This window comes from Rana temporaria, chromosome 2 (genome assembly GCF_905171775.1).
Source record: "Rana temporaria chromosome 2, aRanTem1.1, whole genome shotgun sequence".
NCBI classification, from domain to species: Eukaryota; Metazoa; Chordata; class Amphibia; order Anura; family Ranidae; genus Rana; species Rana temporaria.
The window spans coordinates 136,409,985-136,482,073 of record NC_053490.1 but is presented as its reverse complement, the minus strand read 5'-3'; the positions used below and the strand labels follow the sequence as shown (position 1 = coordinate 136,482,073).

The following is a 72,089-nucleotide window of genomic DNA, read 5'->3' as shown; positions in this document are numbered from 1 at the left end:
AGTATGGGTATTTGCATTTGGACTTTTTATTTTTATCTATAAGGACTCGCATTATATGTGCCTTTTGTATTGGTATTAAGGTTCAGAGGCATTTTACCATATTTGCATTTTTGCACAAGTTTTTTTGTATTAGTATTAAGTATCACAGGCATTTTACATTGCAATTTTGCACAAGTTTCTTGCACACAGAGAGGGTAAGCGCTGCTTTCCATTTATTTTACGACTTCCCCATGTTTCAGAATATTTTCATGGTAACAGAACATTTTCACATGGCTCAGTACTTCTAGAGCTTTTACTGAATTACTTTAAAACATCATAATAGCAAATAGGCAGTTTTACAAAGACAAGCCTATATTCATGTGGTTTGGTGTCCTGTGGTTGCAGTGGTTAGTTTTTTAGGCACCACTGCATGTGTCGCTGTGACTCATACACGCACATACATACTACTGCAGGAAGTGGGTCACTGCTATGTGTATTAGGCATTGACACAAATTCATCTCTAGATAATATCAATGATGACTGCATGCTTAGATTACATTTATGGAGGGAAGGATATATAGCCATTGGAAATAGGTCAAATCTTTAGATCGCACTGTATACTGACATGTGTTCTTCCTTTTTAAGCTAAAGCGATGCAGTACAGAAACCAATCTGATAAAATGCCACAATGCAGTAATCGGCTTTTGGTCACTAAACCTACAACATGTCTGTAATTTACGCACCCTTACAGGCAGGGAATCTCACGAGAGGTGATGGGAGTCAATATTATTTAAAAAAAAAATGTGCACAGGAATGCGTTGGATTAAACCTGGCCTCTCTTGTGCTTTTTTTTTCTAGGAAGACAAAGTACCATTTTTTTTTTTTTTTTTTTTTTTCATCAAGTAACCTTTCTGCATTCCAGCAGATCAGCCAGTTCCAACTGCCTGTGTTTATGTATGTAGCAGTGAAAGCTGCACTTCATACTGGGGGGCCTAGTTGACAGGGATTATGCCGCTGTGTTAAACATAGGTGAGAATGTATCTGCAAACGCTGCAGATGTTTCTGGTTGTGTGTAAAAACCAATTAATCTTATGTTGCCGTATTTAACATAATATAATCCCTATCTCCCAGTGATAGGTTATACAGAATTTTTGTATTTTGATTACAAGGCTAAAACAGTAATCATTCCTGGATAGCAATGCACATTAGTGCATGGAATAACTCACCCTGGCCTACTATATTGAAGCCTTTTTCTGCATCTCTGGACTTTACACATATTTCATACTGCACAACTCCTTCAGCACATACCAGCCTAACACTTGCCATTGCCTATGGCATAACACCTAATAAAGAAACAAAAAGAATTCGCGCTAACCAAAAACAGAATAAATGATGAAAGAATATGTGGGTATGTTAATACCGAAGGCAGCAATAAACGGTGCATATACACAAAAATCCCATAGAGAAAAGAAAAAACTGCGCCAACACTAATATCCAGCGTTGAGACTGGAAAAATTGTTCAATGTAAATTAAAACATAAAATCAAATATTGAGAAAATTAACTAATAAATGAATTAGTCCAAAATAAAAATAAACTAAAATGTCCTGATGAAAAAAAGACACTGAATAATGCAGCGATGAACTGTACAGCTGGATTCTGATGACACCACGGTGAGAGGTATTAAAAATCAGTGAAGCCACCACCACATAGATAGCCTCTTACCAGATGGCTAAAAGGGAATAGCCTTAAACCAGATACACCATTCTCCAGAGGAATCCTAATCACAATCATCCACGGGGAAGATCACCAGGGGAGAAGAGCCTGCTATCAGCGAATCCAATCCTCCACACAGAGACAGAGTGGCAGCCCTTCAACTCAGAGATCACATAGTCCCCAGAATAAAAAACAAACTGATAGTGTGATACCGTTTTGGGGGTGTTTATTAAGTAAAAAAGAATGTACTTACAATGTTCTTAAAAACAGCAAGCGTAAAAACAAAGTGCCGGCCGGCAACGAGAGCCCTTCCTCGTTCACATAGAGCGCGGTAGCGTCACTAAATGCACGTCCCAGACGCGTTTCGTCATAGGAAATTTGCACTGAACCAGCACAGTAAAATAGTTGCTTGTGCTAAAATAATATTGGAGAGCATCTCGCACCATTATAAATCTATTTTATCTGAGGAAATAAAGCTTGCAGAACAGCTAAAGAATGGATTAAAAAAAACTATTTTCCTGAAAGAGAGAAAAAAATGCGATGTTTGCTGTGACATTTCCCCTGTTTCCATACAAATAACGTGCAAGAAATTGGAACTCGTTAAAGGCTTTTTAAGAGACATTACCTAATAAAGACATAAGTACCACATCCTGATATCATATAGTACAGTGGTCTCCAATATGTGGCCCTTTTGCTTGCCTTTATCCAGCCCTTGGGCACTATTCTATTCGCTGACACCAACAATGGGGCATAATTCCTGTCGCTGACACCAAAAATCGGGCACTATTTATTTCTCCCACTGATGCCATCAAAAGGGCAAGAGCCCTCCCACTGACACCAAAGGTGGGGCACAATTCTTTCCATTGACATCAACAATGGGGCACTATTCCTTCCACTGACACCAACTAGTCCTCCCACTGACACCAAAGATAGGGCATTGTTTAATGCCACTGGACACCGGGACATTTTCCACTCCCACTGGCCTAATCCAGCCTCCCTAAAGTCTGAGGGACAATTAACTGGTCCTTTGTTTAAAAAGTTTTGAGACCCCCTCATAAAGAACAATGGATTTTACTGGTCCCAGGGAAACTACAACCAGTTTATAAAATACAAAAAGCTTTATTGCCTCATTTAAAAATTATACACACAAGATAAAATGCCCCGGGTAACACATGCCTTATGTGAGGTCGCATTTCTCATTATTGTGGCAAATAATGAAGAATACAACAGAGGAAAGTGAATAGCTCCAAGGCTAACAATCCAACAAAAAGTCATCAGGTCTTGCAAAAGTGCTTCACCAGGACCTATTCCATATATTCACAAGAGTCGCATGTCACCTAAGAGTGATGCCCTGTACACACCATCGGATATCTAATAGAATCTAATCCGATGGATTTTTTAATCGGATATTCAATGAGGCTGACTTTCATTAGTCTTGCCTACACACCATCGGTTAAAAATCCGATCGTGTCCAACACGGTGATGTAAAACACTACAACGTGCTGAGAAAAATTAAGTTCAATGCTTCCTAGCATGCGTCCACTTGATTCTGAGAATGTGGAAAAAATAAATGTTCCTGGACTGATAGGCGATTTATTGAAACAAAATGAACAAAGGATAAAATCCAAAGCTGTATAACATCCAAAAATTCATGCAACACTGCAATCAATGGTAGAAAGTGGACATAGGGGACAAAAAAGTTTTCTATTTAATTCCTTTCAGATCCTCACACAACCCAGCTATGACTAAGCATCTATCCATGATGTGAAACATGTTAGCTTTTTTGTCCCCTATGTCCACTTTCTACCATTGATTGCAGTGTTGCATGAATTTTTGGATGTTATACAGCTTTGGATTTTTTTACCTTTGTTCATTTTGTTTCAATAAATCGCCTATCAGAGTGCGGCAGTCCAGGAACATTTCTTTTTTCCACGGATCAGTGCAGAGTCTGCACCTGTCAGTACTACAGGGCGGGAGCACAGCATAGGTCGCAGGGCTTGGAGCGGTACTCTTTTCCATTGATTCTGAGAATGCGTGGATTTTTGACCGATGGATTTCTCCACAGACGATCGTTTTTTTCTATCGGTTTTTTAACCATAAGAAAAATTTAAAACAGGTTCTATTTTTTTCATAGATAGATAAAAAAACCGATGGGGCCCACACACGATCGATTTGTCCGATGAAAACGGTCCATCGGTCCATTTTCATCAGATGAACCGATCATGTGTACAGGGCTTGAGAATTGGGGATAACAATCTAGCAGCAGCGGGCAATATCTCAAATTAATTGTGGTCACAACCATGTATCTCTTCTGGAGCAGTTGCACACGAATGCTTTTCAGTCTATAAGAGAATAGTATAAATGAAATATTGGAACAGAGTTTTGTTGGTTTAATATATGTGTTGGTGTTATTATTCTTTGAATGTATCTGCTGTCAAGGTTACTTGTTGGAGCAAATCTCTAACGGATGTAGTGGCGGCTGGTGCTCACTATTTTGGGGGGTGCAACCAGCACCCCCCCCTCGCCCATGGGAGACGGATAGTCTAAAGACTCCCTGGCCAATAGGGACTTCCTGATTGTCCGGTAGGAGAATGAGGAAGAATAGCGAATATTCATTCACTAGTGTCACACTAGTGCTCTGAGTCCACAGTGTTTTGGAGCCTCTGGTTCTAATCGCATGCTTCAAAAAGAACACACCCCCGGCATTGGAATCCATGCATCCGCTCTGTACGTAATATCAGGAGGCCAGATGCAGTGTCGCATGAATTTTTGGATGTTATACAGCTTTGGGCAGTGCCCCTGCCTGCCTTATGGAGCGGCCGCCACTGAACTGATGTCAATTGTAAGTTACTGAGATTTGATTGCTAAAAATCCTTCAGTAAAGATACTTTTGGGTTCACTACAGCTTGTGTCCGTTTACTGTTGTGTTCACAATAACATATTTGCCAGGTGTGCCAGAGGGTCTGAGAAGCAGAGCGCAGAACCTATTGTACTCAAGTGGCTCCTTCGGGGTGGCGCTACACATACTATTACAAATAACTAATGAGTGTTGTATCCAAAAAAAAATCTAACTTCAGCGTTAAAAGAAGTATCGTTTTTTTTTTTTTTTTTCAGATTCATACTTACTTAGGTGGATGCAGCATCGGACCCCAAGGCCTGCAACACTAAAAACGGAGCAATCGAACACCGTGGATCGCTCAGTTCTCAGCTTCGTGAGGAGAGAGCTGCTGACTGTCAGTCACCGCTCTCTGCTCTGCTGAGAGGCTGAGCCGCGTGCCGGTCTAAGGATCTGGGCAGATCCCAACTCCATGATGACGCCAAGCCTGGACCGACTTGCTGACGTTAGCAGAGAGCAGACTTTAGCCCGCTCTCTGCTGAAAACAGGTCACAGGAGTGCAAAATGAACTGCACTTGTGTGATCCATAGAACTACAGCCAAACAAGCTTTGGCTGTACTTCTCCTTTTTAACAATTTTTTAACTATATACAAAACAAACAAAAAAAAACTTCTGGTTATAGATGCAATATGATGCCTTTTACATTATCCTCAGAAAAAGGGCAGCTTCCCGTTAAGCCTTTATTCTTCTCTTCCTGGGGTGAGTTATTCTAGTTTTCCATGAATAATTTTCAGTCTATGACAGAAATACTATTTGCAAACTATTTTCATATTGTTATTTCTCTACCCCCGAAATAATGAGGGACAGTTCTAGACTGGCAAGTTTGTCTGATGTTGCCCTCCCATATTACATTTTGTATTTTGTAGGTCTGTAATTGGCAGCACTGGGACAAGGTCCTTTAGAACCCACTGTGCTCACTTCATCTATTGGCATTTAGCAGCACAGAAGCTTGCCCTTTCTCTTTTTGCACCACTCTCCTTGGGAAGCATCCAATTTGGTTGCCTCTTCTACTTAAAGCGAAGTTCCAGAAATGGCACTTCCGCTGATCGGATTCCTACCCCCACCCCCTCCAGTGTCGCATTTGGCACCTTTCAGGGAGAAGAGGGAGTTAGTACCCGTCTAATACAGGCATTTGCTCCCACTTCCAGCGAAAGACTACACAGTATCCATGGCGATGTACGCAAGCAGCTTGCTGTTGGGGCACCCAAGCAGGCACGCTCTTTCCCCGCCCCCTCTGTCTCCTGATTGGTTCACTGGTTGTGAATGACAGCAGCAAAAATGCCAAAAGCATATCAGAGTGCGAGTCCCCGGAGAGGCAAGGCTCTCGTAGACATCGCTGGATCGAGAAGGGGCTCCGTTAAGTATGGGGGGGGGCTGCTGCACACAAGTTTTTTTACCTTCATGCATAGAATGCGTGAAGGTAAAAAAACCTTGTGCCTTTACAACCACTTTAGCCCCAGGTCTGGCCCTGGCCATTAGTTGTTAAAAGATTCTGAGCTGAAATATGGCTGTAGTCCAAATTTTATTGTCGGTACCTTGGAATTTACATACTGCACACATAGGTAATAAATAAGTAGATATAAACACTAACTGGATGACAGCACTGTGTATAAAAAAAAATGCCATGTGCTGCTAATCTTCTCTTTCCTCTCTCAGCCCCTTCTTGTTTAAATGCATGCACTCCTGCATCAGCGGCACATCAATGCTTTGGACCTGCTTTTGCAGAACATGCCTGCACTATGTGTCTGGTTTGTTAAGCCAGTTTCTGGCGCTACAAGGGGCTATCACTAGCTTTGCAGGGATGGTGCGCTGAAGCACTACCTCATCCCTTTGGTTCTTAGTACTCGCAGTGTCTCGTAACAGTTTTCTTTGCAGGCCCTAGGCCTAAATAGAAGCATTACACACATTCTTGCAGAGGCCAATACTACATTGGTTCAGAAGAAATTAACAAATGGTCACGTCCACAGCTTACCCGGTCACCAATCTGACTGCAAACTGTATTGATCACCACCAGTTCTATCCAAAAACCAGATGCCAATGGGATTTTCCCAAGTATTGGTTGGACATGAGTGTACGTCAGTTCTAGCTCCTTTACTTGCAATGTCCTAGGGCTTTACAGCGGTACTGCCATCAGCCTTTAAAGTATAGACCAGGTGCAGCATAAGCATAGGGCCTACATCAGGGGGTGTCCAAACTTTTTTCAAAGAGGGCCAGATTTGATAAAGTGAACATGCGTGAGGGCCGACCATTTTGCTTGACATTCTTCGAACTATTAAAACTCGGTCTAAGGGTTCGTCCGAGTACTAATACACTGCCCAACAAGAATTCTCTTGCCTTAGTGGCTGTGTGTGGGCAAGAGATAACACGCACCTTCACTTTAAGAGGGAAGTTTCAGGAAAAATAAATGTTTTAAATAAAGATCTGTGAAGCAAAATAAGGGTCAGTGCTCATCAATGCAGCCTAATCAGCGCCCATCTGCAGCCCCACCATTGCCATGAATGCAGCCCCACCATTGCCATCAGTGCAGCCTGATCCATGCCCATCTGCAGCCGCGAAGGGGACAGGGAGGGGGATGGGACGAGCGCCAACACATTACATACAGGAGAATTTGTTTTCTCTGAGGCCGCTTTAATACAAAGTCCTGCCTCCTATGAGGGACAGAACAGTTGTCCAAAGGCAGCACATTCCTATTACAGAGGCTGCCGTGTAAACAGGAAATTCTCCTGTATGTACGGCACTGGCTCCGTTCCCTCCAAGGCAGCCAGCATATATATCTTTTGTGGCCCCAGCTCACAGGGCTTTGTTGGGGGCCACAAAAGTTATACATATCCAAATAACCAGACGGGCCGTTCAAAACCGGAATGCAGGCCGCAATTGGCCCGCGGGCTGGACTTTGGACATGCCTGGCCTACATGATGGGGTTTGATCAGAAAGGTATGGTAGGGGTTAATAAGAATTTGGGTTAATAGGAGGGATAATTATCAAGAATCGCCTTATTGGATGATATTGGGGTGGGGTAGGGTGTGGACAGAGTGGTCCTAAGGGGTTACTAGGTGGGAGGCGACCCTCTAGTATCAGTCTGACCAGAGGACAGCAATGGACAAGATTCTCCAGCCCTATTTGTTCTAGGGTTGTTAATGGGGCGTTTTATGTGTTCTGTTTGGTTTGTTTTATGTGTAGACTGGGATTGCTTTGTGTCGTAGCAGCGGGCAGAGGTTGTAGGATTTTTGAAGGGGGCGATGGTTATGTTCTTTGGAGAACGATGGGTTGGGCCCATCGCTGGTATGGGTGTACCTGCCCTAATAAGGGCGGAAGTAACACGTGCTGGGCCAATTGGCTGGTGAATTGGCCGAAAAATTGTCCCCAAGCTCGTGTAAGTTGCAGCTGGGGGCCGTGAAAAGGCAAGGTGGTTCCAGATACAGCTAGTTGGTCAGTCAAGGGTGCCTTCAAAAATCCTAAGACATGGAAAACAGGCAGTTATGTTTCTGTCAGAGGGGTTATGGTATGTTTTTCGGTTTATCACCGTTTTTGTACATTATGTAATAGTGTTTTATGGTTGGTTATTGTAATAAAGATCTGCTATGGCCATTTAAACCTAAAAAATAAGTCTAGTCTGAATTATTTAGATAAGGTAAGGTGGTATTTGGGTAAGTGGCATAGCAGCCGGTACTTGGACAATACCCCAGGCAAGGGTAACTCCACTTTTGTGGGGAAAAAAATGGCAAATAAAAAAAGAATAATATGTATACATCTGCAACTCAAGTTATATTGTACTTGAATGTTTAAGAAAATTACAGTGCTGCAGATCGAAAAGGAAAGTTAATTTTTATTAATACAATATGGCTACCTGGAGGCATTCTGTACACAGATGGTGTACAGAACGCACCCCAAAAATTTTATTTTCTGCTTGTGTGATTGGCTTACAGATTTTTGCCATCCCCGCAACACAAATGTACCATATCTTTTGGTGAGATACTCCCAAGAGAAATTGCATCTAAAGGTATGCAGAACCTATCATTTTTGGGACCATTGTCATTTTCAGTGATCAGTGCTATAAAAATGCACTGTTTACTGTGAAAATGACACTGGCAGTGAAGGGGTTAGCCACTAGGTGCCGCTGTAGGGGTTAAGTGTTCCCTGCATAGTGTTTCTTACTGTAGGGGGGATGGGCTCTGTGTCACATGACACTGATCTCCGCTCCGAGGACACGGAGCCGAGATCAGGGTCATTGTTGCTAGTCAGAGTGGGCTCTATACCTCCGTGAGACGATTGCAGGGATCCCCACGGCGATGGAGTCCGCTGGACCCACGGTTCGACTCACGGGGATGGCAGCGGGGTCTCGAGAGCAACAGCGCACACGACCACACGGACAGGAATTTAAAGGGGACGTACAGGTACGTTGATATGCCTGTCCGTGCCATTCTGCCGACGTATATGTGCAGGAGGCGGTCCTTAAGCAGTTAAAGCCGTATTAACCGCATCCTTTTAAACGTCTGATTGGCCAAGCAGTGATGACGTCGCTTCCGTGGCAACAGGTATGTTGACCCTTCAGAATGCATGTGCCAGTGATACCACCGGCTGCATGTAGTGTGAAGATCCTCAAAACGGTGCAAGTTTAGGAGAAAATCACTGTACCTACAGTTTACATAGCTTTACCTGTAGGTACAAGTTTTAAAAAAGACTTTACTACCACTTTAAGCTGATTGTAAAGGCAAACACTTCAGCTCAATACCAATAATCTGCACTTGAAAAAGTGGAAACATTTCCTGCAGATAGTTGCAGTTGTAAATGAGTTTAGCTGTGCTTGAATGCCTTTCAGGTGTCGTTTTTTTTTTTTTAATTCCCCATTCACAGGGGGACATTACACCCCAGTTACCCCCTCTTCTACATTGTTTCTATTTTCATGAGCAAGGAGATAGAGATGTGTAATTAAGCCCAGGTTCACACTGGTGCGATTTGACATGTCAAATCGGCGGCATTTGCTGGCAATGGCACCATCCTAATCAGTGCGACGCCACATCTGCGGCGCTGCACCGATTTCAAAAAGTAGTTTCTGTACTGCTTTTTGCGATTTCGGCCCGTAATTTACATTGACATCTATGCAGAAACTTGCACAGAAATCCAAAATCGGGACTGACAAGCAGGAGTAAAATCGTCCGAGTTCAGCTGAAATCGCACGGCTTCAGTGGGAACCTGGGCTAATATGGAGTGCAGAGCAAAGCTGGTGCTAATCATTGTGTGCCTGCTTGAGAGGTGAAGAGTGGCTGAATGAAGTCTGTTTGCACAAATAGTACTAGATGGCACCTGCATGCAGATTGCAAGGGCAGTGCAGTCATCTGCAATGGAGGAAACATGCACAGGACTTGGCCTAAGGGTGGCCATACACGGTTCGAATCCTGCTGAACTGGCCGAGATTCGAACCGTTAATGAACAGCCTGAATGTTGTTGATCGATCATAAGAAACATCAGATAACTGAAAAAGATAAACATTTGATCCCTCCAGGGAACTTTCTAAGTTTAGCCTACGCTGTAATACTTTTATGTTTTTATTATATGCTAACACCACATTACAACAGTGTTTCTAACAAGTTACACAGATGAAGACAAATAACCCTATTCTTCACTGATTTACATTTTCAAATTGAATAGCAAGCCTTTATTTGCTCTTTGCCTCCTACTACCTCCCATGTTTTATTATAACATCACCTCTTTTGTTTATTATGGCCTCACCTTTTTTGTATAATACTGACATCAGATTGACAGCCTGTACATACAGTACCTTATGAAAACATGGTCAATTCTCAAGGTTTGTGTGTGATAGATAGATCTATATATATATATATATATATATATATATATATATATATATATATATATATATATATATATATATATAGATCTAATGTAATTAGTTTTTTACTAAGTTATGGTCGTAGCCCTACGACGAGACAAATGTGGATCGCATAAACACGTGACAAGATTTGCAACATGAAAGGTGAGCCTTGGTCTTCTGGCCAGTATGCAGAGAAAATGGGGCATACCTAAGATAAGTAATGAATGATTGTGAAGAGAAATGTGCTGAGAAGTGCCCTGAAAAGGGGAAAGGGAAGGGAGGGAGGGTATCGCACACTGGAACCGACAAGGAGCATAGGTGAGTGATGTGCTTAATTACCCCCCGGCTCCGCCCATAAGTTCAGGCCAGCATACCGGCCTTCTTATTTATGGTCGTAGCCCTATGACCGAGACAAATGTGGATCTTATAAACACGTGACAAGACTTGCAACATGAAATGGACCTGACTTGTGCCTTGGTCGTCTGGCTGGTATGTCAAAAGGGGGCAAAAATACTCGGATAGGGAAGTAATTCTTTTTTTATTCTTTTCAGAAACCATGGATCAGACCAAGACAGAAGTACAGTTAAATCACACTTGTTTAATAATAATTAAAAAGATAAACAGAGTAAGCGTAGTTGAAACATAGCCAGAGTTTAGGAACCTGATCGAATAGTCAGCCAAGCCAAATGTCAGAGAGACAGAAATAAAGGTAGTAGAGCAGCAATCTGGAGCCAGAAGGAACGTCAGCCAAGCAAGTCTTTAACAGGAACGCAGGAGGTAGTCTCTGTGATGTTGACCAAGGTAAAAGCAGAGAGAAACTGAGCTGGAAGGCTTAAAGCGGAGGTTCACCCAAAAAACAAGTATATAACATTACATTCTGTATACCTCAAACATGTACAGTATGCTGTTTTTTTTTGGGGGGGGGGTGTACATACGGTATTATCGCTATTTTTCACCTGACTTCCAGGTACTAGCTCCCGCATGAGTAGGCGTTCCGATGCAGTGGCGCAATGTCCTCTGGGACTTCGCCCAAATGATTGACGTGCCTGACTAAAAATTCCCCCCGGCGGATAAGGCGCGTCACGAGTTTCCGTAACTAGCCGAACTGGGAGTCGGCTCTATACGGCGCCTGCGCAGTCAGCTCTACACGGCTCCTAGTCGGTGCGCAGGCGCCGTTTAGAGCTGACTCGCAGTTCGGCTAGTTTCGGAAACTCGTGACGTGCCTTATCCGCCGGGGGGGGGGGGGGGTTTGTCAGGCACGTCAATCATTTGGGCGAACTCTCAGAGGACATTGCGCCACTGCATAGGAACGCCTACTCCCGCGGGAGCTAGTACCCGGAAGCCAGGTGAAAAATAGCGATAATACCGTATGTACACCCCCAAAAAACAAACAGCATACTGTACATGTTTGAGGTATACAGAATGTAATGTTATATACTTGTTTTTTGGGTGAACCTCCGCTTTAAGTAGGCAGGACTGACGAGCAGGATAATCAACAGGTGAATCACTGTGGAGAGATAGGAGCTGGCAATTAGCCGACAGCTGAGCGGTCAGCTCAGAAGGAAGGGCTGAGCCCAGCCCTGACAATTCTGTCATTATTGAGCAAGCTTGGTAAAAGGCTTGTGCCATTTCTACCTGAGGATTTGGAATGTATCTAGCGAAGCAGGTGGATTTCCGTCTGCCTAATTTCTTAATGACATGGTCTGGCACTCTGTGCTGAGATGCATCTGAAGCTTCTCCGATCCAGAAGGAATGTCTGGAGTACCAACCGGGGTCAAGGCCCAAGTTGACACGTAGAATTCTAACGTGCCTGATAAATTGGCTGCCACTCAGGGGGCTGGTCGGAAAAGGCAACAGAGGGCTAGAGACTGGCCAGGTAGGTGGGACAGTAGCCGGTCGAGTACCGTTACTGGGCACCAGGCGTTGCTCGTCTGGAAGAGGTTAATGTCGACTGTATAGTATCTAAATGCCACTAAATGTGAATTCACTAGGTCGTAAAAGGCCAGGTAAATGGCTGCTTGGATGACCAGGCTGGGCAGAACCCCGAACGTGGAACGTGCAAGAATTTTAGACATGTCCCTAAAGATGGCACTTTTGATGGGCAGGCTTGCTGTTGGCTACGGGCCGATGCTTCTGGATGCCACGCAGGAGGGATCTTACTGTATGGGCCATAAACACAGCCGGCTTTCCGGGGTCCTATAAGGATAGGAAATGCTAGGTATAGCCTGATGGTGTTATGAAAGAGCCAGCTGTGTGTGCAAATATGATACAAAGGCTAGAACGAGCCTAATTTCACCTGTCGTTCCGGGGCATGTGGCTAGAAACCTGCAGTAGGTGTTCCAAGCAGTGCGATAGGCCTTTTAGTGTGTTGCGGGACAACGAGTGGTTGATGAGCTAGCTTGCGTTGGCAAGGTGTGGCTTCAATCCATTGTTGGCTGTGACCAAGGTGGGATAGGAGTAGCCGTTGGATGGGCTCCAGGTTCCTGCTGGAAAATTAAATAAAATTAAAACAGGACAGCCCATCTGCTGCATCATTGTATTTGCCTGGAATGTGCGTATAATGAACATTAAGATGGTGATATAGTGACAACTGCACCAGCCTGTGTAGGAAGGACATAATAGGGAGCGACTTGGACCTACTCTTGTGGTGATGTCGGCCATAGCCTGATTATCTGTAGCGAAGGTCACCGTTTGTCCTGTCCATGTGTGGCCCCAGACCTCGGCAGCTGCCACAATGGGATACAGCTCGAATAGTGATGATGATTGAGTGAAACCGGGAATTTAGAAGGATTTCTGGAGACCAAGGTCCTGCGAACCAATGGTGGCCAAAAATTGCAACAAAAACTGTGGAGGCTGTGGCATCCATGACTACCTGTGGTGACAGAGCTGATGCTGACATGATGAACATCGCTATGCCGTTCCAGTTTGTAAGGAACTCATCCCACGTTGTTAAGTTCACTATGGCTGCTGGGTCTAGCTTGAGAATTTGATCAGGGTCTTGTACTGGAGTGAGAAAAACCAAGAGACCGCCCCTGAGGAATAATCCTCATGGCAAATTGAGCATCCCTAACAAGGACTGCAGCTGCCTTCTTAGTACATCCTTGCGAAAGGGTGAAGTCGTGGATTACCGACCTAAGGCTAGGTTCACACTGCTGCGCTGCAAATTTGTACCGTTTTTGTCCCGTGTGAGGTGCGAATTTACCACGATTTTACCGCAAATTTCAGGAGTTGGACATAGCTGCAATTGATGTTCTAGCCAATGGAATCATAATGTAAAAAAAAAAAAGTGTTAACTTCCTGTGTACTTCCTGTTTTTTGTGGAGAGTAGTGTGGTGGAATTCGCACATATGTGAACCATCAATGCGATTCCAGAACGATTTACATTGAAGTCTATGGAGCTGAATTCGCATTGCACGCGGATCAAATTCGCACAGGACCCTTTTTGCACGCAGCTTAGATTTGCACTGCACTAATGTGAACGGCACTAATGTAAAACAATGTTATTTAAATGACTTGCGAATTTGAGCGATCGCAACGGCTCAAATTCGCAAAATAATTTGCAGCAGTGTGAACCTAGCCTAATACGGGCTAGCTTGTCGGAAGACAGGCTGGCCTGCATAGCAAGCCAAGCCCTGACCGATACCGGAGGTGGCAGGGGAATTGAAGAGGCACCTTGTGGCTGCATCAGAGCACCATTTCGATGTGTGGGTAGAGGACTGGCAGATAGGGAAGAGCGTAGACTGGCAAAGTGGCGACAAAACAGTTCTGTGGCAGTGGCACAGTCTGTCTTGGTCTGGAACTGGGCAGGCCTGGCGGCTGCTTTGGTTGAAAAAATGACTGTTGGTAATCCTAATATATCCTTGTATATTTATATCTTCGTGCAGTGACGGACTTGGGATATGAGTCCAGCTCTTCCCTCCTGCCAGGGTTGGCAGAGCAAAGGACATCTCTGAATATCCTGAAAGCCAGGACGAACTCAGCAACCGCTGGCTTACAGTTGGGCCTGGGGTCTTTTAATTTAACGACCACTGAGACTCTCCCCATTCCCCCCAGGAGTATGACTTCTTTTCAGCCAGCTTGTGTACTGAGAAGGGACACCAGATTGATGTCCTTGGCCTCCAAGATGGCCTTCCTGATACTGGCTGGGTCAAGGCGAACAGGGAGGATTGAAAGTGTAGTCTCTGACGTACCTGCAGGAGGAAATGCTAGTACCCGAGACCAGGTCAGGGAAGGCGGTGGGTGGGTGCACTTCCAGAACTGTCACTCTGGTCTGGACATCAGAGGCTGTTGCTAATAAGGAGGAGACCAAGGAGTGCAGCTGGGAGATGGCCCCAGAGATGGACTGCAGGGATGCCTGTTGGGCCCAGCTTTCGCTGGAGGTGGGAATAGGAGCTTGAAGAGCTCTGCCTTTTTGGCCGTAGCAGTGTAGGAAATGCCCTTGCGCCTCAGCTCTGCTATGAGCCTGGGGATGGTTCATCCCCTGAGGGACTGCACGCTACCACTCTTTGTGCTGCTGGAGACATGCTTGCAACGATTGCAAGAAGGTAACCTACTGATGGACGAAACCAGTGTTGCCAACCGACCAAATTGAAATTTACTGGCACGACACCCGAAATTTACTGGCGCAGCCACGTTTTTAGTGGCATTTCACAAATGTTACTAAATTACATTTTTAGGTGCAAATTTCAGTATTTAGGCTACGAACAAGTACACTAGGCAAATAGCAATGTGATTTAAGGTAGGTATTAAGGTAAAAAAACATATTTTTGTTCTTCTCGATATATAATAAGGGCAAATTATTTAGTCACATCACCCCCTGGCTCCATCCCCCTGTGCCACCAACACCCCTGCAGTGCCACAATCTCCCCCAGACCCCCTGCCTCCAATCACCCCCTGCCTCCGTCCCCCTCTGCGTTGCCACTATCCCCCTCTGTGGTGCCACCAACACCTCCTGCGTCCAATCACCACCTGCCACTAACACCACTGCCTCCAATCTCCCCCTGCCTCCACCCCCCTCTGCGGTGCCACTGCAGCCACCATCACCCCCTGCTGCCAATCTCCATGCACAGTTCCAAGCCGAACCGATCTCGGCTATTTTTACTGGCACATTCCCGCAACCACGGACATTTACGAACGGGGGGTATGTGCGGTTGGCAACACTGATCGGCACCCCCGTAGTGCAACAGGTGCCTGCTATCCTGCTTAAAGGAGCCGATGTACAGCTACGACGTCTCGCGGGATCGTACTGAACTGCCTCAGTATAATGACGGTGGCAGGTTGGCAAGTGGTTAAAAAAAGCCATACTTGCCTCCTGAGCATACCGGATCCTCCTCTTCTTGGGTCCCTCTTTGCTGGTCCTGGCCCCTCCCTCCTGTCGAGTTCCTCCACAGCAAGGAGCTTGCTATGGGGGCACCCTAGCCGAGTCACAGCTCTATGTGTCCATTCAGACATGGAGCCCCACCCCCTCTCTCTCCTGATTGGCTAACTGACGTTGATGGCTGTGGGAACCAATGGCACCGCCATCAGGAGGAGAGTACCGGACGGCTAAGACATTCGTTGACATCGGTGGAGAGAGATGGGGCGCTTCTGCTTTTACAGCTCCTTTAAGCTTTATGCCACTTTCACACTACCATGACCGCGTTGATTTTTACTGCAATTTCAGGGAATGCTTGTGTAAACTTAAAGTATATAGACCTCAACTCGCATGAAAGTCAGACCAAAGTTGGCACGACTTAAAGTCGCACATATATGAATGGTTATTATTATTGGAAATCATAGGGAACGACTTGTCATGCGACTTTACAGTCCCAAGTCGCAGATAAGTCGCACAAGTGTGAAAGTGGTCTTAAAAATAGAACCTAGAGGTCAATTGGTTACTATGCACAGCTGCACCAGATTATGTGTGCTCCAATTTTAGTAACCCCCCCCCACCAATTACTCTATACAGTGGCAGCCAATTCTACCAACACAGGTCCATGGTCATCCTAATACCATTGCTCTAAGAAGAATGACTCCACTAAATACCCTTCAAATAACTAATACTTATACTGTATATGTAAGCTCTATTAATACTGAAACTCGGTGTTGAAAGTCTGTAAATTAGAGTTATTCAACATCCAGGTGGTTCTGTGCATGTGCTACACCTAGACCCCTTTCACACTGAGGAGTTTTTCAGGCGGTACAGCGCTAAAAATAGCGCTACTATACCGCTACTATACCGCCTGAAAAACTCCTTCACTGCCTACTCAATGTGAAAGCCCGAGGGCTTTCACACTGAGGCGATGCGCTGGCGGGAGAGAAAAAAATCTCCTGTCAGCAGCATCTTTGGAGCTCCTTCACCGCTCCTTCCCATTTAAAACAATGGGAAACTGTGGCAATACCGCCCGCAATGCGCCTATGCGGGCGGTATTAACCCTTTATTGGCCGCTAGTGGGGGTTAATACTAGACCGCTAGTGGCCGAATCCCACGGCAATCCCGGCGGTATATCGCCGCTATTTTTAGCGGCGCTATACCGTCACCGCCGCTCCCGCTCCAATGTGAAAGGGTCCTTAGCATTGTTTAGTTGAACTTGTGCGAGCTTCTGGTCTTATGCATCCTGGTTTTAACACAGAGGCAATATCCCAATGCATGCACTTATGACACGTATTAGGGCCCTTTCACATGGTCCGTGTGCGGGCTACGCTTTGTTCAGCGGGATCGCTCCGTCGATCCCCGCTGAGTAGGCAGATGACAGGTCTGTCTCTGCACACCGTGTGACAACTGTACAAGGAAAAATTTTGTGCTTGTCAGATCGAATAATATCGGATGAATTGTTGTGAAATCGGCTTTCGAAAGCTCTGTACTAACAATTCGATGATCGTATGATTCAGACCTAAACCTGGAGGCTGCCTATAGTGTTTATACCGGGAACTGTGGTAGATTGGAGCCACTAGGGAGTCGCACGTGTGCGCACACACAGTTTGATGTGAAAGGCGGAATAAGGTGTTGGGAAAAGACCCAATTGGAAAATTGTTTGGGCTCCATTCCTTTTCTCTTTCCCCCTTTCCTAGAAAGTACTATACTCTTTATTAATAGTATTTACTTATAGTTGATTTTTGTATGTCACAGAAATGAAGCCCAAACTAATTTACCATTTTTTTTTTCCAACACCTGAACCTCCCCCTTGTACACCAATTAGTGTGGGACCATGTGTGTGTGCTTGACTCCCTGATGGGTCCAATTAGGGCCTCCTGGGTAGTTCAAGCACACAGAACATCTCCATTTGGTGTCAGTCTGTCTGTATGTATGGCAGCACCTCTCTCACACACCTTGTATCTGCTATTGGATTTCAGTCTTCCCTGTTGTGGTAATTTTCTTTTATCCATATGTTCAGTATTTTGAGGGTTTGGCTCCATTCCTTTTCTTTCCCCTTTTTTTTTAATTTATTTTTTTAGATGGTAGTATGCTCTTTATTATGAGTATTTACTTATATTTGATTTTTGAACTTTACAGAAATGGAGCCCAAACAATTTACCAATTAGTTTTTTTTCCAGTACATCAGACTGTGTGTGTGACTCCCTGGTGGGTCCAATCTATTACAGTTCCCGGTATGGACACTATAGGCAGCCTCCAGGTTTCAGGCTTTGTTCGTATGTGGGAATAGTTTTATTACTGTCTCTTAGATATTTTATAAATTTTTCCTTGTCTACACTTTATTATACTGGCTTATTTATTTAGATGCCCCTTAGAGTTTTTTAGCCACAAAGCATGTCAGGCATGTCTGGATGCATCTTATGTCTTAGACGGTCTATTTGATTTTAGCTTGGTTGGATTTATTATTATACCACTCTGTTCGACAGTCCCAAACATGGAGGATGATCTTTTATGTCACATTGTATAGTGCACTTTTATCCTAATAATCTATTTCTAGGACAATGGTCTTTAATGTTTTTATTTTTGTATGTTTATCAATTGCTGTATTCAATATGAGACAGGTTTTTCACTGTCCAGATAATGATAAAATAAATATATATTGAAAATTTTCTGGCCACATTGAACATCATTTAAAGTCCCAATTTGCTGCTTATTTAATACAATTTTTTATATATATATATATATATATATATATATATATATATATATATATATATATATATATATATATATATATATATATATATATATATATATATATATATATATATAAATTCGTTTTCCTGCCTCATTTAAAGTACTACACTTTTTTTTATTTTTATGTAAATATGAGATTTGAGGTCTTTTTGACCCCCCCCAGATCTCATATTTAAGAGGTCTTGCCAAGTGGTGTGTTTTAAACAGTGTAAAAAAAATAAAAGGTAAGATTAATTGAAATTTTTTTTTTAAACTTGCGATGAGCTCACGTGCAGAAGCGAACGCATACGTGAATAGCACATGCATGTGTTAAAACCATGCATGTGAAGTATCGTTGGAGCGAGAGCAATAATTTTAGCCCTAGTCAACCTCTAACTCAAAACATGCAACATGTAGAATTTTTTTATTTTAACATAGTCTATGGAGATTTTTATGGGTAAGGGCCCTTTCCCACGGGCGGATCAGTAATGATCCTCTCCGTGTGTCCGCAAAAGCTCAGTGGGGATCCTCCGTAAAATCCCTGCTGAGCTGGCAGCTGACAGGGCGGTCCCTGCACACTGTGCAGGGACCGCCCTGTCTTTCCTCCGCTCTCCCCTATGGGGGATCGGACGAACACGGACCGTATGTCCGTGTTCATCCAATCCGATCCGCCAGACGGAAGAAAAATAGGATTTTCTTCCGTCCGCAAATGCGGATCTTTGCGGAGGCGGACAATTACGGGTGTCAGCGGATGATCATCCGCTGACACCCGCAATCACATAGGGACCCATGTATGTCCCGTTTTCATCCGCAACGGACGGATGAAAATGCGGACATACGGTCCGCACGTGTGAAAGGGCCCTTAGGCTTCATGCACACTGGGACGTTAAAATAACGTTTTAAAAACTTCAGTAGCTTTGCAGTGAGTTTTTCAACGTTTTTGCAATGGCTGATAACCGCCTATGTGTGCATGGACACATAGGATAACATGATGGAAAGTTTAATGACTGTAAAAAAAAAAAACATCTACGGCCAAAAACAGCTGCTGTAAAAAACGTCCAATGTGCATGAGGCCTAAAAGTTTGTCGCAATTTTGAAGCGTGACATGTTGGGTATCAATTTACTCGGCGCAACATTATCTTTCACATTATAAAAAAAAAATTGGGCTAACTTTTCTGTTTGTCTTATTTTTTTTAATTAAAAAAAGTGTGTTTTTATTTTTTTCCCCCCAAAAAAGTGCGCTTGTAAGACCGCTGCCCAAATACGGTGTGACAGAGCATTGCAACGCCTGCCATTCAATTCTCTAGGATATTGAAAAAGAATATATGTTTGGGGGTTCTAAGTAATTTTTTTGCAAAAAATGTTTTTTTAACTTGTAAACACCAAATCTCAGAGGCTTGGTCCTTAAAGTGGAAGTAAACCCTTCAATTTAATAGTTACAAAAACAGTTAACATTCCCGGCATGCCGGAAATGCTAGCTGTCACATTTGTTTGTGCTCTCAACCAAACTGCCAAACCATCCAATGGCTGGTTTCATAACAGGTCACATGTACAGCATCATGGCAGTTTCAGATTAAACAGAGGTCAAGATGGCCGCTTCCTTGGCTGAAAACGATAGGAGGGTTTACTTCCACTTTAAGTGGTTAACCTTTGCTCAGCATCCTTGAAATTCAAGGGACATGGGGAGCAACAACCAGCCGTCACTGGATAGTTGGCAGCTCTAACTGAATTTTTCTGTGCCTCCCAACTAGCAACTGTCTGGCTGTGGTTGGAATTTACTCGTCCATGACCGTTCAATTCAAGTATTTCTGACCCCCCTATACCTGCTATATTCTTCAGAGAGCCCACCAGAGGCTGTGTGTGGGGTGGGGTGTCACAGTGAAGATTTCCAGATGGCGGTGGTACGCACAAAAATGTATGGTTCTTTAAGTCCACCCAACAAAATCATATAAACAGGTAATTTTGTAGGCAGGTTGAACTGTGTAAAGTTATAGTAAGTCAGCAGCTGGGGGGAAAGAAGTTAAAGTGATACCAAAACACACCCCGTTTAATTTTACATTGTCCCTTCTATTGCTGTATGTGGATGATGGCACTGTAATTTATTTTAATAAAAACCTAAAGTACCATTTCCCTAGTTGATATATAGCTGTCACATGACCCATATCTTTCCCAGCCTGTCTGCAGGGAATTATAAAATTATAAGCATCTCAAAGTGACGATTCGGTATGAACAGCATGTAATGCACCATTTATTGATGGCTTTTTTTTTTTTAATGATGTGGGTTTAGTGACACTTTAAATGTTGCAAACTCCGTTCCCGGGGCTTTTGGTTCTAGCCAGCCCACCTGTGCTATAAAAAGGGGGACAGCTGAGGTCCAGAGTTCCCGTGGGTCTGATGGGATCCAGTATTATCTGTAAATCGTTTGGCGCTGCTGAAGGAACAGGGGTTTTCGGAAAACATCCAGCCATAGACCATGCCATTATGGAACTTTCATCTCGCTGCCTGGGCCACTACACTACTATAGTTGAGGAAAGACATTGTTTATATTGAATATTTTTAGTAAAAGTTACAGTAGTCATTATGAGCCTGGTCTGAAGTTATTCAAAGAGTGCATGTGGGTTCTGGCGTATCAAAAGAACTTGGGTCTGTAAAGCACAGAGGGGTATGAAGTAACTCTACAAAAGGTCAGCAAGACAAGTGGAAGAACCTGCTACAGGCAACCAGTCATTAAGCGTGGCACCTGATAGGGTGACAAATCCTCTGGGTTGCGAGGGGGTCATGGTCTGGCTTCCTCCTGAGCAGTTTGTCTCCAGTAGCAACCAGAGTTATGCAGATCTATGGCCTGGCCATGAGGTATGGGAAGTGAATGAGTTAATGTGCTCATTGGGATCCCTTTCTGTAACTGGGAGTGAGATGACAGAGGTACGCTGGACTAGTAAAGTGGGCGTAGGCTCAGGATGTCCCTCCTAATGCAACATACTAGTTATAGTATGTAGTGACATGGAACAAGCTGCTTTTTAAAGGAACTCTGCACTTTATTACTGCACACAGTGAAGGCTTATTTCCAAGTTGGGGGAACTGCCTTAAAGCGGTTGTATACCCTCATATAGTACTTGCACCTACAGGTAAGCTTACATTAAGGCTTACCTGTAGGTGCATGCAATATCTCCATAACCTGCATGGTTAAGGAGATATTTGCAGAAAATCGGGTACCGATGTCTATGGCCGGGTCTTGAATTGGAGCCTGCTGGAACGTTGGGGATCGTGCAGGTTCCCTCTACATGCGCGGGAGTGACATCATCGCCGCTCCAGCCAGTCACAGTGCCGGAGCAGCAATACCTGGAAGTCACTCTTCCAGGGTATCGTGGCAGGGGAGGAGAGGAACGAGGGTCGGTGCGGGTTCTTGGATCTAAGGTAAGTAATTGATAATGAGCTAGTGTGCTAGTCATACTAGCTCATTATGCCTTTGCCTTGCAGGGTTTATTATTTTTAGGTATACAACTGCTTTAATGTTAGATTTGTAATTCAGTTGATTGCAATGCCCTAAGGTGGCAATCGAACACCTTAACCACTTCCCGCCCAAGGACGTCATATGACGTCCTAGCCTTTCAGTGGGGATATCTGAATGATGCCTGCAGCTACAGGCATCGTTCAGATATCCTTATTTTCTCCTGGCGATTCTATGCACCATAAGAATGATCATGGCGGCAGTTCCACCGCTTGATCGTTCTTATAGGTGACGAGAGGGGATGTCCGCCCCCCTCCTGCCGCTATCGGGTGCTTCTCTGGGCTCTCCCGGGCCATCGGGGACCCGGAGCATCGATCGGCCAGCGCTGGATGGGAAGCATAGAGATGACCAGTTATCTCTATGACCGTCGGAGGCCCGGGCGCAAGTCAAGTCAAATAAAAAAAATTTAAGTGTTGCCTATGGAGATTTTTAAGTTATGAAGTTTTTAAAGCATGACATGTAGGGTATCTATTTACTCGGCGTAACAATCTTTCACATTATACAAAAAAAATCAGGCTAACTTTACTGTTTTGTGTGTGTTTTTTTCCTTCATTTTCCAAAAAAAGCTTTTTAAAAATGATTGCGCAAATACCGTGCGAGATAAAGTTGCAATGATCGCCATTTTATTCCCTATGGTGTCTGCAAAAAGAACCCTAGGGTTCTGGCTAATTTTCTAGCAAAAAAAATATGTTTGCATGTAGGAGAGGAGTGCCAGAATAGGCCCAGTATGGAAGTGGTTAAATATAAATGTGCCACATCCTACATAATCTGAAAATATTGTAATGGGGGGGATTGACTTTAGTAGGCATGTATAAAATTAATAACAACTTTTAATAGTTCACATAAAATGCATACATATACAACACATGATTTGTAAAACTAAATAGGGGACACAATGGGTTTTAATGTTAGATTCTTCACCGCAGTCTCCGCCTGGTCATGAGCCATGATGAGCACGCTCCACATGAAGGATATCCCCCGTGTTCACAAATGACCCCGCCCACAAACATCCTATATTTGTTACAACTAGATAATTCAAGTGTCAACATGTAAATAGTTCATGCAGACTTGCAGTACATATAGCTGTGTGCCTCGGTCCTGAGAATGTTACAGGGCTAGTCCAGGAGAAGGCTTTGTACTGGTACCAAAGGATTAGGCACAGCTGCAGTCCAGATTCATCGAGGAGTATTGCACGGATAACTGGCAGAGCTGGAGACACACGTCCTTCTACATAAGCTGCAGTCCAGGTTAGGTAACACCCATGGCTCCTTCCATAGATATGATGGCGGTGTAAGCAGAGCCGCCAAGGGACAGGAAGTGTGCTATTTGCAGGATTACTAAGTAAAAATAAAAGAAAAAAATAATGCAACCAATAAATTTAACATTGGTAATCTGCAATATATTTCATTTTTTGGTTTTGATATCCTTTTTAAACAATAGATTTTTATTGAAAGTATTTACTTAACAGTACAGATTAAAATGGTCATATTAATCCTTAGTAACCAACTGAGTTACCTTGGTTCATAAGATTGGTCTTGTAACAATACAGTACTTGGTAGCCTGTACCAGCCTACCCCTATTGAGTTCAATCTGTAGGCATGGATAGGCCTCCAATTGAGTTAACTATTTGTATATAGAAAATCAAATTAATATATATATATATATATATATATATATATATATATATATATATATATATATATATATATATATATATATATATATATATATATATATATATATATATATATATATATATATATTTCTTAACAAAACTTGCTACATAGATCAATAAAGTAGGTCCATGATAATACATTACATATGGGTTAAGCATATATATGACTTTGATGTATTTCAAACTTGACGATTAAGTATTTGGATGCTCTAGGATGGGTGATCCAAGCAAACCATTTCTTTCTGAATGTAGTAGTGGAGTAATTTTTGTAAGCCAGCATTAATTTGTATTGGGCCTGTATATTGATTCTAGCTATAACTGTCGATAAGTTGGGCGCGTCCTTGGATTTCCATAGGCTGGTTATAGTGAGTCTTGCTGCTACTAGTGTGTGTGGAATACAGTTGTTCTATATTCTTTAAGATGGATATCAAAATTGATGCCTAGTAAAGCTGTGACAGGGTTTAGTTTATTTAGGATGCCTGTGAGATCTGTTATAAAGGAAGTTATTGAAGCTATGTAGATTTTTACAGCTCCATAATGTGTAAAAGTTTTCCTATCTGATCGTTGCATCTCCAACGCTCATTAGACATTGAGGGATATATTTTCGCTAATGTATATGGGGTCAGGTACCACCTATTTATTTTTGTGCATTGTCCCAGTGTTCAATACATGCTGATGACTTGCTAGTTTTATGGCTTGTTTTTTTTCCATTGGTCCCAGGTAAATTCTTGTTCTAAATCTTTCTCCCACTTAATCATGGGTGCGTTTTTATTGTCAAATGGGTGGGTAGATGAGCGATTCCTTTTATTTGATTTTGGAGGGTGAAAAATTGCCATATCATTAAGGGGATTTCTACAGGGTCAGTCGGATTGAACTGGTGTGTTTCCTCAGTTTGGTTAGTGATCTCTTTTTGTATTGCAAGGGTAGATTTCCGTAAAGATGAAAACCTTCCTTAACCCATTCATCTACATTTAGACGTATTCTACAATAGTTGAATGCACCTGTCGGTATTATCTATTTTATTTTGGATATTCTTAGTTTTTGAAAGTATATGTTTCCAAGCTATTAATGTGGATCTGATAGCAAATTGGGAATGTTAATCTTTGGAAGTATTGCGTAAGCTATTGCTAGGGCATAGAGGCCATGTCTTTTTGTCACTTGTTTTTCTATATTTAGCCATAGTTTCTTTCCTGTTGTTGAACCAATATCTCATCTGATCTAATAGGGTTGCATAGTAGTAGTTTTTGATGTCAGGTAAGTTCATTCCTCCTAAAGATTTTCTGGTAGTTAAATTGGAGAATGCCACTCTGGGCTTTTTTCCCATTCCGTATGCATTTTTAAGTTTCGTGTTCAGTTGCGTGAAAAATTTGTCTGGGATTGGGATGGGTAAGTATCTAAAATAGTATATTTTAGGGAGGGTTTGCACCCAGGAAAGTTGTGTGTTTTTTTTTTTTTTTTTTTTTTTTTTTTTTATTTATTTTTTTAGGTCTTTGATTACTTCTAAAAGGTTGGGAAAATTAACTTTGTATATTTTGGTTGGTGGGTAGGAGAGTTGTATTCCCAGGTAGCTTATTGTGGAGTTGTCCAGTTGAAGTTATTTTCTTTGCATAAAGTATTAGCGTCATAGAACTGTTCATAGGGAGAGCATAACTTTTGATTTGATTTATTTTGTAATACGACGCCTCACCAAATCTTTCTAATTTGTGAGCTTCTGGGGTTTTGATATCCTACTTAACAGAAGCAACCAGACTGTGCTTGACTAGTGCCTGCCAGAGTTCTTGCAGTCCAATGATTTCATAAAATGTTTTTCAAGCTGTAGCAAAAAAAAAAAAGTTATTTTGAATGACATAAGTTTATATATAAAAATATTCTCTGATTTTACTAGTACTTTAATTGCTTAAGGGCAGACGCCAAAACAGTAATAAACTGTGTGTGCATTCTTAGTAGCGTCACGGCTGCTTGACAAGCACAGACATAAAGCTCTAAGGTAAAAATTAATTTATTTGCGGGAATCAATACAAACTGATATAAAATACCAGATTACCCAACAGTATAACTGCTGCAACAATAACCAAGTTCAATGATCGAAGGCCTGACTTTAGCCAATCTTTATCTTTTGTTTTGGCTAGAGTGGAGAAGGATTAGAATTTTTTCATGTGTGTATTGCTGTCTGTGACCCCACTGGGGATATTTTATTACAGGTACTTGTATAGTGGCATCAATTTACACAGCGCTTTACATACAGTGTACTAGACATTCAAATCACACGCCAACATATTTTCTGTTTACTTTTTATGGCAGTGAAACAAGCAACAATAAAAGACTCGGCAACACGGTTAGAACCTCTATTGGTAGAGATTGCCTCCTGTCATGGAATCCACAATTGTTTTATTTTTTAGCCCTTCCTATGCAAGCTTGACTTTTTTTTTTTTTTTTTTTGCAGAAATGTGCTTTTAGAAAACCTTGCAACAGTGATTGTTTGAAAACAATTGTCTCCATTCATTATCATTTCCAATAAACAGGAAGTTGTAAAAAGTGGAAGTATCGCTCACATGCAAAATGTTATTTTTTCGTTTTCTAATCGGAACTAGAAAGAAAACAAAACTGCTTTTGTTAGTCTTGAGTAACACATTTCCTGCTTTCAATGTGCGAGTATCAGTATACTGATTTATGCAATCCTCCTCTCTTGTAAATAAAACATTTTCTCAGGAAAAGGTAAGCCCTTCACTGGAGGTGTTATGCCTAGCACACAGGGATATGCTTGGCAGACTCCCACTTTAATCTACCAGCTAAGTAAGAAATGGTAGTTTCAGCACAATTTCTAATGTTTTATATAGCCTAACCCCAGGTAAAACTCATGCCCCCCCCCAAAGGGTTAGGCTGGCCATACATTATATAATTGTATTGTACAATTTTGCTTTAGATTTACCAAAACCATATAATAGGAGGTTAAACCTAAACACTTTCAATTTGTATGCAATCAGGCAGGCCCCTGCACTTCATAGTTGAAGGTAAAGGAAATATAATAGGAAAATTGTATAATGTATGGGCAGCTTAATGCAGGGTTAATAGCCCTGCATTGTACATGATGATGCTGAGGCTCCACCTATGGACCAGAGCTTTGAGGAGAGGAAGAGAGCTTTGTAGCCTGTTGGAAGGGAATTGGGTAAGTAATGCAGCCTCTTCTGCAACCTCCTAAACTTGAAGCGGTAGTAAACTCTGCTTTATGACTTGTACCTACAGGTAAGCCTATGAGGCTTATCTGTAAATACAGTGAATATCTCCTAAACGTTTACCGTATAGGAAATATTTACAATTGTACCAGCCGGTGGCATCACCAACACATGCACACTGCTCTCTGAATGGACAGCACACTGCAGTATGCCATCCATTGAGAGAAATGTGCTGTGACTCCCGTGTGCAGAGCAAACTTGGATAGAAGACCGAGTGACAATGTGCCACTAGAAAGTTTCATTTTAAGGCATATTGTGCTTGTATGCAGTGCATCGCTTCGCTGCATCGCTTCGGGCTTTGTGGGCTATGGTGCTGTGACTGGCTGAAGCCACGTGGGAGTCCTTCGTTCCGGCAAGAGCCACCAGACGTTTAGCATGCATGCGCCGCTAACGTCAGCGGCTGCATGAAAGGTGAATATCTCCTAAAACCAAGTAGGTTTAGGAGATATTCATTATACCTACAGGTAAGCCTTATTATAGGCTTACCTGTAGGTAAGTTAAAATTACCAGCGGACAATACAACCACTTTAACTACCGTATTTATCGGCGTATAACACGCACCCTAGCTTTAAAAGGGGAAGTTTCAGGGAAAAAAACTTTCCATAGCCCCCTGCGTATAACACGCAGGCACAGTTAACCCTCTATTTTCAGGGTAAAAAAGTGAGTGTTATTCACCAATAAATACAGTAGATTGCAAATATATGAAGAGAAGACGGATAACTAGACATGTGCAATTCGTTTAGTTTCTAATTCGTTTTTTAACGAATTCTGAGAAATAAGTTATTTCTGGATTTTTCAATTTCCGGATTTTTGAAAACACGAAAAGTTTTTTTTCAAATTTTGCAATTTCTAATTTTCTATTTTTTGTTTTTTTTCAAAATTCCAAATTCTCAAATGTGAAAATGAAATTAGAAAATGGGAAATTTCCAAAAAATTATTTTTTTCATTTTGTGTTTTTGCTTTTTTTTTTTTCGGAATTCAGAATTTCCGAAAAAGCAAAAAAACTAATAAAACGGGGGGGAAAAAAGATTTCGGCAGTGCACATGTCTACAGATAACCAGCTGGTGCACAGTAAATGGAATATGATCATTCAACAAAGAAAATTGGCTAATTCTTGATCTGCAGATGGGCCTGTGCAGGTGTGTTCAGAAAACCGCTGAGACTTAAAATTGGGCTAGGTACTTTTTTTTTTTTTTATGTGCATTTTGCACATGCCTTGACACATGTTTTAATGCGTCATGACTTTATTTTTTTATTTTTTTGAATCAAGACGACGTTTATTGAGCATAAAAATAAAAGAAGTACAAACGGTGCAATAATCGGTGCAACATGCACCACAAGCAAGGATACATAATAATGTCAAGTGCACAGACATGACAGACATAACAAAGACAGAGTGAATAACATATGGGAATGCAGAACAACACATGGGGACAGGACAAATTAGAGATGGAGGCCGTGACCCAGAGGTACCCAACAGGTGCATGTGGGGGGGTTCATTCAGTAGGAGTAACGCAGGTGGAAGCTTCCCCCAGCCATCTATCCCAAATCTTGTTATATTTGCCGGGGCAACCCCTGTGGACATAGAGAAGCTTTTTAAAGGGTAAGGTATCATTAGCGTCATGACTTTCATGTTAAACTTTTACACTGCAACATATTTGGATGTCCAGTTTGTGAGCCCTCTTACCTGGATTCTTTGTAGTGTGTATTGGTGCGCATAGGAGCAACGAGAGAGATGTCTGCTTTTACTGCAATTTCAGCAGTGGCAGCAACTGTAGTAGTTTTGCTAGAAAAGGAGGAATTGGAAAGTCTCCTGACCCACATCCAATTTGCAGTAGTGTGAACCCCGCCTTACATATTTACATAGTTAGTTGGGTTAAAAAAAGACCCATGTCCATCCAGTTCAACCAATAGAAGAGGGGGGGGGGGTAAAGGGTATAAAATCATTTATACACAAGCCTATATAAATGAATATTCCCTGGCTCAACTTTACCTATAAATATTAGTTTTAGAGATGGAACTACCACCATAGCAACCCAAGAGGGCGCTACGGGGCCCGCAGCCGAGTGGGGGCTCGGAAGGCCCACCGGATATTTCCTGGTAGGCTGCCTGCCCTGGGGCTGCTTTGAGCTACGCTGTGGCGATTTATTGTTTTTGTGACCTGGTGCCCAAAACTGAACTGCATATTCCGGATGAGGTCTTACTAATGATTTGTACAGGGGTAAGATGATGGCTCGCTCTCTGGAGTCATATCTCTCTTAAAACAAGAGTGATAACTAAAAACCTATCTAAAGGCAAGCATTTTACTGATCATTTACGTGGGACCTTTTGTTCCACAAATACCTTGCTTATATGATTAGTACAATTCTTTTAGTCGTTAACATGTAGCCTCTAGGAATACTTTTATTCTGGTCATACGTGTGGCAATTTTGTAATTTTTTTTTTTTTTTTTTTATCTGCTTTCACTTGAAATGTCAGCTTGGAACTAAACATGCCAGAGTATCGTGTCACACACCAGTGTCTTAAAGAGGAACCCCGGTCTGTACAAAAAAAATTTTTAAGACGGCAGCTACAAATACTTTAGCCGATGACTTTTAATATAAGGAAACCTGCCTGTCCAGGGAATCCCACAATGTCAGCCCCCCCCGGCCGATTTGTCAATCAGCTTTGGGTTCAGGCGCCAGCATTGTAAGCTGCTTTCCTACTGCGTATGCGCGAATCGCGCTGCGCTTTCTGAATGGTCCCCCCTTACCTACCAAAACCAGGTATCACTCCCCCCACCCCCAAAATGTGGCAGTGGAGGGGGGGGGGGGGTGAACAATTGGAGCTTCCCCTTTTGGGTAGTGCTTTTGCTTTTAATCATTTCAAGCATCCAAATGGTAATGCAATGAATAAAATCAAAACCCCCAAAAAATCTGTTTCCACCTGTACTTCCGTCATTTTGGCTGCTTAAAACTGGAAGATCAAAAACAAAGGCATACCCAGCAGCTGTGTATAAAGATAACCAATGGAGTGATGTGGGTTCTCAGTATGGGGTTTGATTTTTGGATGTTTTTATTGGGATACGGATTATGTGCTCCTTGTGACGTGCCATTTGCAATCTTAAAAAAAGGTTTTGCCTTTTTACAGTATATGCATTTTATTGCTTCCTGTTATAAAGTGAAGCCAACAGAAGACCTTCCTTAGCAACTTCTGTTAAAACTCCGGGCAATAAAAGTTCATTACTGTGCTACACACACAGTCTATGCAGAGATCAGAACTATTGAAGGGACCCAGCACAAAGGCATGATGCATTAATGCATAAAGCAAACCAAGATTCAAGTAAGAATACACATGCTCATTACCTGCTAACCACTTCAGCCCCGGAAGAATTTACCCACTTACTGACCAGACCATTTTTTGCCATGCGGCACTGCATCGCTTTAACTGACAATTGCGCGGTTGTATGATGCTGTACCCAAACAAAATGTATGTCCTTTTTTTTTTTTTTTTTTTTTTTTTTTTTTTTTTTTTTTCAGAAATGGAGCTTTCTTTTGGTGGTATTTGATTACCTCTGCGGTTTATTTTTTTGCACTATAAAAAAAAGACAAAAACAATATATTAAAAACCTTTTTTTTATTTACTATAATATCCCCAAAAAATATATTAAACAAATTTCATCCTCAGTTTAGGCCGCTATGTACTATCCTACATATTTTTGGTAAACAAAATTACTATGTGTATATTGTTTGGTTTGCGCAAAAGTTATAGCGTATACAAAATTGGGGATAGATTTATGAAATTTTTAATACTTTTTATTTATTTTTTTACTAGTAATGGCGGCGATCTGATTTTTTATTGTGACTGCGACATTGCAGCAGACACTTTTGACACTATTTTGGGACCGTTGACATTTTTATACAGGGATCAGAGCTAAAAATGGCCACTGATTACTGTATAAATGTCATTGGCAGGGAAGGGGTTAACACTAGGGGGCGATCGTGGGTAGCTCCTACGTCACACGGCGGGCGTGCGCACCCCCTATACTCAAAGCGTCCGTCATACTGCTATGGCGATTCGCGCAGGAGAGTCATAATGCCGCCGTCAAACTGCGGCAGGCTTGTCAGCATTTGGTTAAAACAAAATACACATACTTTTTGTATTTAGTCAATGGGTCTCATGGGCTGATTTACTAACACTGGAGAGTGCAAAATCTGGTGCAGCTGTGCATGGTAGTCAATCGGCTTCTAACTTCAGTTTGTTTAGTTAAGCTTTGACAATAATACCCGAAAGCTGATTGCTTTCTCTACAGAGCTGCACCAAATTTTGCACTTTTGTTTTAGTAAATCCACTCCAACAGTGGTGGTGCATCCATAGAGGGCGCAGGCGCGCCGTCCCCTCTCTCCTGCACCTGTCAATTTCCAATAGATAGATTCATGCATTGCATGAATCTATCTATCGTCGCTGCTGCCGCCCCCTATTCAGGTGTCCGGCCCCTTGACGGGCGCCAGGCATCTGATTTACAGCGGCGGGGGTGTTTTTGGAAGTGCCTAATTTAGAGCCGTCGGCTCTAATAGGCGTCCTGATTCGAGCCATGGGCTCTAATGGGCTGAATTGGTAAACGGTGGGCGCACTTACCCGCCTGATTGGCTGAAGTGACAGGCGCTGTCATTGGATGTCAATCAGGCATCCAATCATGGCAGAATAGGACGGGAGAAGACATTGAGGACTCGGAGGGAGCGTGAAGGACATCGCTGACCCGAGACAGGTAAGTGCTGGGGGGGGCCATACAGTGAGGTGGAAATTGATGGTTACAGTAGCTGCGTTTTGGGTAATGCTGCAATTGATTTTTTTTTTTTTTTGCGCACCAGCCACCACTGCACTGTAATATTTCTTTATCTCAGCCAAAAGGAGAACATTAAGCAATCTGGATCACCAATGAGTTGAGAATGAGGGTACAGCATCTTACTGCCAGTCGGCACATATCTACTCAAAATTCTGCAGAAATGTTTCATTTTTATAGGGGGAAACTATTCTAAAAGTTAACTCTTCCAAACATACATCTACTGCATGGAATACAAAGTTTATACTTTATCAGTTTTTTGCTGCCCCAACTTGCCTTTCTGGTGCTTTTGTATTCTCCTAATGTAAACTCATTAGATGTCAGGCTGACGGCTGAAAACCTCCCAAGACTTTAAAAGGCAAAAATGTTGTCATAACATTTCCCCTTTTCTTTGGTTAACAGACATGCATACAAGTCCGCACATGGAATCAAATTACCACTGTACATTCTTGACTGTATTTTTTGTTGTGATCACTTGAACATAGGCTAATAGAATGTGCAGTAATCTGTTACAACAGTGCTGAATCTTTGTACAACCACCATAGAATGGAGGATAGAAACCAATAATAATATCCATCAGTAAAAACAAAGCAGCTTCTTCTGCCTCCCTTGTTTCTTTGTAAAAAAAAAAATACAAGAGCGGGGCAGAAAAAAGCTTCCGAGAATAGAACCATATTCGTCCCAAGCATGTCTGCATAGAAACCAATCAGCTTCTAACCCCAGCTTGTTCAATAAGGCTTTGGCCATAAAACCTGGAAGCTTTCTATGCATGATTTTGCACTTCAGCTTTAGTAAATAAACCCCATTATCTCTGCTGGAAGTCTATTCCAAGCATCCATTACTCTTTGGGTTAAAAAAAAAATACTTTCTAAGGTTGGTTCTAATCTATCCTCCTCCTAGTTTGATGTTGCATCCCCATGTCTTGATCTTAAAGTGGTTGTACACCCTGTACAATCACTTTTGCCTACAGGTAAGCCTAGATTAAGGCTTACCTGTAGGTACCGGAAATATCTCCTAAACCTCCACAGTTTAGGAGATACAGTAAAACCTTGGATTGCAAGCGTAATTCGTCCGGAAGCATGCATGTAATCCAAAGCACTTGTATAGCAAAGCAAATTTTCCCATAAGAAATAATGGATTTGTTCCACAACCATTTATTCATAGGTCCTTCAGTCTATAGTTCATTTAAAAAGATTATTGCATCGTGATAAGTTGTGTAACTATAAAATGTCTATCCACAAATGGCAGCCTCCCCAAGGGGATTAGAAACTGGAGCTACAGAGTATGAAAGAGAAGAGAGGCGCCTCTAAGTGCCGGTTCACAAAGGGGCAACCCGACTTGCAGGGCGACTTTGCAAGGTGACTTCAGCATGACTTGGAGCAACTTACAACGTAACTTAAAGTTGCCTCCGGGACAGGCGACTTTGGCTGTGGCCAATCGCAGAATAATCGGCTCTGTGGGAGGGGTTTGCCTGAGTAAACTATTAGTTGCTTCAGTTAAGACAGTAATCCGACTTTGGAGTCCACTTCCATTTAAAATCAATGGGTACAAGTTGCCTAGAAGTCGCCTTGAAGTGGTACAGTAACCTAAAGTAAAGTCGGAGCGACTTCAGTAGTCTACATTAAGACCGCTCTCATTCACTTAAATTTCTCAATGTCACACGACTTGGAGCAGCATAAGTTGGATCCCAAGTCGGCACCAAGTATAGCAATATGGTTACATTTGATGAAGGTACAACATTTAGCAACTCGCATCGTTGATTAAAAGAGGCCCATCTAAGTATGCAGGGATCCGGGGTAAAGCTGTCCTCAACGCCGGCTCTGTGTTGTCAGTCTGCAATCGTGACCAGGAAGACTACCCTGCAGTAGAGCGATCTGAAAGCAAGGCTTCAACTGCTCGTGGAAGGGGCGACATCAATGGCGGTGTGAAGGACGGTCTATGTGGACAGCTTTACCCCGGATCCCTGTATACTTGGATGTGCCTGTTTAATCGCCAACCATGTGAGTTTCTAAATGTTGTACCTTCATTATATGTAACCATATTGCTGCACTTAGAGGCATCTCTCTCTAGTCTCTTCTATTTTATACACGGTTGTGACCTGACGCTACTTTTATATCAAGACATCGCTTGTATATGAAGTCAGAATTTATAAAAAAAAAAATGGCTTGTCTTGCAAAACCCTCTCAAACAAAGTTACTCTCAAACCAAGGTTTTACTATATTTACAATAGAGCCGTGTGCCGATGTCTATAGCACATGGGCCGTAGACACAGATGCAGGCGCGCTTTAGAAACGGCGATCGTGCCATTTCTTAAAGGGGGTTATACCATGACTGGCGGCTCCCGCTGCCACTCGGAGCCGGAGTTTGCAGCCCCTGAAGGAAGAGGGGTGAAGATGGATGCTCACTGCTAGTGGGGACAGCGGTGACATCGCAGGCTTCGGTTTCAGGTAAGTGACACATGATGGGCTATTATGCGATGCATAGTAGCCCATTATGCTTTACCTTTGCAAGAAAATAAAGAGGAAGTAAAACCCATCAGGGTTAACTTCCTCTTTAACCGCATATTGAAAATCCTGCCCTCCAGAACCTTATTCACATCCTTAATGTATATAAAGGTTTCAATCATGTCTACCCTTTCCCTTTTATTCTTTCCTCAAGACTGTACATATTAAAGTAGAATTCCAGCTTAAAGTAAATGCATACCTATTTTCAGCCCTCTCCGGTCTGGTGCCAGCTGCGGCTGATAAAGCCTGAGGAGGGGACGTCGCCCATATATGCTCCCCTCTTGTCATTTGTCGGCTGTGTGATTTAGAGTAATCTTAAAGTGGAAGTCCATGATAAAACTAAAATCCCTGCATCGATAGCCACCAACATTCTAACACTTGCCCCTCTAGCCCTAAAAAAAATTATAACAATAAAAAAAGAATTATTATAAATATTATTATAAATATAACTATCGATGCAGGGATTTTAGTTATAGCATTGACTTCCACTTTAAGTAGAAGTGAACCAGTGGATTTTTCCATTCATTCCAAAATCAAATGTTAAAAGCAAACAAATGTAAGTGCTTGCAGATAGTTACAATATTAGCGGTCTGTTAGTCATGGGGAACATACCAGGTTAGCAGATATTGGTTAAAAAGACCAGCTAATGGTCCAGCAAATATTTCTCTTGGAACTCTTGGGTGAATGCCATCAGAACCTCCTTTTTTTTTTTTTTTTTTTTTTTTTTTTTTAAAGCGGAGCTCCACCCTAAAGTGGAACTTCCTCTAATCGGATCCCCCCCCCACCTTCCGGTGCCACAACTGGCACCTTTTGGGAGGGGGGACAGGATGCCAGGTTTCCTTTACCACTTCCGGGAGTCCGGCCGTGACACGGCAGTGAGGTCACCGCAGGGCTCCCTCCCTCCTCCGGGCTAATAGCTGGGAGGAGCGAGGCCTCGCGCATGCGCAGTAGGGATCCTGGCGTGAAGCCGAAAGGCTCCACTGCCGTGTTCCCTTGCCCGCAATGGCAGCGGCAGCACCCGACAGCTGATGGAAATATCAGCTGCAGTGCTGACATCGAGGAACTGCAGGACAGGTAAGTGTCCATTTATTAAAAGCCAGCAACTGCAGTATGTGTAGCTGCTGGCTTTTATTTTTTATTTTTTTTCGGACCTCCGCTTTAACTGAGCCAATTTTGTCTGCGGGACTAATGTTCTTGGCACAAAGGGTCCAGTTACTTTATGATTTATATAGTGCCAACAGTTTGCGCAGCGCTTTACAACATCAGGGAAGTTGCATTACAATTCAATACAGGAGAGTTGCAATCTAGAAATTGACAAGCCAAGTATGCATTTGACTAGTTGTTAAAAGCGTGCAAAGTCAGCATATTTACTTTGTACCCCCATACATGTCAGAATGCTTCAATAAATGTAAAAAAAAAAAAAAATTTTTTATAAAATTGTATATTTACCAAACCCACCGGTTTCTGTCCTGCAGGGTGACTTCATGTTCGTAATGCCAAGACCAAATTTTGTGAGATGATGCTTCAGCAGAGAGCAGGAATGCCTTCTCTCAAGATTTTCTAAACACCATTTTCTGGGATCTCGCCGGTAGGAGCTTGATGTCAACCTCACCCTAGTGCTGCAGCTGGAAGGTGGAGGGTAAGGTAAGTGTAATAGACAGCTTTAAATTGTTACTAAATCCACAACAGAAAAAGTCAGTCTATATAAGCTGTAAATTATGCTTGTTATGCTCGCTGTGAAACCTAAGGGGTTAATCCTCTGCATTGTGTAAAAATGCTGTTTGATCCTGTCTCCACTAATCTTTATCTACAGTCCCCAATCCATCTTTTGTGACAGAGCCTTTGGAACCACTTTGCACATGCATTTTTATTTTTGTGGGGGGGGGGGGGGGCGGGCATGTGATCAGCAATGTCCAAACATGGTCAGGGGTCCTGCAGCCTCATAGGACAATCATAGTAAAATGAAAACTCCTACAAGCTTTAACAAGACACTGATAGAAGTCACAAGACTACTATATACTGCTGATGAGAAAATGTATTTAGCAGTTTATATTTATTAAAATAATTGCATTTCCATGTTCTATGGGAGATCAGATATCGTGAATGCAGGGTCCTGGGTTTAGTAACACTTTAAGGGTTACTCGTAGGGAGAGAATGCCAATGCTATGCCTTAGGAGTTATTTGTTTGATGGAAATGTTACATTTAATGGCTTGCATTAAGATGTATAACTCTATTTATTCCTGGCTCCCCTTCTACACTTGCCCATTTTTAAAATGCACAGCCGCAGTGTCATCAAACTGCATTTTGTAAGTGGTCAAGCTTAGATGAGTGGATACACAACACCAGGACACATGCCAAACCGAAAATGACATCCCAGCTTTTGCTTTGCTATGGAAACCCAACTGATGGCTTGCCAAGCAGCATACAAGTTTCTGCATCAATAGGTGATAATTTTTTACTCTAAAAACAATTAGTGCGTTAGGAGGAAACGTACAGTATATATATTCTGTTTTTGGTGTGTATGGGCTTTTTACTTTTTTTGCATTGTATAAAAAAAAAAAAAAAAAAAAGTAAACTGTTTTTTGTTATATTGGTACTAAACTCCATGTTTTAACCACTTCCATACAGGGCATTTTCACCCCCTTCCAGACCAATTTTTAGTTTTTAGCGCTGTTGCACTTTGAATGACAATTGCGTGGTCATGCAACACTGTACCCAAATGAAATCTTTGTTTTCTTCCCCCCACAAACAGAGCTTACATTTGGTGGTATTTGGTCATGTCTGGGTTTTTTTTTTTTTTTGTTTTTTTTTTTGTTTTTTTTTTGTTTTTTTTTTTGTTGCGCTATAAACAAAAGTAGAGCGACAAGTTTTAAAAAAACACTATATACTATTTGATTTAATATATATATATATATATATATATATATATATATATATATATATATATATATATATATATATATATATATATATATATATTTTTTTTTTGCTTGGCCAGTCCATCACCTTTTACCCTCAGCTTCTTTAGCAAGGCAGTGGTCATCTTGGAGGTGTGGCAGTGGTCATCTTGGAGGTGTTTGGGGTCGTTATGTTGGACTGCAGCCCAGTCTCTGACAGTACATGTTGGCATTCGTGGTTCCCTCAATGAACTGTAGCTCCCAGTGCCGGCAGCACGCATGCAGCCCTAGACCATGGCACTCCCACCACTGTGCTTGACTGTAGGCATGACACGCTTGTCTTTGTACTCCTCACCTGGTTGCTGCGACACACGCTTGACACCATCTGAGCCAAATTAGTTTATCTTGGTCTCATCAGACTACAGGACATGGTTCCAGTAATCCATGTCCTTAGTCTTCAGCAAACTGTTTGTAGGCTTTCTTGTGCATCATCTTTAAAAGTCTTCCTTGTGGGACTCTGACAGGCTGACCCACCCCTTCAATCTCTGCAGCAATCCTGGCAGCACTCGTACGTTGATTTCCCAAAGACAACCTCTGGATATGATGCTGCGCACATGCACTCAACTTCTTTGGTCGACCATGACGAGGCCTGTTCTGAGTGGAACATGTCCTGTTAAACCGGTGTATGGGATTGGCCACTGTGCTACAGCTCAGTTTCAGGGTCTTGGCAATCTTCTTATAGCCTAGGCCATCTTTATGTGGAGCAGCAATTCTTTTTTAAGATCCTCAGAGTTCTTTGCCATGAGGTGCCATGTTGATCTTCCAGTGACCAGTATGAGAGGGTGAGAGCAAAAACACCAAATTTTAACACACCTGAGACCTAACCCTAACGAGTCACATGACACAAAGGGAAAATGGCTAATTGGGCCCAATTTGGAAATTTTCACTTAGGGGTGTACTTTTGTTGCCAGTGTTTTAGACAATGGTTGTGTTATTGTAGCAAAGTGTCATTTCTTCAGTGTTGTCACATGAAAAGATATAATAAAATATTTACAATAATGTGAGGGATGTACTCTCTCTTGTGAGATACTGTAACATTGCAACTTGTGCATCACAAAAATTGACCAACACTGAATAGAAAACAGTTGTAATGGTTGCCTCTGTACGCGTGGTCGGTGAATATAGCATTGTGTAGCTTTACCCACAGCAGTCCTCGTTACTAAAGACCAAGAAGGTCTAACCTACTCGTATGTGGCTGCCCCCATGGCACAATATTATGTTCACTGGACAGGGAAGTACAGGAGGCTGAACAATGGGTAAACAAGAGTAGCTGTGGTTTCAGTAGTGCAGTTGTTCCCGCAGAGAATGGGAGGGAACAGTGTCTCAGAGGAACATAGCCAGTGGGATGTGCAGATGGGTTGGTACTGGTGTCAGGCAAAAGAGTGGTCCAGTCAGAAGGCAGGAACAGGTTCCATTAACAGGCCAGAGTCCATACAGGCAGCAGGCAGAGACGTGGTCTGCAAATTGTATAGTGTGTCCTGGGCATAATGGAGGAATAGAATGGCATGGGGTGTGTGGACCAATAGGACTGCAGTTAATTTTTTTGTAAAAAACCTATTTAGTGTAAGGCCAAGAAACACTTTAAATTCTTAAACTGTGTTTGGGTTTCACCTTGAGTAAGCGGGCATAAACGGAACTAGGATTTTTGGTGATGTTCTGCTGGGTATAAAGATTGCATTAGTCCATAATTTAATTGAAAAAAATCTTCTGTGAAACATGCATAAAAAACTGAATAAGGGTAATATTTTTGGTTTCTCCTTGAATGCCTGTCTGTGCTGTAAATGGGGGAATTATAGGTGTTGCTGAATATTTAAGGTAGCGATACAGGATTTGAGCGTGCCTCTGGGACACTAGTTTGGACCCTAATCCTTCATGGCTGATGTGACACCCCACTATTGGTAGTTGGCCTTTCATTCAGGTGTACTGCACTGCTGGTGTTCACCACTTCGCAGGGATGTTTTATGCTGCTGATGGTTGCCTGCTGCTCTTCAGAATGCCTCATTCCTTTTATTGGGACTCTTTCCTCTGAAATTGTTACTGAACCCCTGCTCTCTGTGGGTACATTATTAAAATCTGAAGGTAAGAGTTCCCTGCTACGGTCATCTGTTTTGCTCAGAATCTCTAGAATGCCTCTGCCCTTTAGTGTACAATTTTTTTTTTTTGGACGTTCTAGGTTTTGGTGAAACTGTATTGTTGATACTGGTGTGGTAATGAGGCCATGGGTATGGCAGTGATCACTGCAATCAGGGACACTGGTTGGCAGCACTGGTGACACTAGGGCAGGGGGCTGGCTGCAGTTTATTCACACTAGACATTGTTGGGGAGCAATCAGGGAGACTGTAAGCTACCTGGTTGTGTTTTGTGTGTGTGTGTGTGTGTGTGTGTGTGTGTGTGTGTGTGTGAAACTGTAAGGTCTAGTTTACACTTCAAAACCAGTGTTGCCAACCGCCCATTAATTTACGGGCAGCACGTAAATTTTAGCCCATTTTTGGGGTGCCCGTAAATTTCCGTTATGGGCAGCGGTGCCCGTAAAAAGGATGGCTGTAGGCCGGCCATGTAACTGTGCATGCGCCGTTCCGAAGCCTGCAGGACTCGGAAAAGATCGTAAGGCTCGGCGGGGCATGCGCAGTAATGTAATGTCAGCACCTGATGCCATTTTTAAACAGAAGCCACTCGTTCTGGTTATTCTCAGCAGTGCCGATGGGGGGGCACAACGGTGCAGAGAGAGGCCACAGGAAGACCTTACTAAGGGGGTGAAGCCGGCCCAGTAGAGGACACCGATGTGCCTGACTGGAGAGATGAAAGGGACACGGTTACAGTGACAGAAGGCGGACACTCACTGACTGATGTGGAGACGGGTATGGTAATATGAAGGGGGACAGTGGAAGAAACTGCCATGTCCCCAGCCTCTAACCATCTCCTGTTCCTGTATGCAGCCTCTAACCATCTCCTGCATCAAGTCTGCAGTCTCTGAGGGGGAGTCGGGAGAGGAGTCATGAGTGGGAGTGCCGCTGGGATCATGGGAGGAGTCAGACATGTGTGGACTGTGTGTAGCGGACACTACAGGATAAAACCAGAGCAGCCAAGCTGGGGCCATCTGACTGAGCCCTGCACGGTGCACCTGAGAGGAGGTTAGTAAAAGCACTGCCAGGCCAGTCTGAGGAGGGTTGCTGATGTGGGGGGGAGTGAATACAATAATGTAAGGGGGCACTTAGTAACCCCCCCCTTACCTTAGTGCAGCCCTCGAATTCGAGTGGAAAATGCTGTTTCTGGCGAGGAGCTGGGCTGCCTGGGAGCCGGGGGCGCAGGTACCGCCGGCATCCGGGGTTGATCGGGAGCCGTTCTCCCATCGATCGCCCTGGGGAAGAGAGCATAGAGGAATAGAAGCTGCAGGATTACAGAGCGGATAGCACGCTGTTACAGCTGAGTTTACATTACAATTGCCTCCCCTCGTGGTTGCACACAGCCCCGCCTCCTGACCATTCACCTGTTTCAGATAGACAGAACATGTCCCAGCATTGGACTGGCATTCTGTCTGTCTGATTCAGGTGTGGGGTCAGGAGGCGGGGCTGTGTGTAACCACGAGTGCAGCGGAGGCAATTGTAATTGAGCTATCCGTTCTGTAATCCCGTGCCTCTTCTATTCCTCCATGCTCTCTTCCCCTGGGGTGATCCTCTGCACAGGTGAGCAGAGGCTTTAAATGGTTGGGCGCAGAGGCTACATTGATAGTTGTTGTTAAATGTTTTAAGCATAATTAAGTTACAAAAATTATTAAGTGTCATTTCAGGAGATAATTTATGAGGGCGTGTTTAGGGGCGGTGCAGTGTAGGGAGCGGTTGCGTCAACTGGTGGCGAGTAACCCTTAAGGCCTGGCTAGTAGCTCAGGACTTGAAATTTTGAGCCCTGCCTTAGTGTATTCACTCTGCAGAAGGTGATCTCTGGTCACCAGAGTGCCCCCCACATCAGAGTTCCTGGCATTCCCCTTTACATCAGTCTGCAGGATTGCCCCTTGAAGTGCAAAGGCAATGCTGCAGACCCTGATCTAGTGGGAACTCTGATGTAAAGGGAATGCAGTGGACTCTGATATAAGGTTGTCTCTTGTCACCAGAGCCTCCACTTACATCAGATTTCCCCCTTAGATCATGATCTTGCATATTACATAGTGGGTGAGGTTGAAAAAAGACACAAGTCTATCAAGTCCAACCTATGTGTGTGATTTATATGTCAGTATTGCGTTGTTCAGTTTTCTGAAACTATTGATTCTTCCCGCTGATACCACCGCCTGTGGATGGGGAATTTCAGATCCTTGCCGCTCTTACAGTAAAGAACCCTCTACTTATTTTAAAGTTAAACCTCTTTTCTTCTATTTTTAATGCATGGCCACATGTCTTGTTAAACTCCCTTCCGCAAAAAAATAAAAATAAATCCCTATTGTGGGGTTACCAGTATGGCATTTGTAAATTGAAATGTTATTCTCTCTAGAGAAGAGACGTTTGAGAGGGGATAAGTTCAGTGTTCGCAACCTTTCCTCATAACCAATATCCTCCAGACCCTTTATTAGCTTTGTTGCCCTTCTTTGTACTCGCTCCATTTCCAGTACATCCTTCCTGAGGAATGGTGCCCAGAACTGGACAGCATACCTTGGGTACGGCCGGACCAGAGTCTTGTAGAGCAGGAGAAGTATTTTATCTCCTGGAGTTGATTCCCTTTTTAATTCATGCCAATAATATGTTTGCTTTGTTGGCAGCAGCTTGGCATTGCATGCCATTGCTGAGCCTATCATCTACTAGGAACCCCAGGTCCTTTTTCTATCCTAGAGTCCCTCAGAGGTCCCCCCCAGTGTTATAGATTGCATTCATATTTTTGTCACCCAAATGCATTATTTTTACATTAAACCTGACTTTGTTCAGATCTTTTTGCAAGGTTTTCACATCCTGCGGAGAAGTTCTTGCCCCTGTTTAGCGCGGTATCGTCCGCAAATACAGATATTGAATGTTTTACCCCATCCTCCAGATCGTTTATGAACAAATTAAATAGGATTGGTCCCAGCACAGAACCCTGGGGACCCCACTACCCACCCCTGATCATTCAGAGTACTCCCCATTTATCACCACCCTCTGAAGTCTCCCTCATAGCCAGTTTTCCATCTATGTACTCGCCCTAGGGTCCATGCCAACAGACCTTATTTTGTAGAGTAAACCTTTATGGGGAACTGTGTCAAATGCTTTTGAAAAATCCAGATACACCACATCTATGGGCCTTCCTTTATCTAGATGGCAACTCACCTCCTCCATAGAAGGTTAATAGATTGGTTGGGCAAAAATGATTCTTCATGACTCAATGATGATGATTACTGCTAATGATACCGTTCTCATTTCTAAAGTCTTGTATATAGTCCCTTATCACCCCCCTCTAAGAGCTTGCATACTATTGATTTTAGGTTAATTGGTCTGTAATTCCCAGGGATGTATTTTGGGCCCTTTTTAAATATTGGTGCTACATTGGCTTTTCTCCAATCGGCTGGTACCATTCCAGTAAGTAGACTGTTTGTAAATATTGGGAACAATGGTCTGGCAATTACTTGACTGAGTTCCCCAAGTACCCTCGGGTGCAAGCCATCTGGTCCTGGAGATTGATTAATGTTAAGTTTCCCAAGTCTAATTTTAATTCTGTTCTCTGTTAAACATGATGGTGCTTCCTGTGATGTGTCATGAGGATAGACACTGCAGTTTTGGTTACTGAAGCCCCCAGATTTCCCTTGTGAAGAATAAATGTAATACCTTCGCCATCTCCCCATCCTTTGTAACCAGATGTCCTTCCTCATTCTTTATGGGGCCAATATGGTCTGTCCTCCCTTTTTTACTGTTTACATACTCTCATACTCATTTCTTGGGACTTTGTTTTGCTCTCCTCCTGCTATGTGTCGTTTGTATTCTATCTTGGCTGCCCTAATTGCACCCTTGCGTTTCTTGTTACTTTCTTTATAAAGTCTGAATGCTGCTGATGATCCTTCAACCTTGTATTTTTTTGAAGGCCTTCTCCGTTGAGTTTATATGCATTTTTACATTGGAGTTAAAGGGTCACTAATTTTATTTTAGCTAAATAGCTTCCTTTACTGCAGTCCTGGTTTCATGTCCTCATTGTTCGTTTTTGCTCTGATGTTGCTGTAATTCTGCTCTGTTCTGGACACTTCCTGGTTGCCTGTTTCCTTTGGACCACAGTACTGGGAGCTTCTAGTTACGTTTTCAAACCCTCACTTCTCTATGGCTCTATACAGCACAGAGGCAGTATAACATGCAAAAATTAAACTGAAACTAAAAGATACAACAATCATATAATGTACCATTTTTTTAATCGTTTTTAAAAGGAATCGGTTAAAGGGTCACAAAAAAAAAAATGTTTTAGGTGAAATGACTGTTTACAGGGTATAGAGACATAATGGTTAACTGATTCCTTTTAAAAACGATTAAAAATAGATACAAATCAATCATAATGTACCTACTAGTTTCAGTTTCGTTTTTGCGTGTTATTTGATGCCTCTGTGCTGGACAGACTCATAGAGCAGTACTGGTTTGGAAAACAAGACTAGAATCTCCCAGTACTGTGGTGATCAGGAAACAGACAACCAGGAAGTGTCCAGAACAGAGCAGAATTACAGCAACATCAGAGCAAAAACGAACAATGAGGACATGAAACCAGGACTGTAATAAGGTAAAGGAAGCCATTTAGCTAAAAAAAAAAATCCTTTAGTGACCCTTTAACTATTATGTCTCTATACCCTGTAAATAGTTATTTGGGCAAAAAAAATGTTTTCCTTTACAACTCCTTTAAGCCACCCAGGACTTTTGTTCGCTCTTTTAAATGTATTACCCAATGGGATGCATTGGCTAATGCCCTTATTTAATATGCTCTTAAAGCAATCCCATCTCTTCTCAGTGTTCTTTGTTCCTAGCAAGGTTTGTAGTTTAGGGAAGTTGGCTTTTTTGAAATTCAGTGTGTTTGTATTCCCCTTATGTTTCCTATTTGTGTGTTTTTTGTACTGAAGCCAATTGACCTGTGATTGCCGTTTCCTAAATTGCCCTGTATTTCCACATCCGTGATCAGGTCTGTATTGTTGGTAATGAGTAGATCCAGTAACGCTTTATTTCTAGTTAGTGCGTTCCCCTTTACGTATAGCTAGTGCTATTAGCAATGAGTTTAATATTGATATTTGCACTGTTAGGCTCCATTCACATCTAGGCGGATGAAATCGCGGTACAAATAGCGGCGATTTGCGGCGACAAAACGCCGGTATTGTCCGCCTAGATGTGCCCCAGAATGACCCCCTCTATGGAGATGCTTCCCATCTCCTAGCCGAAACGCCGAAAGACGCCTAAAAAAGGTCCGGGACCTTTTTTCAGGCGATAGGCGTCAGGCGTTCGGCGTGGAGATGTGAACCATCTCCATAGAGGGACATGTATTTCCAGCCCTCTGGCGGCAGCGGCGTAGCGCTACAGGCGTAAAAACGCCTAGATGTGAATGCGGTCTTAAGCCATGAAACTGGCCACTTTCGGTACTTTTTTGCAGTGCCAGTAAAAAAGGCGGCTCTGTCAGTAATTTTAATGATTTTTGCTACTAAAAAAAAAATTACTTCGGGGGGGGCTTTGTAAATGCTGTTCAAAACCTGGCTTTGGACACGCTTTGTTAAAACTCTGTGAACGCCAGTCAAAGCTCATGTTACTACAAAAATGGTTAGCTTTACAGTCACACCTTGCTTTTGCGTGAGGCTTTCAGTGGTGCTTCGAAGCCCCACTAAAGCTACATGGGGTAGAATTTTTTTATTTTTTATTTTTTTTTTTAAGCTGTGCCGAAGCTAAGCAAAATGTAAACAGGACTGTAAGCTAACCATTTTATTTGACAGGAGCTTTGACTGGTGTTCAGAGAGTTTTAACAAAGCCTGTCCGAAGCCTTGTTTTGAAGTAAGGCTTAATTTCCACTGACGTTTTTACAGCCACTTTTCTGAGCGTTTTTTACAGCTTAAAAACGCCTGTCCATGTTGTTCTATGGCATCATGCCCACATAGGCGTTTTTGAGATGCAAATGGCATAGGCGTTTTTGAGCTGTAAAAAAAACGCAGGACCAGGGCGTTCTGAAGCTCCAGAGTAGAGCTGTAAAAACGCCAGACTTTAAACGCGCGAAAACGCTCAAACGCTACTGTGGGATTTTTAAAGCTGCAGCTCACAAAAATTTTTTTTTTTTTTTTTTTTTTTTACAAAATAAACATGGACAGGCGTTTTTAAGCTGTAAAAAAGGCTAACAGTGGCTGTAAAAACGCCAGTGGAAATGAAGCCTTAGTGTAAACGAGCCGTTAATGCGTGTTTTAAAGCCGAAGCAAGGGCTAATTTACACTTCAAAACAAGGCTTTGTTAAACATCTCTAAATGCCAGTCAAAGCTCCTGTCACTAAATAAAATGGTTAGCTTACAGTCCTGTTTACACCTTGCTTTGGCTTTGCTTCAAAAACAATACCCCATGTACATTCAGGCTGCATTCACACCTGAGCGTTTTGTCGCCTGAAGCGCGAAGCTCAGACACTAGAGGGGAAAAATAACATTATTCTCAAAACGCAGAAAGAATGCCGAACACCTGAATTTGAAACAAGTCCTGGACCCTTTTTTGACGCACGAATCGGGCGGCTTGGGCGTTTTACATTGATGCCAATGACCTGTACAAAACCGCGGGGAAAAACGCTGCAATTTGTCGCGGTAAAAACGCCGCAAATTGCCTACGCCTAGGTGTGAATGCAGCCTTAGTGGTGCTTCGAAGTGTCTTCAAAACCTCCCTAAAAGTCTATGGCAAAGCTCCCTTGAAACACCTGCAGCTTTTGAGAGGCTTTAGTTTTTTTTGTTTTTTTGCAGGTATGAGATATCCCTCTACACACACACACACACACACACACACACACACTGCATCGGCCAAGCTTCAAAAGAGCACCACCGAAGCATCAAACACATCATGAAAGCATGTTGAAGCAGTAGGCACTTTAATGTGTGTTGAAGCGAAGCACGTAAGTGTAAATCAGCCCAAAATGCTGTAGATGATTCGAGGTACCGGTAATGGCTTCCTCTGCTGTCAGACTATCTCTGTGTGAGCAAAGAGCCCATGGCTGCACAATGTGTAGCCTGTGTTAACATTTTTGTGCCTGTGTTTACGGCGATCACATGGTACAGGACCAGTTTAATTGGCCCTGTACCCGGTCATATGATCCGCTGTGTCCTGGTAACACGGTGATCAAAAGGCTTGCAGGTGAGCACTCTAGGAGCCAACAATTGTGAAGGATGTACAGGTATATCCACCCACCTCAGCAAGGCTTTCGTCCAGCCAATGTACATGTACACGGTTAAACCCCACTGTTTTGCCAATGCACATATGTGTTGGGCGGTCATATAAAAATGTATTTACATTTTTTAGGTTCCATTCACACTACTTGTAGCAGGAACTTGTGATCCTGCTTGAGATTTCCATGCGATTCCGTGTCGCACATAGGGCAGCCCATTTGCATTTGTTGCCCAAAAGACGGTTCTGCTCCTTTCTGGGGAACAAACTCAACACAATTTTTAAAGGTGCATTTTTGCTGCGATCGCCATGCAATTCTGATTACCACGCAATTTAGCGGCTCCACTTTTGGGGTGCCATTTTAGGCTTCATTTACACTTGTACGATTCCAGTCGTGCAGCTTTGACGCAACTTTGGATAGGTGCGATTTGGATATGACTGACCAATAATGATGGACAACTGTCACATGTATACCATTCAGGTGCGTTTTTTTTTTTGGGGGGGGTTTACATTGCAGTCTTTGGCACTCGAGCTGCATGAAAGTCAGACCAAAGTAATGCAGGAACCTTTTGAAAGTTACTGCAACTTTAAGTTGCACGTATTTGAATGTTTGTCATTGAAAAACATGGGGTGTGACTTTAGTGTATGAATGGAGCCTTAGAATGAATGGAAGCCAAACATGCATTGGGTGTTTTGCAGCAGTTACCAGGCAGGATTGCGCTGATTCCAAATGGCCAAGTGTGAATGGGGCCTAAGATTTATCCCAAGCCGAGTGCAGCAAATATAATCGCAGTGGGGAGGCCACATTTAAAAGGTGGGTTATTGTAGAACTTGTCCTTCTACTTAACCACTTTCAGACCCTATAGCAGATTTACTGCTACAGGGCAGCCTTACTGTGCAGGATCACTATGAAAGTATAATATATCATCTCTTTTAGGCCCCTTTCACACTGAGGAGTTTTTCAGGCGGTTTAGCGCTAAAAATGGCACCTAAAAAAAATACCGCCTGAAAAAATCCTGCCCAGCATTCTTAAAGTGGTTGTAAACCCCACTTTATGACTTTTACCTACAGGTAAGCCTATAATAAGGCTTACTACAGGTAAGCCTATAAGGCTTACCTGTAGGTATAAAGAATATCTCCTAAACCTGTACGGTTTAGGAGATATTCCCCCCGCAATGCGCCGCTGATTGCAGCGGCGCATGCGCAGCGGGGATCCTCGGCTAAAGGACCGGCAGCCACCGGATCTTGCTGAATTGAAGTCTCCCGCGCACATGCGTGACGTCATCGCCGCTCCAGCCAATGACAGCGCTGGATCGGCGATACCCGGAAAAAACGCAGAGTCAAGATGACCCCTCGCTCGGCGTGGACCAGGTAAGTTCTCTTCACCTCTTTCCGAGCTAAGTATTTCATAATGAGCTAATATGCGGTGCATACTAGCTCATTATGGCTTTTGCCTTTCAGGTGAAAAAATAAAATAAAATAATCGCAGGTTTACAACCGCTTTAATAAATAAAATAAATAAAGCCTGAGGCGATGCGCTGGCGGGGGAGAGAGAAAAAAATCTCCTGCAAGCAGCATCTTTGGAGCGGTGTGTATACCGCTACTTGCCATTTAAAACAATGGGGAAACCGCGGTAATACCGCCCGCAATGCACTTCTGCAGACGTGCATTGCGGGTGGTATTAACGCCTTTTCAGCCGCTAGCGGGGGTTAATACTGCACCACTAGCGGCCGAATCCCGCGGCAATTCCGATGGTATAGCGGCGCTATACTGCCACCGCACCTCCCGCCCCAGTGTCAAAGGGGCCTTAGTAAAAACACTGGTAAGGCACGCAGTTAACCCTTTGATTGCCCTTGTGTTAACCCCTTTCCAGCCAGTGTCATTAGCACAGTGACGGTGCATATTTATTTTTTTGCAACAATCATTGTATTGGTGTCACTGGTTCTCACAAAGTGTCAGTGTCCACGGCAATCCCGCTGTAATTAACTGATTTGTCGCCATTACTAGTATAAAAAAACACCACAATTCTATCCCATAGTTTGTGTAAAACAAACAATATACACGAAGGGCCCTTTCACACGGTCAGTAATGATCCGCCTTTGTGTGTCCGCAAAAGCTCAGCGGGGATCCTCCGTAAAATCCCCGCTGAGTTGACAGGGCGGTCCCCGCACAATGTGCAGGGACCGCCCTGTCTTTCCTCCGCTCTCCCCCATGGGGGATCGGATGAACACGGATCGTATGTCCGTGTTCATCCGATCCGGAAGAAAATGGGATTTTCTTCCGTCCGCAAATGCGGATCTTTGAGGACAATTACGGGTGTCAGCGGATGGTCATCCGCTGACACCCGTAATCACATAGGGACCCATGTATGTCCCGTTTTTCATCTGCAACAGACGGATGAAAATGTGGACATATGGTCCGTACGTGTGAAAGGGCCCTAAGGCTCCTTCCACACGCTACGGAGTCCGCCTGCTCAGTGGGAAATCAGTCCGTTGAGCTGGCGGATGACAAGCTCCTCTCTGCTCACTGAGCAGGGAGGGGCTTGTTGGGCGCCGCTATATCCTCCTATGGGGAGAACGGACAGCATGTCCATTTTCAACAGATCTCATCCGATCCGCCATGGACGGATGGGGACGTATCCCCATTCCTCTGTTTTTATCGGCTCGGGTCGGATGTCAGCGGACATGTCTCCGCTGACAATCGACGCTCCATCAGGTCTGCCATCAAAACGGACAGGCGGACCTGAACGGTCCGTCCGTGTGAAAGGGGCCTTATTGGGATTTGTTTTACTCAAAATATGTAGCAGAATACATATTGGCCTAAATTTATAAAGATATTTTATATTTGGAGGTTTTATAGCCGAAAGTAAAAAAAAAAAAAAAAAAAAAATTCCGGATTGTTTTTTATTTTGGTTTATAGTGCAAAGAAATAAAAACGCAGGTGTGATCAAATCTCACCATAATGACATTTATTTTATTCGGGTACGGTGTTGCACGACCACACAATTTTGAGTTGAAGTGCCATATCTCAAAAATGATCTGGTCATGAGGAGAGGGGGAGGGTAAACCCTGCTGAGGTGAAATGATCTAAAACACACAATAGCCTTTTATTTTCTCCCCTCAGAATATGACTCTGCAGCTGAACGCTCTTTCACACAGGAGACAAGGAAGTTTAGTAAATAGGTCTTCATTGCCGCACACAAGTGACTCTATTTCAGTGAGAACAGAGAAGGTCATTGCCTTGTATGGCGTGTAATATGTGTAAGGATGGAGGAGACCCGAGCCGCCTGTACAGCACTGATAAGCCGCCTTTCTATCGCACACGCCCAGCAGCATCCTCAGAAAGAGAGGAGAAAGGCTTGTACCACGTGACAGCGCCCTCTTCCGCCCGCCAGTGAGCTCAGCACGGCGCATGACTGATTTTTTTGAATGTTCAAAAGGACCAATAGACGGCCGCGCCTGGGTCACCAAGCCCTCCCCTGGAACTTCGCACCGCCCACGTGACGTCACCAGGACAAAGTTGTTATAACGTCCAACCCGGAGCGCATTCCAGGGTAGTTCTTACCGAGACTCCTTGTTGTCGACCGGTGAGAAGGCAATCTTCCCGCTTCTATCTCTTCTTCTTCTTGTGTGCAGTTTGAGCCCGAGTCATCATGGTGAGTGATGGAGAGGGGTGGGGGATTATGCGGCACTATGCGTCATTGTGCAAAAAGATGTAATAATGGGCGCGCCTCAGACACCGAACTGCGTATGTGGTGATGGCTTTACCGAGAAGGTGCCCTACACTTGTGAGGGGACTGAATAGACGACACCGGTGTATATTGGAGAGCGAGGGAGCCGTCCGCTGACTGGGAGGAGGGCAATGGCGTCGTGAAAAATTTGGGCGGTAATGACACGAGCGGTGTTCTCGTGCTGTGAGGGGCCTGGCCGCCCTCCGCAGTGTATGTAGGAGACTCGCCCTTTTTCAATGAAAGGGGGGAGGGGGGGGCATTGATGGCGCAGGACTTCTTTTATGCGCTTAGTCCCCGGATGGAGGAGTGATGGCTACCTGAGGAGGACACGTGCTGCCACATCAGGACCCCTGGGAGCCCACACCCACCCATCCCCCTCTATACTCTAACAATGTGCCCTCTCGTGACGGACATTTTTTCCTCCCAGTTTTATCCCTTATTGGGGGTCTTCTGCCGCCCATTTACAGACACATCTGTAAGAAAGCACTCCGCTATGACTGGCATGTCTCGGGTTTGGGCGGATGGGTGATTTTTTTTTGTAGCAGATTTTTATTAGGGCGTAAAAAAAAAAAACGCTCCCTTTTTAGATGTGTACAGATTTGTGTAGGCATCTGAACGGCCCTATAGCAATCAATGAGCCCCCATACACGCAGCTTTGTCTGCGTATGATTGTGTGCTGCATGTAGCCGCCCACAAAGTAGGATGATGATGATGATGCTGCAGGTTTTACATGTATAAAGGAAAGTCATTTAGAGACGTATTACACAGGCTGGCAAGACCCTTTCCTCATGTAGATTATAATATGCCTGTGTGAATGAGACCTAATCGCTTTTACTGATGCCGCTAGCCATTAATCGCTGCAATGATGTTACATCATCCATACTTTCAGTGATTGGAGCTTCATTCTACAGGAATGGATTAAAGGATAAGTTCACCTTTTAAAATTAAAAATAAATGTGCATCACTTTGCAGGTGGTAACTGCGTTTTTATATATACTTCTTTTTTTTTTTTTTTTTTTTTACTTGGAGCCTTTAAAACATTAGACCCCTTTCACACTGAGGAGCATTTCAGGTGTTTTAGCATTAGAAATGGCGACGGTAAAGTGCCTGAAAACCGCCTCCCATTCATTTCAGTGTGACTTTACACTGGGGCGATGCGCTTGTGGGAAAAATCCTGCAAGTGGCATCATTGGGGCATTTTGGGAGCATGGAATTTAGTGCTACCAAAATGCCCTGCCCATTGAAACGAATGGTCAGCGCTTCCAAAACTCCTGCAAAGTGCTTCCGAAGCATCGTGACAGGGGCCCTTCTTTGGTGTTAAAAGCGCCCCTCTAGCATCCAAAAAGCGCTGCTAAAACCAGCTTCGCTTTAGCACCAACGCAGCAGCGGTGCCCCAGTGTGAAAGGGGTGGGTGCCAAGCAGGACTCCTGCAGACTTGTCAGTGGATCTGTCTGCTTGTACCGGTGGGCACAGATGCACGTTGACAGGAAGAGGCCATGACCTACCTAGAACTCTCAATGGTGCCATGGTAGTTCAGTGAGAACTAGAAGCCAAGAGCTGCAAAGGTGCTTGTAGTTTTTCCATTCACAGAACTCTGAATGAATGATGCGGGTGGGGGCGGGGCCCTGCACAAGGGCTTTAAAAAAAAAAAAAAAAGTGACAGGGAGGGGTCACTAGAGGCAGCGGAGTGGGCGGCGGCTGTAGGAGTGGCAGCGCTTTACCTTCTCCCAAGCTTTTAGAGTAGTAATTTTTTTATTTTTTTTTATTTTACTGTCAAAACCTTGAGAAATGGCTTTACAAATGTAATTTGGCAATCCCATAGAAAGTCATGCATTTCTTGAGAAAATGAGTGGAGGGGAAATTACTTGCCTGTCTGACATGTTGGAAGCACCCCCAGCATAAAAGGAGCAATCTCCCTCTAAGTGTAACCCCGCCTTTCAGAATAAATTAAAAGGTTAACGAAACGCCCTCCCCACCACTCTGGTCCCTGCTGTACTTACCTCTGTGGGTGGTCAGCTGTAACTACCCATGTAGCCAGTGCAGCAGTTCATTTGAAATCCCTGCTAATCTTTCCTGTATTTCTTTGGTGCTTCAGTGTGACTCTGGTCAAAGTGGTCATGTGCCAGTATGATCAATCAGGATTGCTCTGATCATCCTTGAAGCCCTAAGAAAAAAGCAGGGAAGAGAAGCAGGGCTTTTAAATCCTTGAACTGCTGCGTGGGCCACATCAGTTAATCGCCTTAAGAGGTGGTGTAGAAAGGACAGGAGGGGGTTGAGGAAGGATGTGCACCTTTTCATTCTTTGTGTAAAGGCGAGCATGTGCATCCTGCTCTCCCTCCCAGTTGCAGTACTCGGGCACTGCGCATTGTGTGGGCCTTGAAAGGAGAATGCTCATTCCATGATGGATATCTCAAATATCTAACCAGGATATGATGGACCTACTTAAAGCCACATTTTAAAACTACAGTGTTTTTTACAAGTAATGGGAGGCCTTGGCAGCATAGTGTGTATTAGAGGTGAACTTGGCTGATGTATACATGATTTTACTTGTGCCTTTACCACCCTTAACGGTTTCTCCATCAATGGGAAATGATGATCATATTTTAGAAGAATGTGTGCAAGGGTGTAGTCTGCTCCTTGCACATGGTCAGGTATACGCAGTAGGATGAGGTCATTATTTCTCAGTACTTGACTGTGACTCATAATCTGCTGACTCAAGATATATGACTAGAGGCCGCGTCATTTCCTGGTTCATTGTTGGAGCACTGAATGAGATGGGAAAAGTAAATGCCTGCAGGGTTCCATGGCCCAACAAAGGAAGAAGGCTGAATCAGCTGATGTGCCCTTTGGTCCTGTTAAAAAAATGATGTAATCAGAAGATCAGCTGTCCTATTGTAACGAAGGCTGCATTCTGTGCTTCTCATGAACCTTGGGCTATATTCTGTATGGAGTACTGTATTTTGGTAAAGCAAGATTTTTCTGTATAGTGTTTAATGTGCAGGTCATCAGTAATGGCCACCTAGAAGATGCTGTGACGTCAAGCAAAGATATGTATAGTAAACATGGCTGGCAGCAGTGTACATGTAAAATCTAGCAGTGTACCTCCCTCAGGGCCCAGTTTGTTTTGTAACCCTACCTACACCACTAGACAGGTCTGTTAAAGCGGATAAACTTTTTTTTTCTTTTTTTTTTCAAACCTGCAAGGCAAAAGGCATAATCAGCTAGTATGCACCACATACTGGCTGATTATATACTTACCTCGGAACGAGGTGAAGAACACTTACCTGGTCCACGCCGAGCGAGATGTCATCTTGCTCTGGCGTGTCTTCCGGGTATCGCCGCTCCAGCGCTGTGATTGGCTGGAGCGGCGATGTCACTCCCGCGCGAGGGAGCTTTAAATTCGGTAAGGTCCGGCGGCTGCCGGTCCTTTCGCCGTGGATTCCCGCATGCGCCGCTGCAATCAGCGGCGCATTGCGAGGGGAATATCTCCTAAACCGTACAGGTTTAGGACATATTCTTTATACCTACAGGTAAGCCTTATTATTGGCTTACCTGTAGGTAAAAATGGGTTTACAACCACTTTAATTATATATGCCCACCTTTTACATCATACAAGCATGCCAGAATGGTTATTACTATAGCACAATTAATTCAACCAAATGTCTTATTTACAGTGTTGACCTTGTGGATACCCAATACATTGTTAGAAAATTGGTGGGTAGAACCTTTGCAAGGTAGTATGTTTAGCATTTTCAGAGGCAATCTCCATTATGGAGCACATAATGCATGCATACATTCTGGAGGTTGGCTCTATTGACCTGAAACACCTGGGTTTCACCTGGCTAACTGGGCACACATTGATCGTTGGTTGGCATATTCATGACATGAAGGCAGATTTTCATTCTCCTTTCTACTATGAGATCAGATACTTGGTTTAGGAAAATCTACTTTTTGGTAGTTTACCTTCCTTGGGGGGGGGGGAATGACTCCACTCCTTGTTCCAGCAGTATCTTGGCATGATTTTGGCTGTTATGTGCACCGTATGTGCTGTAACTGTGTTTATAATTTAAAGTCTCTCTACTACAGCATGGCTAATCCCTTTGCTGCAGGTCTGGCATTCCTTGGTGAGTCAGTGAATAGAAATCTGCTGGTTTCAGCCGGTTTCTAGAGTAGAACAAAAATTAGTATGTGAAGCATATGATTAGGCTGCTACATAGAACAATAGAGACGGACAAACTTGGGTGCACCAGGGACACTGAGGCAGAACATTCATCAATTGAGCTTTGTATATAAATGCTGAAAGTAGCTCAGGGCTCTTGCAAAAACATTTTGTAGCAGATAATCATTTGCTTTATAGTAACAGCAAATTTTATAGCTTAAAATAAAAATGGATATGGTCTTGTGCCCAAAAGAGCATGTTTCTGATTTCTTGCAAAATGGCTTTATACCAGTTCTAGTATGAAGTCTGCAATGCTCAAATGCATTACCATGTATGGTTGTATGACCATTTCAGCAAAGTCCTCACTGTTGTACATAAAATACCCAGAAGTGGATGTTTGCAGCAGTTTTATGCCAGTTAGAGGGGTAGGCAGATCAGGGTATGTTACTGAGGAAGGTTGTCTTCTACTGAAATTTAGTTAATTATCTTTAATGCCTTTTTACTGTTAACTTTGAAGTAAAATGAGAGGGTCTAGTGTGTGAATGTAATCATTCAAATTTTATGCTACACCACTTCCAGCCATGTGCCTCCTGAATTGGGGCCTGTGACGTGTCCCAGAAGATTGCAGTGAGGGGGAGAAGAGGAGCTTCCGCTCGGATTGACTAGGCAGTTCAAGAAAAAGTGGGAGCAGGAACCTGTTGAAAACTGGGTACCCACTCCCACCCACCCCCCTAAAATAAAAGATGGGGGGGGGGGGGCGCGCTTAGAGCGGGACTTTCCCCTTTTAAGTGGAGCTCTGCTTTAAAGCTGTCCATGCAGTATACACTGAACTGGATAGTGTTTTTTTAATTCTATAAAGGACATTGTACAAAGGCCTGTCTAATTGGTTATTAGGTGAATGGGTTGTTTCTGTCTGTTTTTGTATTAGTTTTTCTAAATCTAAAGATGATCGTATGGAGATTGTACAACCTGATTGCATAGTACTCCTTGGAGATTCATGCTTATTATACTCCATCTTTGACTGTTGCCACTAATACAAAGGGAGGATACATCTGAAAATAGATAGGTCTAACTCTTCCCTATTTTGTTTGAACCACAATGGAAATTTGGCTGGATTTTTAGTTTTTTGATTTTCGCATGGCAAACTGTTAACACCACAATGAATCTAAACTTTGTTTTTTATTTTTTTACAGCGTGAGTGCATCTCTATCCACGTTGGTCAGGCTGGTGTGCAGATTGGTAATGCCTGCTGGGAGTTGTACTGCCTGGAACATGGTATCCAGCCTGATGGGCAGATGCCCAGTGACAAGACCATTGGAGGAGGGGACGATTCCTTCAACACCTTCTTCAGTGAGACTGGAGCTGGCAAGCACGTCCCTAGGGCTGTCTTTGTGGACCTGGAACCAACAGTCATTGGTAAGCTATTAAGCCAAACATGATCATATAGTCGAATGCCACCTGCACATTTGTAATGGTTTTACTGGCTGATGAAGATGTTTAATGTACACATGTAAATACTTTGACTTTAAATTATTAGTATACAGGATTAGTATAGCGCTAACAGTTTACGCCATGCATTACAACATGAGGGCAGACAGTACAGTTACAATTCAATACAGGAGGAAACATGGGGCCCTACTCGTTGTTTTACAATCTAGGAGTTCCCTTTTGTGGCTATTGGTTATAAACAGCAATGTACTGTTACCGTAGAATATGAAGATAAAGCTGTACAATCTGGTAGGGGTGATATGATCACAAAATTGCAAATCCATTAACTAAAGTATTTCACTAGTCTTTAGTTCAAACTAAATGCTCTATTTGATCTGCAGCTGCCATGGCAATGCACATGTGATCAGTTATGACACCAGCCATTTTAATAGTTTGGATGTGGCAGAAACCGTTGTGAAATATTCATGGCATGCTTTTGAATATAATGGGTTTTGGACAACCATTATTTTAATGGTTTTAGTTCTGCTTTAAAGATCAACTTCTGTTTATTAATTCATTAGAAAGTAATTTTAAATACTGCCAGTCTGACTCCTATAGTATTCTTTAGTTCAGAAATTGGGGTGAGGATAGGAGTGTGCAGCACTGAGCCATTTGGGTTCCTTTGTCCGAACATGCATCGTACAAGAACATAACTAATGAAATGCTTAGCTGTAGTGGGGTATGTTGTACTGGTGTGAACACAAGTTGGCAGTGTCTGAATAGTTGTCTGGCTATATATTATGTAAATCATAAGTGGCTGAACAAAATGTCAAATTGGATGTAAACAGTTCATTTATTTCAACTTGGGAGCTTTAATAACTTCCAGCCTGCTAAATACATTGTGTCCCAATTGTAAATTTGACTTGCATCCATTGTGTCATTAATCCTGTAAATTTAATTTGCCAAGCTGCTCTCCCAGTTTGTGCTAGTAGGCTGCCTGCTCACATTATTCCATGGAAGCCTTTAAGCAGTTTATTTAAAAGTGGGTTTACTGGGTGTAGGGTATGAGCTGCACTTTTTCAGTTTCTTCCAGCAGGTACTGTTCTGAGTATGCAGTAGGACTGATTACTTTTGTTTCTTATAAATGTACAGATGAGGTACGCACAGGCACATACCGCCAGCTTTTCCATCCAGAGCAACTAATTACCGGCAAAGAGGATGCTGCCAACAATTATGCCCGTGGTCACTACACAATTGGCAAGGAAATCATTGATCTGGTGCTGGACAGGATCCGCAAACTGGTATGAACTAGTGCTAAATGCAAAATATGTAGGCGTAACATATGTTTTACTAAAAACATATATATAATTATTATTTTTTTTCCCTATAGGCTGACCAGTGCACAGGTCTTCAAGGTTTCCTGGTCTTTCACAGCTTTGGTGGCGGTACTGGGTCTGGCTTCACCTCTCTCCTAATGGAACGTCTCTCTGTTGATTATGGAAAGAAGTCCAAGCTGGAGTTTGCAATCTATCCAGCTCCCCAGGTGTCAACAGCAGTTGTTGAGCCCTACAACTCCATCCTTACCACTCACACAACACTGGAGCACTCTGACTGTGCTTTCATGGTGGATAATGAGGCCATCTATGATATCTGCCGTAGAAATCTAGATATTGAGCGACCAACCTACACTAATCTGAATCGTCTTATCAGTCAGATTGTGTCCTCTATTACAGCTTCTCTCCGATTTGATGGAGCCCTGAATGTAGATCTCACTGAGTTCCAGACCAACTTGGTGCCCTACCCTCGTATCCACTTCCCTCTTGCCACTTATGCCCCAGTTATCTCAGCTGAGAAGGCCTACCATGAGCAGTTAACCGTAGCTGACATCACTAATGCTTGCTTTGAGCCAGCTAACCAGATGGTGAAATGTGACCCACGTCATGGTAAATACATGGCTTGCTGCCTGTTATACCGTGGTGATGTGGTGCCCAAAGATGTTAATGCAGCTATTGCCACCATCAAGACCAAGCGTACCATTCAGTTTGTGGACTGGTGCCCTACTGGTTTCAAAGTTGGTATTAACTATCAACCACCAACTGTTGTACCAGGTGGTGATCTGGCCAAGGTACAACGTGCTGTGTGCATGCTGAGCAACACCACTGCTATTGCAGAGGCCTGGGCTCGACTGGATCATAAGTTTGATCTTATGTATGCCAAGCGTGCCTTTGTGCACTGGTATGTGGGTGAGGGTATGGAGGAGGGAGAGTTCTCTGAGGCCCGTGAAGACATGGCTGCTCTGGAGAAGGATTATGAAGAGGTTGGTGCTGATAGTGCTGATGCTGAGGACGAGGGTGAAGAATACTGAGTGTTCTGTTTGCTTGAAATGTGCCTTTTTCTGTAGGTTCTACTTTTCAATTTTGTCTGTTCTGTTTTTTTGTGTTTTCTTCTTCTTTTTTTTTTTTTTTTTTTTCTTTTTTTTTTTTTTTAATAAAGTGCCATTTTAAAATATGGTTCCTAATAGAAGAATGCTTTTCCAATTATTTTCAAGTCAGCTTTCATGCAAGTTTTTTCAAAGTTATGTCTGTTTTAAATCTGTATTAAAGATAACTGAAAATATAATATATTGCAGCTTAACAATCAGAGGTGGTGACTGGATTAGTTTTTTTATTATTTTTTTCCCCTCCCCCATGGTGATTTGGCTAGTAACGCCCTACCTGTATTGGTACCCAAACTGGATGAATGAGCATAGCGAGCACATTTGGACAGCAGGGGTGGTGGGCAAAAGAGAGAGGGGGTGTTGTGTACTAGGAGACTGCAATACACAAAAGGATTTTCACTGGTCGGTTATGTAACAATTGCTGACTGAAGTGCTCACCATTGCTTCCACTGTGTAATGGTGATTTAAAGTGCCTGTACAGTTATACCAGCAGAATATGGACATAATTTAAGGTACATGCAGAAGGGAGTTGTGAGTTTACCTTGTTTTTCATAATGTAAACACCCCTTTTAGACCTAGGGCTTTGTGCTGCTTTTAGGGGATATGTTCTGTCTTATGGTAACTGCACACATTTCTGTGGCCCCTGTAGGAAAATAGCATTTTTTTAATCTATATCTCTCACTAAGGACTGACTAGTATATTTGGGTGCCAGCACACACCTTTCTAGTCTGCAAAGCCACCATATTTGTATACATGAAATGCACACACGTGTCTTGTTCTAGATTGATGCTGGGCAAGAAATGCCAAATGGCCTGTGCTCTTGGGTAGAGCTACTTATTACTTCCTAGGTATTCGTTCTGAAGTTAATGGCTCACCCACAGGTTGCAGACTACAGCAAAATTTGTAAATATCCTATCTGGGAAGTAATATTTTTGCAAAAAATAAATTCATCTACATTTGCAAAATAAAACTTTTTTTTTTTTTTAAATGAGACTCCAAAGCATTACAACTGCAGTCAGTGGGTAGCGGGTGCAATGTACCGGCTTCTGCAGACACTTCCTCTAATTCCTTGTACATACTTCATTAGAGAGCTGGAGGATGTGTGAGGTAAATGGTGCACTTGTGTTCCATTGATAACTACAAGGCTATCTGGATATGTCCACACAGGTGTGCCAAAGTCAAGTGACACCAGGGAAAATTCCTGCATTCTGTCAAGTGGGGCAAGGTTTGGGGCTAGAAGGATTCTCCTGCAACCATGTCTAAAAGGTGGAGCTGGCCTTTAAAATTTCTTATACTTCACACCATTCTCTGACACACCAGCCAACACATTCCTCGCTCTCAATCCTAATCCAGATCATCGCTATCCCACTGAGAGGACATCCTTTTTGGCTGCTGTATCCATGGACTTAAGCCTGTCTGCATCCAGAGGGGAGTTAAAGGAGAAGTCTGACCATGCACATGGGTTCCTCATGATTCTCTCAGGGTCTAAGTGCATGTTGACAGGTGCTGAGCTAGCGTGGTTAAGTGTGCAGTCCTCTACCTGCTGTTCAATTAGGCTGCACAATAGGTGTGCATTAGAGCCCAGCACTGTGGCTACTAATTCAGGATGAAGGGGTGTGGCATTGCAAACAGACTGGTAGTGTCTCATGCAAGGGGAGGGGCTAATCTGTGTTCATGTTGGGGGTGGAGCTCAGTCGGTAACTGATGTGCAGCTGCCTCCACTCCAGGTATTAGTTGAGAATTGCACCCAAGAACTAGACCACACTAGCTTGAAATTTATACCATACAAAATTAGATAATGGCTTGATCACATTATCCGACACAATACAAACCTTAGTATTGATACAGCTAATATTTTACTCTACATTGTGCCGGCAAAAAATACAACATTTTGGGTTTACATCCACTTTAAGTGCACACCATACTAATCACATCGCCAAGATGTTTAGCAGACAATCGGTGACTGTTACCAATGGGGATTCACACCTAGGAGGCACACAATGGGGAATTATACAATGAGCTTGACACTTTAAGGCTGGGTTCACACCGTAGCACAGAGTGGCTCAAGCACCGTCCCTTTCACAGTTTCAGGTCTGATTCCGGCTGCAATGGACCAGAAGACAAGACTCCTGTGCAATTTGCACTGAAGCCACTCCGGAGGTGTGTGAACTGGTTCCATAGAGAGCTGGTCGCAATCTCCTGACATGCGATTTGGATCCGGTTAAATCTGCATCCAATTCATGTGTGAAGCCAACATAATGAACAGATTTACACAAAGCAAAGAGACGCCAGCATCAGGTTCTTTTAAAACTGGCAGCAATATAATCAGTTCAGTCTGGGAAGGGGGTTTAAGCAGCCAAGACTAGCTTGGGCTGCACATTCCATACCCCAACAAAACACAGGGGTCCCAAATCTGTATACAGGTCCTAGGCTCCGTGTCTGTGTTGGGGAGACACGAATCTGAAGCAAAACCACTCCAAAGGTCTCCATGCACACACCTCTTAAAGAATAAAGCCCCCTCAAAAAGCAAGACACCCCCCCCAAAAGCCCCTGTCCCAGTTGGATCTGTCACAATAACATTATTTTAACATAAAACCTTTAGAGGTTAGAACATATGCAAGCACTGTGATGGGTTGCTGCCTCGGTTCAATTTAAGTCTAAGGATCTAAAAACACAACCTGCTGTGGGAAAAAAAAAAGTCCTTGGTCCTTTTCAAAAAATGCATAGGTGGAAAACGGTTTTAAATGTGACCTATTTGAAACCATGTTCCATTTGAGAGTTAGTCACACTCCTGTCATGTGAATTTGATATGGGGAAACCCGCATTCCAATTTGCAATAATGTAAACCCAGCCTTATCGTTTAGTGTCACTTTAAGTCACTGGCTGATGCCGGATTGTCAGCACATTACCATGGCCAGAGAATACAGTGGCCTGGGTTCAGGAGAAATACACTTGTCCTTACTGCATCTTGAGATTTAGGCCCCTTGCTCCTGTGTGCCTGGAAGGCACAGGTGCAGCATTGTCCTGTCCAGGAACACGGTGGTGGCTGGTGGGAACATTTTTTGTTTTGGAGGGGCAGCAAATAGTATGCTGCCCCCCTGGTCGAGGGCACTTTCCTCATCACTGGGGTCTTCGCTCTGCGGCTAATCGGGAGTTTTCTCTTTTCGGCCAATCGGAAAAGAGGTCTCGCACCTGCTTCTGATTGGCCGGATTGAGGATCAGTGTTTCAACAGCAAATATTCATTCGCTGTTGTAACACACCTGGGTGGGCTGCAGGTCGCATGCTCTATGACCCAAGCCCACCCGATTTTGAAACCTATTAAATCCCATTTCGCTGAATGAATGAATCTATTACCATATAGGGGGTGGCATGGAGAGCGAGGCAGCACTCCTAATGGACAGGCTGCAATTGCAGGAACACATTTCCCCAAACACAAGCACCACTTAGTGCAGCGTTCAGCTGCAGCATATTTCAGGACATCTGTCCCACCCACCCCACAGTATCTGCCTCCCCAAAAGATTTGACAGAACAGGGCTGCAAAATGAGGAGAGGTTACACACTACATCCTTCACAGGCTACCTCACTCTGAGAACATACCTTACATATCCTCACTGGCATCACCCTTCTGAATTCATTGATCCTGCAGCCCCTCTTTTAGCACCTATCACACCATTTAACCCCCTTCTCAGCATTTATTGCACTTTCAGCCTTCCCAGTCTCAGCACCCATCACGCCTGCAGTCCATCTTCTTTCAAGTATTGCATCTGCATTCCCCATTGTTCCTCTACCCCTGCTTCCTCTACCCCTACCCCTGCTCTGCTCTCACCACTATGCCTGTATTGGCACTGCAGGTCCCCTCTCCAACCCACCCCCATCCTCCTCCCAAGTCCCAACAAAATACTTGCATGTGCAACTGTTCCCCCTCTCACACCTGCACCTGTGTCTCCCATGTCCCTTGCGGGCGAGCTCCCGAGCCAAGCATTTGCGTCCATAAGGGTCTCTACCTTATGCACAGCCAGGGTTGTGTAGCCCGGTTCTTGGAAAAAAGACGGACCCTTCTTCCATAGAGTAACTCGAAGGGAGAGAACCCAGTAGATTCCTGGGGTACCTCTCTGTACGCCAGGGATAAGCAATTAGCGGACCTCCAGCTGTTGCAGAACTACAAGTCCCATGAGGCATAGCAAGTCTCTGACAGCAACAAGCATGACACCCAAAGGCAAAGGATGATGGGATTTGTAGTTTTGGAACAGCTGGAGGTCCGCTAATTGCATATCTCTGCAGTGTACGCAAATAACAGGTGAGGCAGAAATCTCTCCCAGTCTCTGCAAGCGTCTGAAAAGGTATTTTCTTGAGGGTCCCATTAAAGCGCTTGCAGAGAACGTTAGTCTGGGGGTGGTAAGGTGAGCTCAGCAAGGGCTTAATATTGCACACCTTCCACAACTGCTGGCTGAGTACAGCGGTAAACTGGGTTCCCTGGTCAGAGGGAATCTCCTTAGGGAACCCCACTCTAGTAAATATCTTAACCAGGGCATCAGCTACTGTCTCTGCTTCAATGTTGGACATAGCTACTGCCTCTGGGTAATGGGTGGCGTGGTCCACCACGGTGAGAATATACTTCTCGGATGGACTAGGCATGGCCAAGGGACCCACAATGTCTATGGCTATGCGGTAAAAGGGCTCCCCAATAATGGGCATGGACATAAGTCTGGCCTTAGGGTGGTCCCCCACTTACCTACCCGTTGACATGCATCGCACGTTTTGCAGTACTGTCGCACATCCTGGTTAAAATTGGGCCAGAAGAAATTCTGTGTAATCCTATGGGCTGTGCGACGGGACCCTAGATGTGCTGCTAGTGGTACATCATGCCGATTCACAGAATCTCCAGCTGGTATTTCTTAGACACCTCCAGCTGTCGTTTCTGCGAAGGGGCTTTACTTCTCAGGGATGGTTTAGGGATCCTATACAGTCTATCCCCCACCCATTCATAAAGCTCCCCATCTATTCACCTTTCCTGAGTATCTGCCTTAGCCCTATACTTGTGTAAGGTCGGGTCCTCCTGGGTTTCCCTCCTGAATGCCTCTGGGGTATCCCAGCCTAGATGAGCCTGATCTAAGGTATGTGTCGGGGGAGATAGTCTTAACTGGGTCTCAGCAGCAGGCGGGCCGATTCCAGCAGCACGGGTAGTCACTGGGTTGGCTTCAGCTGGGCGCAAGCAGAAATGAGGGGGGCCCAAATCATTCCCCAGTAGTACATTTGCTGGTAAATCCTTCATCACCCCCACATTCACGTGTTCCCGAACCAACCCCCCAATCCTGGTGAACACGGGCAACGGGTAGCTGGAAAACTGTGCCTCCCGCTACCCTTACGGCTACTGTGTCTCCGGTGTGTTGGCTCTCTGGGATGAGGTTCTTCTGTAGTAGGGTCATGGTGGCGCCAGTATTATGTAGGCCATTGGCTACCTTTCCATTAACCCGGATAGTCTGACTGTTGTCCCGGTTAGCTGCTTGTACTGGATCAGCCTCGTGCAGAATGCCCCAATGTTCTTCCTCCTCAACGCAGTGGGCCGCAGGCATGGATGTGCCGGGTCCCCCCCCCCCCCCCTGCTGGCTTTCTCCAAGACTGGGACTGCCTGGTTGGATTTAACGGACAGTCTGGCTTTTTGTGCCCTAGCTGTTTACACCCGAAACACCGGATTGGTTGTGAGTAGTCCTGGGAGTTGAACCGGGGCTGCTGAGAATAAGTGGCCGCTGGAGGTGGTGCTGTAGGGCGGTACGACTGTGGTTGGTAGGCGGCAACTGGAAGGGGGTGCCGCTGATTGATAATCCACCCGAGCTGTTGTCTTGACTGCAGGGTTATCCAGTTTGTAGGCATCTGTGTATTTGTCCGCCAGGCGAGCTGCTTCAGGCAAGGTGAAAGGTTTTTGGGCCCGGACCTACTCTCTGACTTCCAGGAAAAGCTTGTCAAAGAAGTGCTCCAGCAGGAACAGCTGCAGCACCTCTTCCCCAGATACTGCTTGACATCCAGCGACCCAGTGGGATACCGTGCGGTGTAGGCAGCATGCCCACTCTGTATGAGTCTCCAGCCTGCTTGCTATTCTCTCGAAACCGCCTCTGGTGTGACGGCATACCTGGCCAAAAGTGCTTATTTTACCAGCCCATAGTTCATAAGATCCTCGTCTGGGATGGCCCTGAATGCTTCACTGGCCCAGCTGGACAATTTCCCAGACAAAATGGTAACCCATTCCTCTGTGGGCACCCGTTGTAAGGCACATTGGCGTTCAAAATCGGCAAGGTACCCATCAATTTTCCCTTCTGCTTCAATGACATTTTTAAAAGCAGCAAAATGTACCTTTCTCCTTTCAGTTGGTGCTGCTGTGACTTCTGCAGCACCTCTTTGCTGTAGCCAATTTGCCTCCAAAGCCGCTATAACTCGGTTTTATGATCTCTGCTGTAGGGTTAGGACCATAATGTCTTATGTTAACAGCGCGATCAAAACTTGCCTCTTCGGGTGTCCTGTCTGTTATGTTGGGTCTTTCGGCTCTATCCATTTCGACTAGTTCTGCGATAATATCCCTCTTCTTATGGTTGTTCTCCAGTAAGTTCTTGAGGGTAGAGCGCTTTAGCCGTTCATACAGTGCTGCCATTGGCCTGTGTCCTCTCGTAGCTGTCCTGGGCTGTGAGAATCATCCTGCTGCTTGCCACCAGTTGTAACGACACCCTGAGTATGAAAAGGGTTAAAGTCCTTTAGGACATTCCATTCCCGAACACAAAGCCAGCTACCGAAACTTCAATCAGCCAAACAAGAAATCCATACGAATAATCCCCCCCCCCCCAAGTACGAGACAAGGCTCTGTATTGAGGGTCAAGCAGGAATCGGCCTCTTTATTGAAAGGAATACAGGCTCTTTATACACTTGAGAATACTGCAGTCACCACATGAACAATGACCCAGAACCACCCACAACATCACACAATGGTTACATAACGAGCCCCCAATACACATTATTCTGAGTGTGAATACATCCCTTGGCAGACAACAGGTGAGTTCATTAACACACTTAATAATAGGTGAATGGAAAGCTGCCTCAGACAAGATTAACACAATTTACTTATCCAGACAAAAGCAACATCGTTAAGCAATAGACAGTTGGTCTCTTACATTGAACTCCTGTCACACCACCCTCCCAGGGAGAGGACCCAGAGGAGATAAAGTTCTGGAAAGGTGCTCCCAATCATCTCCCAAGAGACTGGCTGGGTTAGATAAATATTCAGAAGCCAGAGAGTTGACCCTGCTCACTGGAGCGGCTCTAGGTACAGGTGGAATCAATCAACCCCTCTGGGAAAGACCTACAGAGTCCAGATAAGGGCATGTGGCCTGGTGCGGTTCAGGAGAGGGGGGGCTGCACTCTGTCCCCCCCCTCTTTTCTGCGGTCGGCCAGGTTAACGTGCTTGGATAAGGGTCTGGTGTGGATTTTTGGGGGAACTCCACGCCATTTTTTTTTTAATTTGGGGTGGAGTTCCCCTTAAAATCCACACCAGACCTGAAGGGTCTGGTATTGATATTTGGGGGGAACCCCACATCATTTTTTTTTAAATTGACGGCGGGGTTCCCCTTAATATCCATATCAGACCTGAAGGGCCTGTTAATGGAATTTGGGGGGACCCCCAGCTTTTTTATTTGTATTTTTTATGAATGAATGAATGAATGAATCATCTCTGAATTGCCAGAGCCGACAATTCATTAGAGCCGCAAAGCCGGTTTAAAATGCCTTTTTTCCTTTCAGAAATGACACTTTGTGCAGGGACAGTTCTATGTACGGGCATTTTTCACATGCTGACTTTACACCCCCCCTAGGTACGAAATTTAAAGTAATATTACACTTTTATTGCTTCACTTTTAGCATTATTAAATTCACTGCTCCTGAAAAAACGGCCGTTTTTAAAACTTTTTTTTGCATTGATACATGTTTCCTGGGACAGGACCCAGGTCCCTAAACACTTTTTAGGACAATAAATTGCATATTAGCCTTTAAAATTAACACTTTAGATTTCTCCCATAGACTTTAACAGGGTGTTTCGCGGCTTTTCGAATTTGCCGCGAATACCCCTAATTGTTCGTTGTTCGCCGAACAGGCGAACAGGCAATGTTCGAGTCGAACATGAGTTTGACTCGAACTCGAAGCTCATCCCTAGTCCAGACCTAAATCCAATTGAAAATCTGTGGCAAGACTTGAAAATGGTTGTTAACAGATACTCTCCATCCAATCTGACAGAGCTTGAGCTATTTTAAAAAGAAGAATGGGCAAAAATGTCACTCTCTAGATGAGAAAACTGGTAGAGACATCCCCAAAAAGACTTGCAGCTGTAATTGCAGCAAAAGATGGTTCTACAAAGTATACAATACAAATGCACACAACACGTTTCACATATTTATTTGTATAATTATGTGCCACTTTGTGCTGGTCTATCACATAAATACCCAATAAAATACATTTACGTTTTTGGTTGTAACATGACAAAATGTGGAAAATTTCAAGGTAGTTTGCCATGTAACTGGAGATGCAGTAAAGTAGATCAATAAATGATCAGGAAGTTGTTTGAATTATGCACAAGGGTGGTTCCTGCGGTTCCTGCACACTCGTGATGATAATTGTTCTGAATAGTCGTGTGCCTTTTTAACTTACAGTACAGTAGCTTGACAGAATACTAATGACACCAATGACAGAATCATTTTCTAGGGCTAATCACCTTCTGTTTTAAGAGTGTGGAGCATCTGGTTTTCTCAAGAGGAAGATCTGGTAAACTCTGACCCTCAGCCATCACCTACGCAGAAGCTGTACACAAGCACAGATGTGTTTATTAAAGGGGCAGTACTTACGTGGATATTTGATACTGACAATTGATTATTAATCCCATCAGAATCCTTGACAAAGAATAATAATAAAAAAAAAAACAACAACAAAAAAAAACAACAAAGTAAATATATCGTCATTTGATTGTATTAGTGTTTATGATTACCATTTATTTTAAAGCACTGTGCAAACTGTTGGTGTTATAATTTACAGGTTGTAGCAGAAAGACTGACTCCCCACATCGCCCCCCGACATCAAGAGGCCAAAAACCTGCCACCTGGAAGTATCCCAAGACAAGATGACAGGAGCTGGCTAGTGATGTATTGCTGGAAGGTGGAGGTGAGTATTTCTGGGGGTTTAGTACCACTTTAACTTCGAAATATACAGCACTGTGCAAAAGTCTTAGGCAGGTGTGAAAAAAATGCTCCAAATTAAGAATGCTTTCAGAAATGTTAATAGTTTATATTTGTTGATTAACAAAATTGAAAAAAAAATGAACAGAAGAGTAATCCAAGTCAAATCAATATTTGCTGTGACCACCTTTGCCTTTAAAACAGCATCAATTCTTCTAGGTACACTTGCACACAGTTTTTGAAGGAATGCAGTAGGTAGGTTGTTCCATACATCTTGGAAAACTAACCACCGTTCTTCTGTGGATGTAGGCTGCCTCAAATCCTTCTGTCTCTTTGTGTAATCCCATGCAGACTCAATTATGTTTAGATCAGGGCTCTGCGGGGCCAAACCATCACTTGTTCTTTTTTACACTGAAGACGGTTCCTAATGACATTGGCTGTATATTTGGGGTAGTTGTCCTGCTGCAGAGTAAATTTGGGGCCAATCACACGCCTCCCTGATGGTATTACATGATAGATAACTATCTGCCTGTATTTCTCAGCATTCCTCTGGCCAAATCTCCAACTCCATTAGCAGAAATTAAGCCCAAAATTTGCAAGGAACCACCACCATGCTTCACTGTTGCCTGCAGAGACTCATTATTGTACTGCTCTCCAGCCCTTCACAAACAAACTGCCTCCTGCTACAGCTAAACATTTCTTGTTTCCTTGCACAAAAACATAGGAACTGGGGTGCAGAAAATGGCAGCAGGTCCTCTGGACTGATGAGTCAATATTAGGAATATTTGGCTAGAGCAAAACGCAGTTTGTTTTGGAAGGGCATGAGAGTGGTACGATGTACAATGGGCTTTCCTGGCTGACAGTAGCAATGAGTCACTGGTTGTTAATGAAATCGATGGGTGCCATCTCCTTAACAACCAGCTAGTTAGTGCAGAAATATTGCACATTTTACAACTAAAATACTGCACCATTTCTACTAATAGCGTATGTGGTATTTTAGGAAAGTTTTTAAATGAATTAACAATGTTGTTTAAAAATGCTGCATGCATTTTTTACCACGATTTTTGCTGCAGTATTTCAGTTTTAGAGAATTGAGCCCTGTGTTTGAGCATTGTGCAGTCATATACAAGCACTTTTAAGGCCTGCGTTCACAGCCCTTATGCCGCGTACACACGGTCGTTTTTCGGCATGAAAAAAAACTACGTTTTTAAAAACGTCATTTAAAATCATTGTGTGTGGGCTTCACATAGTTTTCTGAAAAACGACAAAAAAAAATTCGAACATGCTGCATTTTTTTATGTCGTTTTTCGGGTTGTAAAAAATGATCGTGTGTGGGCTAAAACGACGTTTTAACCACTTAACGACAGTCCACTGTATATATACGTCCTATTTTTAAAGCTGAATATCTCGGTAACGGCAGCAGCTGCTGCCAGAACCGGGATATCCACCTTTACAGTGGGCTGCCGTATAAACGATAACGGCGGTCTCCGCAGCGGATTCGCCGCGAGATCGCCGTTATCGGTGGCGGGAGAGGGCCCCCCCCCTCTCCCGCCGCTTTTCCGCGCCCTCCGTCGCTTACCGGAGCCGTCGGTAGCGGCGGAGGAGATCGGATGTTGCCGCCTGGTGTGTGAGGACTTGAGTGAGGGCAAGATGGCCCCCACTCGTCCTCATAGCTCTGCTGGGCGGAAGTGACGTCAAAACGTCAGTCCCGCCCAGCCTCTTAAAGAGACAATTTTTTTGTTGTCATTTTTTTAAATGACAATTTTTCCTTTTTTTTTTTTTTCTTGCATTGAAGTCTAAATATGAGATCTGAGGTCTTTTTGACCCCAGATCTCATATTTAAGAGGACCTGTCATGCTTTTTTCTATTACAAGGGATGTTTACATTCCTTGTAATAGGAATAAAAGTGATAATTTTTTTTTTTTATTTCAGTGTAAAAAATAATAAAATTAATAAAAATAAATAAGAAAACCAAAAAAAAATTTTTTTAAAGCGCCCTGTCCCGACGAGCTCGCGCGCAGAAGCGACCGCATACGCGAGTAGCGCCGCCATATGAAAACGGTATTCAAACCACACAAGTGAGGTATCGCCGCGATCGTTAGAGCGAGAGCAATAATTATAGCCCTAGAGCTACTCTGTAGCTCAAAAAATGCAACCTATAGAATTTTTTAAACGTCGCCTACCAAGATTTTTAAGGGTAAAAGTTTGACGCCATGCCACGAGCGGGCGCAATTTTAAAGCGTGACATGTTGGGTATCATTTTACTCGGCGTAACATTATCTTTCACAATATATAAAAAAATTGGGCCAAATTTATTGTTGTCTTATTTTTTAATTCAAAAAAGTTAATTTTTTCCAAAAAAAGTGCGCTTGTAAGACCGCTGCGAAAATACGGTGTGACAAAAAGTATTGCGATTCCACACAGGCTGCCGGCGGTGCTCGCCCCCCGCTCCCAGGCAGCCCTTCCTCGTCAGCCCTCAAAATCCACTCGCAAAATGCGAGCAGGCTAGTGGATTTTTTGAGGGCTGTATTAAGTTTGCCTTAACTTTTTTTTCTTATATATAGCACTACTGCTAGGTACTAAGGGGTAGATTCACAGAGGAGATACAACGGCGTATCTCCAGATACGCCGTCGTATCTCTGAGTCTGCCCGGTCGTATCTATGCTCCTGATTCATAGAATCAGTTACGCATAGATTTCTATTAGATCCGACCGGCGTAAGTCTCTTACGCCGTCGGATGTTAACTGCATATTTATGCTGGCCGCTAGGGGCGTGTACGCTGATTTACGCCTAGAATATGTAAATCAGCTAGATACGCGAATTCATGAACGTACGCCCGTCCGACGCAGTACATTTACGCCGTTTACGTTAGGCTTTTCCCGGCGTAAAGTTACCCCTGCTATATGAGGCGCATATGCGGCGCACCAATGTTAAGTATGGCCCTCGTTCCCACAAAAAAAATTTGAAAAATTTACGTCGTTTGCGTAAGTCGTCCGTGAATGGGGCTGGACGTCATTTACGTTCACGTCGAAACCAATGACGTCCTTGCAGCGTACTTTGGAGCAATGCACACTGGGAAATTACACGGACGGCGCATGCGCCGTTCATGTAAAACGTCAATCATGTCGGGTCAGGGTTATTTTACATAACACACGCCCACCTCTTCACAATTTGAATTAGGCGGGCTTACGCCAGCCTATTTACGCTACGCCGCCGCAACTTTCTTTTAAGAATACGGCACTTGCCTGTAAAAGTTGCGGAGGCGTAACGTAAATAGGATACGTTACGCCCACACAAAGAAACACCATTCTACGTGAATCTACCCCTAAGTATTGTTTTCAGTGATTTATTGTGATATTGTATGTTTGTACACTCAACCTGATGTGTTGGAGGTGCTGACGTTCTTGAAAAGTTTGAGGCAAACAACCGAGGACCCATCCTAATCAGCATCTCCTACGGAAGAAGCGGTACAATGAGTAAACCTTTAATTCACTTAAAAGAATAGGGCTGAAACAGGATTCAAATGAAATAAGATGGCCTTGAGCTATTATATTGCATTAAAAAACAAAACAAATAGGCTTGGAATATTAAGCTTGTGCATAATGGGCTGGCTGCAGCACTCAGATCATTGGATCATGGCTGGGTCTGCTGTTTGAGATGCACTGACTGTCAGAGAGGAAACACTGCAGCATGAGCTAAGCATTACACCATTCTTCTACCAAGCTAAGGAGAAGACAGATACAAATACAGTATCTCACAAAGTAAGTACACCCCTCACATTTTTGTAAATATTTTATTATATCTTTTCATGTGACAACACTGAAGAAATTACACTTTACAATGTAAAGTAGCGAGTGTACAGCTTGTTAATTTGCTGTCCCCTCAAAATAACTCAACACACAGTCATTATTGTCTAAACTGTGGCAACAAAAGTGAGTACAGGGGACAGCAAATTTACACTGTTATACAAGCTGTACACTCACTACTTTACATTGTAGCAAAGTGTCATTTCTTCGGTGTTGTCACGTGAAAAGATATAAGAAAATATTTACAAAAATGTGAGGGGTGTACTCACTTTTGCTAGATACTGTATATGCCTGATATATATTATATATTTGATATATATACGTCAGATTTTTTGGCCTGCAAGGTTTTCACCAAGAGCTTGCCAGATTTATTACCAAGTTCATAATAAACTTTAGCCAACACATTGAAATTGCTTTTGAAATTTACGAATGCAGCAATTTAGAAATTGGATGAAAGGTTTAGCACTGTGAACCACTTTTTGAAAGATGATTGGTGCATTTTATATACAACTATTTAGATCAGGCCAAAATGAGGGACAATTGAGGAGGAAATGGGACAGAGGGACTTTGTTCCAAATAAGGGACAGTTAGGAGCTATGTCTACCTATTGTTCCTGGTTTACCATGGAAACTTCTTCAAATACAGGAGACAAACAGAAGGAGATTTCTAAACTACTTAAAGTGACCTTTTACTCAGTGAAACACAGGGTTGGTATTGCTAGAGCGCTTCTAAAAAAATCTTTGTTACATTGGCTTTGCCCTTATCAATACTTTTTGCACCACAGAAAAGGACATGCTATA

At 43.4% G+C, this 72,089-nt stretch overlaps 1 protein-coding gene and 1 long non-coding RNA gene across 2 annotated transcripts; one reads left to right on the top strand and one right to left on the bottom strand.

Annotated features, from left to right (window-relative positions):
- Positions 1-22,831: 22,831 nt before the first annotated feature.
- LOC120929569 lies at positions 22,832-52,451 on the bottom strand. Its single transcript, XR_005747406.1, has 3 exons — positions 52,256-52,451; positions 35,712-35,878; positions 22,832-23,356 (listed from the first exon to the last, which is right to left on the bottom strand). It is a non-coding gene; the product is annotated as an uncharacterized LOC120929569 (long non-coding RNA).
- Positions 50,066-58,368, top strand: LOC120929568 (tubulin alpha chain). Its single transcript, XM_040341160.1, has 4 exons — positions 50,066-50,180; positions 55,608-55,830; positions 56,995-57,143; positions 57,233-58,368. The coding sequence occupies exons 1-4, from the start codon at positions 50,178-50,180 to the stop codon at positions 58,205-58,207; spliced, it is 1,350 nt and encodes a 449-aa protein (XP_040197094.1). The 5' UTR covers positions 50,066-50,177; the 3' UTR covers positions 58,208-58,368.
- The last annotated feature ends 13,721 nt before the right edge of the window (positions 58,369-72,089 follow it).

Coding starts and splice junctions, on each gene's coding strand:
- LOC120929568 (XM_040341160.1), top strand. Junction 55,831..56,994: donor CCTGGAACCAACAGTCATTG/GTAAGCTATTAA, acceptor ATAAATGTACAG/ATGAGGTACGCACAGGCACA. Junction 57,144..57,232: donor TGGACAGGATCCGCAAACTG/GTATGAACTAGT, acceptor TTTTCCCTATAG/GCTGACCAGTGCACAGGTCT.